This window comes from Hyperoodon ampullatus (assembly GCF_949752795.1).
Source record: "Hyperoodon ampullatus genome assembly, chromosome: 20".
Taxonomy (NCBI): domain Eukaryota; kingdom Metazoa; phylum Chordata; class Mammalia; order Artiodactyla; family Ziphiidae; genus Hyperoodon; species Hyperoodon ampullatus.
The window spans coordinates 23,138,084-23,210,172 of NC_136933.1; the positions used below are offsets into that span (position 1 = coordinate 23,138,084).

Here is a 72,089-nt window from a genome sequence, read left to right on the forward strand (position 1 = left end):
TTTTCAAGGCTGAATAATATTCTACTGTATGTATATACCACATTTTCTTTATCCACTCACCTGTCAATGAACATTTAGGTTGTTTCCATATCTCGGCTATTGTGAATAATGCTGCAGTAATCATGGAAGTTCAAATATCTCTGTAAGACCCTGATTTCAATTATTTGGGGTATATACCCAGAAGTCGGATTGCTGGATCACATGGTAATTCTATTTTAAAATTTTTGAGGAACCACCATACTATTTTCCATAGTGGCTGCAGCATTTTCCATTCCCACCAACAGTGTTCAAGGGTTCCAATTTCTCCACATTCTCTCCAATGCTTGTTATCTTTTGGTTTTTTGATAACAGTCAACTATTTGATAGTAAGTCAACTTTTGATAGTAAGTTATAAAGATTTAGAGGCTTTCTTATGTTCTGTTATTTAAAAAAGGTGAAGTAGGAACACTAACTGTGCTATTGGAGCTGTGTATTCAACAAACATTTATTGAGCGCTTATGTTGTGTCAGACATTATATCAGGTACAGGAAATGGAAAGTAAGACTGACCTCACCCTTAAGAAGCTTAATGTCTTTAGACCCCTGCATTGAAATAGTATGAAGTATGATGTGTATGTGGAATGCAGTGGCTTTATCTATCCCAGGGAGGATACTAATAGTGATTGCAGTATGGTTTGTTATGTGCTAAGCTAGGGGAATGCACATGGGCCTATGCACAGAAACCATACTGGAGACTGGGGGTGGAGGGTAGCCAGGGAATACTGCTCAGAGAAAGTAACACTGGAGCTGCGATCTGAAGGCTCTGTGGAGCAGGCTAAACGAGCCATGAAGATGGAAACCAAAATATCACCTGCGTTATGATGAAGCTGATTAGAGTCAGAGATTTGGTTTGTAGTCAAGTGAGCCTGCTGATACTCTCTGCCCCCCACCCCATCCCACCCCATTCTGGGCACTGCCAGTGCTCCAGGGGGAATTTGGGGTCTGCAGAACAGGACTACTATCTCACACTGAAGAGCAGAGGGAAGAAAAGGCACAGAATCCCCCATCCTTAGAGTAACTCCACCCAATTAAGAAATGTGGACCAACAGCTTTCAAATACCAGTTAGGAAACAGGAAGAGGAAGGGGTGGGGTGAGAAGCCAAGTAGAGAATCTCTCCAAGTGAAAATAAGAAGGGTAGAAACTAAATGCTCCTCTCCACCACCGCCATCATCTCTCACTTAGATTACTGTATTAGTTTCTTAACTAGCCTCGCTCCTTTCACTATAATCTATGCTCCACACAGTAGCTCAAATAATATTTTTTATTGTGGTAAAATATACATAATGCTATGTGTCACATAATGAATTGTGTCCCCCCAGAATTTATACGTTGAAACTCTAACCCCTAATGTGACTGTATGTGGAGTGAGGGGGTAATTAAGTTTAAATGAGGTCATAAGGGTGGGAACCTGATCTGATAGGATTAGCATCCTTCTAAGAGGAAACACCAGAGAGCAGCCTGCTCACCCTCTCTCCAAGCGCAGGGCATAAAGGCCATGCGAGCTCACAGTAGCAAGGCAGCCATCTGCAACTCAAGGGGAGAGCCCCAGACATCAACCCTGTTGGAACCTTGATTTTAAATTTCCCAGCCTCCAGAATCATGAGAAAATTAATTTCTGTTGTTTAAAGCTCCCAGTCTGTGGTATTCTGATATGGCGGCCCAAGCTAACACACACAGCATAAAACTTAACACTTTAACCATTTTAAAGTATGCCATTCAGTGGCATTAAGTGCATTCTCAATGTCGTACAACCATCACCACTGTCTACTTCCAGAATCTTTTCATCACCCCCAAAAGGAAATCCTGCACCCATTAAATAGTCGCTCCCCATTTCCCACACTCTCCAGCCCCAGCAATAACTAATCTGCTTTCTGTCTCTATGGACTTGCCTGTTCTGAATATTCATATCCGTGGAATCAAACAACATGTGGGGAGCGCTCATTATTCAGGGTGGCTGAGGGGAGGAGGGGAAGATAACACTCAGGTATGAGCCTTGAATAACAATCCCGGGGGAGCTCTTCACCAGAACAGAGGGGAGAGGAAGGGAAAGAAGCAAAAGATTCGAATTTTGGTAAAGTTGAGCCTGAGTTTCTCTGAGGGAAAAAGTTAACAGACATTTCAGTATTTCAATATATGGATCTTGCATCCAGTAAAAAAAAAAAAAAAAGGACTGGGGGAGACAGGCTTTAATTTTTAAGTAAAAAAGCCATGGGTTTTCATGCAACCACCCAGTGAAATTCCAGAACACGGGATAAGCCTGGGAATCATTGACATTTAAGAGGCAATTATCGAAGAGGCCTTTGAAGGAACTAAGGGGCTTCCAGTGATGTATGTCAGAGAAAATCCAGAAGATTCTGGTATGACAGGGTCTGGACGCCTCGGCCCAGAGCCTTTGCTGAGTTTGGTTTTAATTTGTACCTCGAGCATCCAATTCTATGTCTGAAACTTAGTGAGTTCCTTATTCTGGGGGAGCAGCAAATGTATGTTCTTTGCAGATGCCTTTCCAGTAGAGAGAAGGCGTTCCTCCAACCGCCACCACTTGCCAGGACTTGGAACCGAAAATGCTCATTTCCTTCCCAGTGTCACCAGAAAACTGGGAAAAACAGGGCAGAAGTACTAATTTTCCTCCACTCCTGAATGTCTCCCACACAAGAGGAGGCTGAGCCCAGTATTCTAGAATAGGAATAACATTTTCCAGATAATATAAACACAGACTATATAAAGTAATTACTCATTAGTTATTATCCCCATTTTTCATCTTAAGTTTTAAAAGACTTAAAAAAAGAAAACGAGGGCCCACTAAGATGACTGGGACCCAGTGCTCTCCTGACTAAACTGATATACTAAGTACAGAACACACACATTTTATTTATTAGGATACCAGCCATAGAGCCCAGCAGTGAAGCAGGTGGAAACGCTCAGGGACATGGCTAAGGCGTCTGTGATAGATTAAATTTTAGCATTAGTGCTTCGCTTTAAACCTTCTGAGTGACTAAACCCAGGCCAGGCATCCAGCCATCCAGATCTAGAGCTCCCTGTACATTTCCCCAGGGTTTCCACACACTCCATTCTCATCTGAAATGTTTTTATAGTGATGATAAACCGACTCCAAATAGAAAAGCCCTGAAACACATGGTCTCTGTTACCAAAGAATGGGTTCCAATGTGTTTCTATTATAACTATGCATCCTGGCTCTTCTGATCGCTTGCAAATGTTGTGAAAAATGTGAAGGTACATCTAGATAGAATCTGAGGGAAATTAACCCTACCAAGTAAAATACCATTCGACTGAAGATTAGGTCTTTGATTTTCCAAGACACGTTTAGGCAGGAATTTCTAGGATCCTGATAACAGCAATAACAGGCTGCAGTGAGTGAGGGCAACTCCAACTTTCTGAGGAGTCCTTTTCCACTGGGATTTGTGACGCCACCTTGGTCCCCAGGGAAAATGACCTGCTGGCTCTTCGAAGACCTCAAACTATGGCACCAAACAGTCTGTAGAGGTTGTTAGAAGTGCTCTGGGGTCGAATGGCCATCATCAAGAAATCTAGAAACAATAAATGCTGGAGAGGGTGTGGAGAAAAGGGAACCCTCTTGCACTGCTGGTGGGAATGTGAATTGGTACAGCCACTATGGAGAACAGTATGGAGGTTCCTTAAAAAACTAAAAATAGAACTACCATATGACCCAGCAATCCCACTACTAGGCATATACCCTGAGAAAACCATAATTCAAAAAGAGACATGTACCAAAATGTTCATTGCAGCTCTATTCACAATAGCCCGGAGCTGGAAACAACCTAAGTGTCCATCATCGGATGAATGGATAAAGAAGATGTGGCACATATATACAATGGAATATTACTCAGCCATAAAAAGAAACGAAACTGAGCTATTTGTAATGAGGTGGATAGACCTAGAGTCTGTCATACAGAGTGAAGTAAGTCAGAAAGAGAAAGACAAATACCGTATGCTAACACATATATATGGAATTTAAAAAAAAAAAAAATGTCATGAAGAACCTAGGGGTAAAACGGGAATAAAGACACAGACCTACTTGAGAATGGACTTGAGGATATGGGGAAGGGGAAGGGTAAGCTGTGACAAAGGGAAAGAGAGGCATGGACATATATACACTACCAAACGTAAGGTAGATAGATAGTGGGAAGCAGCCGCAGAGCACAGGGAGATCAGCTCGGTGCTTTGTGACCGCCTGGAGGGGTGGGATGGGGAGGGTGGGAGGGAGGGAGATGCATGAGGGAGGGGATGTGGGAACAGATGTATACGTATGACTGATTCACTTTGTTATAAAGCAGAAACTAATAAAAAAAAAATAATAATAATAAAAAAAAAATAAAAAAAATAAAAAAAAAAGAAGTGCTCTGGGGTCAATAAACCTTAGCAAATGTGCACTGAGGCAACATGAAATAGCAGAAGAATCAGGAAGTGGCAGAAAGGGGCAGCTCTAGGTTTGAATCCAGCTCTGCCACTTACCAGGTATAAGATCTCGGGCAGATTCCTTATCTTCTCACAGGCCCTGTATCCTAGGATCGTAATATCTATTCCGCAGGATTGTCTTAAGAATTAGAAATAACTAGCATGTTAAATGCTTAGCACAATGCCTGACACCCCATAGTAGTTCTCCTGATCAAGATCACTTTAGCAGAATCAGAAACAGGTAAATAGTCCACAAAGAAAGAAGCATCTTTCTCAACCTGCCAGTGGCAGGAAGCAACCTGCCTTCACTCAGCTTGAAATCCACCCAGAAGACAATTTAGTAAGGATACAAATGCCCCAGATAAGCTGCTTCAATGGGAAAACATGTTTAAATCTCCCCTACTCTGACCGACTCTCTCCCTCTCTCTCTGACCCTGCAATTTGCAAAGGCACTTAGCACTATGGCAGCCATCAGCAGTAACAGAGGAGACACCCCTATTTGCTGCTCATTCTACAAGGCCTCAGTTTATGTTTCCAGCATACTGATGAGTCCCTTGATTGTTATTAGTTAATTCAGTAAAAACGGTGGGAAAAAGTGACATTTCAGAGGGGAATACCAAATGAACTTGAGCTGAACCATCGCATTGTCCCAAGGAGTGTGACGACGCGGGAATGAAACAATATAGGCTCCTGACAGCACCGAGGGCAGACACAAAGCATGGAATTCAGTGTGGCTAATTCCCCAGAAGGCATTTCACAAGGGCCCAAATCCTCCAAAGCATGAAAATCACACAGGCTCTTACCAAAGAGGAAGTCGGGGACAATGCATGGAAAGGCTTGGGAGCTCTGGCTGGCTGCCCGACCCCTGGAAAAGTTGGTTTGTGCAGCCAAACCAGCAAGGACATACAAATACAGCAACAGCAAGGTAGAGTTGGGGAAGCTGCAACCGTAAACAACGGGCATAACAGCGACTGTCAATGAAGGTGCTTCTTGGCAGGACAATTGTAGAAGGAAGAATTGAGAAGGAGGAATGAGCTTCCCCCACCCGACCAACTCCAATCAAGACCAAAACCTGTTTCAACCTATCAGTAATTACTGACCACCTCCTCAGGGCCCAGCACTGGATGGTAGTTATGGTAAATTCCAAAGAAATAAGACCCCTTACCTGGAGGAGCCTATTGTCTGGTTGGAAACGCAAAAACAGCTCTCATGAAAAAGTCATCCTTGTAAGATTATGTGCCTCTCAAAATCCAGATCCATGCCTTGTCACTGTTTAGCCCCAGCACCCATCCCATTGCCAGGTGCTTGATTATACTGGAGAACAGCTAAATTCAAACTTGAGATATACTGACAAGAAATAAGAGTTAAGTAGAGAAAAAATGTGATGTAGATACTGGTGGCCAATCGAGTCTTCCCAGAAAATGTGGAAAGAGAGTGGGATGCAATAGACAAAAGAGAACATTCCAGAAAGGATGAACCACACATATAAAAACACAGTATAAGAAATTATAATCCTATGTGTTGATTTGAATTACTTTTTCTTAATGTGTGGTCCACAGACCACCCACAACGGATTTTGGCCCCAGCAACTGAATTCAGATCTCTGGAGAGTGGAGCCCAGCAATCTGCATCTCTAATAAGCGCCTAGGCTCTCCTAATGCACATCAAAACTCAGAACCACTGGCTAAGGGATCTCAGACTTAGACAAACACATACTCCTCCTGTAAAGACAGAAAGGAAGGGAAGTAGGGAAGGAAGAAGAGATGAAGGTCGGAAGGGAGGGAGGGAGAAAAACATTTTTAACTATAGAAAACAGCTTGGGAAGGGGAGTCAGAGCCCGCCATGCAGGCGCCACAGTGACTGTGTGTGATCAGGAGACCAAGTCTGAACAGCATCCATGGCATGCGTCAGATGATAAAAGCCCTTCGTTAACAGAGTTTGGCTCCGTCCTAGGGGCAGGGAAGTGCTATTGTAGGTTCCTATCCAAGAGAAAGACAGGATTTCAATCTGGCAGTAGACCATGAGGTAGAAAGAGAAGGGGAGATTCTTTTGGCAAGGAGGCAGTCTCAGAACACTTGCCACTGTCAAAAGGTGAAGCCACTGAGTGCCTGAAACAGGCAGGGAGAATTTCAGATGAAGAGAACTAGGTAGTCTATTTTATTGCTAACACACCTCAATTTAGGGGAAGTCCATCCACCCTCAGAAGAAAAGGGTCTGTCCTCTTCATGACCTCTATCTACTTCCACCTCTCGTGTCAAAGCCGCTTCCTCCACATTCCACATGGTTCTTCAGCATCTACTTTTCTCTGACTTCAGCAAATATTGCTAAGCTTCCCATCTTTAAAAAAAAAGTTCTTTCTCTTGACCTGCACCACCCCCCAGCTGACCATCCTCGGTCTCCCCTTTCCTTTCATTACCAAATTCCTTAAAAAGATAGTCCATCTTCACCTGTCCTCCCATTGTCCTTCAAACCACAGCAGTCTGCTTCTGTCCTCACCATTTAAAAAAAATTTTTTTTAGTTTTTATTTTATATTAGAGTATAATTGATTAACAGCGTTGTGTTATAGCTTCAGGTGTAGAGCAAAGTGATTCACTGTTCTCAGACCTAGAACGCCTCAACTACCAAATCTAATAGGCGCTCTGACAACTTTCATTTCACCTCCCAATAATATTTGCCTTCTCTCCTTGAATTTTTCTCCTCATTTGTCCTCCATGCCACCACTTTCACAGTTTCCTTTAAACACTTTGTAAGAGGAAGAGCCTCTTCTTCTCTTATGATCCTCCTATTCTCCTGCCCATTAAATGCCCGTTTCTGCTGTTCCTCAGAGCGTAATCATTAATCATCTTCTTTTGTTGCCTTGATCATCTAATCTCCTCGGGTGATTTCATCCTGTTACTATTGCTATGTCACAAATTATTTTAAAATTTAGAAGCTTAAAGCAACCATTTTATTGTTCACAGATTGTGCAGGCCAACAGCTTGGAAAGGGTACAGTGGGGAGGACTCTCCTCAGCTGACGATGTCTGAAGCCTGAGCTGAGGGGACTTGGAAGCTTGAGTGACTTAAGGGCTGGGGACTGGAAGGAGGAATCTTTACTCACATGTCTGGGGTCTGGTTTGGGGCTACGAATAGTAGTACTGACATGTGACCTCTCCACGCACTTGGGCTTCCTTACAGCATGGAACCTCAGACCTCTTACATGGGAGCTGAGGGCTTCAGGCACAAGTATTACAATCAACAAGGCAGCAGTTAGATCACCCTTTCTGACCTAGCCTCAGAAGTCACACAATGTCACTTCAAGCACATTTTACTGGTAACATGAGTCACATACAATTACCCAAGTTCAAGAGGAGGGAACATCAACTCCATCTCTCAAAATGAGGAATGTCAAAGAAACTGCAACCAATTTTTTTTAAAAAAACCTCTAGCACTCATATATACAGATTCTACTATAGTTCCAAACTATTCAAGTTGAGATCTCTAGATTAATATATCTAATTGCTCTAAATTTATATATCCAGTTGCTTACTACACTACTACCACTAATAATGGCAAAGGATTATATACACATAGCATGTGTGTATAATATACACACATAGCATGTGTTCTGAGAATTTTGTACTTATTAACTCATATAAACCTCACAATAACTCTAGGAGGCAAGTACTATTATTATCATCATTTTAACAAAAATGTTAATCTTGCCTAAGCTCACATAACAAGTACAATGGAACTAAGATACCACTCAGGCAGTCTGGCTCCAAATTGTAGTCTTATAACCAGTACACTAAACAGCAGACATATTCTACAGGTATTTCAAACCCAGCATGACAAAAACTGTGCTTCAATCCACCACTCCCTCATTAAAACAAAAATGTCTTTCTGTCCTTCTTATATATTTTCTCCTTGTTAATAATTCCACCATGCATGTAACGTGCAATGAAGTCTGGGAGCCATTGCCTAGCCTCTCCCTAATCTCCCATGTGAGAACTGTCCCCAGACTGTGTCAATGAACCTACTTAAGGTCCTCACAGCTGCCACAATTCTTTATCCCCACTACCCAAATGGACGTCTTCCCCTGGATTATTGCCGTTAAGTTTTAACTGGATTCCTTGCTTCCTATCTCCTGCAAGTGTGATTCATCCTCCCGCCTCCCAGAATGATGATAATAAAATGCAAATTTGATGATTATACATGTTGCTTAAAACTCTTCCAAAGCTCCCAATAGAATAAAGTCAAAATGCTAGTGTAACACACAAAATTCCCTCTATCTGGCTTCTGACTGCTATGGCCCTGGCCTCCAGTTCCTACCTAATGGGCTAAACTCTGTCCATACCAATCACTTGCTATTTCCTAATTTGCCACCTGTTTCTTGCCTCCCTGCCACCGCACGTCCTCTACAGGTCCTTCTGCCTTGAACATCTTCCTTCCTGTTCCCTTTCCAATCCCCAATCACCTGGAAAACTCTTACCCATCAAGATCCAGCATCCCTTCATGGATACCTTCCTCAAGGAGAGCTGATTACTTACTCTTGTTCCATCACTGTACAAAATCCTGTCCCAGCACTCAACACATAATGTGATCACGTTTTACATCTCCATCTCCCTTATTTTATTACTGGCTCCTAGAGGACAGAAAGTTCATCTTATCTTTGCATTCCCAGTGCCTGGTATGTCACAGATGTTCAATAAATGTTTGTTGAATGAATGAATAAAAGAAGTCACAATACATAGTGATATTTGACATACACAAAATAAAGAAGAGGCAAAATTTACAACATCTATCCTAGAAACCTGGAACAGTAGTAGAAAAATGAACAGAAACGAGAAAATTAAAAGGCATGGAGGCCAGGAATTCAGTTTGAGGTGACTAAAGGATGGATTTGGTTTTTCACAGGTTGAACTGTATTTGTACCAGGAGGTGGTGAGAAAAACAGGATCAGAAAATAAATGAAAGTTCAAGGTTAAGATTATAGGTTTAAGGATTAAAATAGATGAGATGATTATTATAACTAACAGAAAAGTTTTCCAATTATACTAGAGTAGAATGAACAATTTTATTAAACTTATTCTAAAAGGAAAACCTTAAAGGGCTTTCTAAACATAGTTTCAAATAATAATCACAAAAGTAATATTTAATGGAACCATAGTTTATCATAATCCTTTCAAAAGGCAAATATAAAAAAGAAAATAAATGAAAGCCTCATCCAGAAAGAACTCCTTCTTAGGACAGTACCCAAACCAAAAGCAGGAACCTCTAGGACTAGTTAGGACTGGGTCACTGTTTTTTCTTCCTTAGAACACTGCCTCATGGCTGTTCTCACCTCCACCTTGACAGTCACCTCTGAACACCTTTCTGGTGATGTCAGTGAACCGTAGGATATAGGAAAACTGTTTATCTCAGGTCCCTGATTTCCATGCTCTCTGCAAAGCTTTACAAACTCATCAGGTATTATATTAATATTGTAAGATGTTGCTTATATCTACATGATGCCAAAATGACCGGTAAAAAGACAGAAAAATAAAACAAAAATGACAAAAAATAAAAACATACGATCAATGTGTTACATAAGCCACTCATGAGATAAGGTATAGACAACTGATTGTTACAATTACACAATACTAAATAACTTAGCTGATTTTCTTTCCTGAATTGACCTGTGTGTGTGTGTGTGTGTGTGTGTGTGTGTCTATCATGCAGACACAGCCAGTGACTGACAAAGGAAATGTGCTTTGTGACAATATAGCCAGCCCAAATAGGCAAAAATCAACAAGAATATATGATTACTTCCTTGATAACCCAACATAGGTGGGGCACTGGAAAATGTTTGGGACTAGAAAACACCTATCCCCCTGGGACTTTTATATAATCTACCACAGTGGACAAAGTAGTTCCAATCCAGGTTTTGTGATTTACACTATCACCAGGCTAGTCCACTTTGCTTACAGCTTCCTGAATCTCCCTTCTCTATCGGTCTTAAAACCACATCCAAACAGACTACGCTGTTAATCAAGTGTGTTGCAGCTCTGCTCTCCTGGACTGATACAGCCCTATCATATTGGGCATGAAGTCCAAGACTCTCATTCTTGGGCTTTTAAAGCACTTCACAGGGCTTCCCTGGTGGCGCAGTGGTTGAGAGTCCGCCTGCCGATGCAGGGGACATGGGTTCGTGCCCCAGTCCGGGAAGATCCCACATGCCGTGGAGCGGCTGGGCCCGTGAGCCATGGCTGCTGAGCCTGCGCGTCCGGAGCCTGTGCTTCGCAACGGGAGAGACCACAACAATGAGAGGCCCATGTACCGCAAAAAAAAAAAAAAAAAAGCACTTCACACTTCTCATCCCTCATCCATCTCCCTCTCCTTGGGAATCAGAAGGCCATGGTTTAACTGCTTTTTTTTTTTTTTGGTGGAGATAGACTTTTTTAAAAAAATTTTTATTGGAGTATGGTTGCCTTACAATGTTGTGTTAGCCTCCAATGCACAACAAAATGAATCAGTCATGCACATACAGATATCCCCTCCCTTTTGGACTTCCCTCCCATTTAGGTTACCACAGTGCATTAGGTAGAGTTCCCTGTGCTAACTTCGAATGAAGCTCACTGTTGAGCTCCAAGCAGAAGATAAACAGGAGGACAGGCATTACTTTAAGAGAGTGATGGGTCAAAAAGGATTTTTTTGACCCACCTCCTAGAGAAATGGAAATAAAAACAAAAATAAACAAATGGGACCTAATGAAACTTCAAAGCTTTTGCACAGCAAAGGAAACCATAAACAAGACCAAAAGACAACCCTCAGAATGGGAGAAAATATTTGCAAATGAAGCAATTGACAAAGGATTCATCTCCAAAATGTACAAGCAGCTCATGCAGCTCAATATCAAAAAAACAAACAACCCAATCCAAAAATGGGCAGAAGACCTAAATAGACATTTCTCCAAAGAAGATATACAGATTGCCAACAAACACATGAAAGGATGCTCAACATCACTAATCATTAGAGAAATGCAAGTCCAAACTACAATGAGGTATCACCTCACACCAGTCAGAATGGCCATCAGCAAAAAATCTACAAACAATAAATGCTGGAGAGGGTGTGGAGAAAAGGCAACCCTCTTGCACTGTTGGTGGGAATGTAAATTGATACAGCCACTATGGAGAACAGTATGGAGCTTCCTTAAAAAAACTAAAAATAGAACTACCATACGACCCAGCAATCCCACTACTGGGCATATACTCTAAGAAAACCATAATTCAAAAAGAGTCATGTACCACAATGTCCATTGCAGCTCTATTTACAGTCGCCAGGACATGGAAGCAACCTAAGTATCCATCGACAGATGAATGGATAAAGAAGATGTGGCACATATATACAATGGAATATTACTCAGCAATAAAACGAAACGAAACTGAGTTATTTGTAGTGAGGTGGATGGACCTAGAGACTGTCATACGGAGTGAAGTAAGTCAGAAAGAGAAAAACAAATACCGTATGCTAACACATATGTATGGAATCTATTTTTTAAAAAATGGTTCTGGGGCCTCCCTGGTGGCGCAGTGGTTGAGAGTCCGCCTGCCGATGCAGGGGATACGGGTTCGTGCCCCGGTCCGGGAGGATCCCATGTGCCGCGGAGCGGCTGGGCCTGTGATCCATGGCCCCTGGGCCTGCGCGTCCGGAGCCTGTGCTCCGCAACGGGAGAGGCCACAGCAGTGGGAGGCCCGCGTACCGCAAAAAAAAAAAAAAAAAAAAAAAAAAAAAAAAAAAAAAAATGGTTCTGAACAACCTAGGGGCAGCACAGGAATAGAGATGCAGACGTAGGGTATGGACTTGAGGATACGGGGAGGGGGAAGGGTCAGCTGGGACGAAGTGAGAGAGTGGCATGGACATATATACACTACCAAATGTAAAATAGCTAGCTAGTGGGAAGCAGCTGCATAGCACAGGGAGATCAGCTCGGTGCTTTGTGACCACCTAGAGGGGTGGGATAGGGAGGGTGGAAGGGAGGGAGACGCAAGAGGGAGGAGATATGGGAACATATGTATATGTATAGCTGATTCACTTTGTTATAAAGCAGAAATTAACACACCATTGTAAAGAAATTATACTCCAATAAAGATGTTAAAAAGAGGGAGAGTGATGGGACTTGTAACCCGAAGCCTCCTTCAGCGTCCGCCCAAGAGGTCTGGGAGGCTGCGCCGGCCCGGTGCGCGTCTGTAAACTCCCGCGGGTCTGGCGCGTCTCTTTCTTCCAAAGTTGGAGCTCTCCTTGGTGGGAGGAGGCGGGGAGGAGGGGAGGTCAGTGACGTCACTGGGGAGCGGGGATAAAGCTCCCCGGCCGCGGTCCGGCGAGGACACTGCCCCAGGAGCAGAGTGGGCTGTTCCGCTCGGGGACACTCGTTGGGCCCCCGCTCCAGGAAGGCCGTGCCAGGAGGCACCATGCCCCAAAACGTGGTCCTGCCGGGCCCTGCGCCCTGGGGCTTCAGACTCTCGGGGGGCATAGACTTCAACCAGCCTTTGATCATCACCAGGGTAGGTGTTTTCCGTTCTTCTACTGAAAGTCGGGGACTCTGGCGTGCCGCGGGCCCCCTGGAGAGGCACTGGGGTGCGCTGGGTGGGGCCTCGGCTTCGGGTTCACGATTCGAGGGAGGACAGCACCTTGGCAAACTAGGTCTGGAGGATGCAGAGCAGCTTAGAGAATTAATCCAGTCAGTTCCAATGGTCTCTGTCTGCAACCTGTTGGCCTCCAGCAACTTTCCGAGGAGAGACGGACGGACGGCGCGGTTTCCCTGCGCTCAGAGAAGGCGAGGCTCCGCGGTGGGCTGCCTTCTCACCCTCCACTCCGGGTCTCCTTTCAGTAACAAATGAGATGGGGTCCAGAGAAGGAGAGACAGTGGTGGCTGTTTGTTGGAGAGAGACAGGCAACTGAGCGCTTTCCCTGTCTGGAGGAAAACTTCAGCAGGGCGCTGTTCGCAGGGCAAGACCTCGGCTGGCCAAGTTGGAGGCGCTCATATCAGCCTAGACAGGGACAATTTCACTTATCTGTATTCCTAGGTTTCCAGGCATTTTGAATAAATATTTTCCAAAGCTGGAACTTGGCTTAGAAATCATCATCTACAACTCAAACTACAAAGAAAATGTATCAGATAGTTTCGTTTACCTGATGGAGAACCATCCTCAGCCTAATAGCCCTGAATACTTGACCATCAAAGTCAAGCTTTCCTTACTTAATATTCTCTAAAGTATTGTCTAATTAAGAAAAAAGAAAATGGATACATCAGGATCTGTCGTCAGTAAATTTCTAGATGGTCTAGTTGATCTTTTTTCCAACATGTGTTTGTCTTAACAGAAAATTATTATTATTTCAATTATCACATATAAAGCCTATTAAACCTAATTTTAAAACATAAACTTTCAGAATATTTATACCTTTACTATGCTTTATGTTGTTCCTTACTGCTTATACTATATTTTATAAATGTATACTTTATAATCTGATACCCTCACATAGGCTTTGAACAAGGTAATACTTTTTAAATTCTGTTCTACTTACGAGTTCTAAGAATGAATGGCTTTTTATAATATCTCAAAACATGTATCCATGGAACAGATGCATACCATGGAACATTTCAAGCTTTGTTTTACATTTTTTGAAAACATATAAACATATCTGACATGTGTTTTCATATGAGACATGAAAACTTAACATACCCCAAAAATGTTCCTAAGTAAATTAGGCAGAAAATGGTTCAGTGACCTGGGCCAAGCAATGCCTTTTATGGATTTACCAAAGGAAACAGTTTCCATTATCTCTACGAATAAATATTTTTAAAGTTTCTGAAGTATAGTGTTCATTTGTTTACATTAAATGAAATAAGCTTTTGAATCCTTACAAAGGATAAACCATATTTATATTAAACCTTAAAGGAATAATTTTGTTACGGAAATCCTGTCAGTGATTTATAAAAGAAATATCTCACTATTACTGTGGAACATGTCAATATGATTAATCTTATGTTTGAAATGTTGAGTTGTTGACATTATAAACAGTGTTTATTTCAAAGCAGAACTTAACATTTTGCAGTTGACTGCAGGAGCCATCGGTAAATATATTTGATCTGATGACAGTTATTGTTTGGGAAGCCAATTCCGTTTGAATTTTTAACTCAACTAATTTGTATCACTCATATTGACACTTGGTTCAATAACAGTGCACGAACACATCTGATTATTTCATTTGACTATGGCTTTTCTCTTTAATTTAACTCAAGGAGAGCGGGTGAACTAAACTGTTTTGTATTCCAAGTGTACCCAAAGCCATTCACATAAATAGATTCTTGTTGAATAAATGAAAACATATTCATGTGAACGTTTTTGCCTTAGTGAACACCTAAGTGAGAGTATTTCCTCTGAAATTATAAGAATACTAAAAATCATTTGGAAAAAAGACTAAAAAATATTACACAAACATAATTATCAGTGTTGTAATTAGGTAGTAGAATAATTCTATTAATATTTTTATGCTGTGTTAAAAGGTAATGAATGAGGCTGTGTGTGTGTTAGTATACTCTTTTGCCTGCTATGTACTCTTCTAAGCCCTATGGATACACTCACTTAGATCTCACAATAATCCTATCAGAGCAGTAGTAGTAATATCCCTTTCTGCAGATGAGGAGAGTGAGGCTTCAAGAGATTCATTAACCTGTCCATGACCACAGGTGGCAGGGCAGAATTTGATGCAGGTCGACCTGCCTCCAAAGCCTGCATCCTGGAGCCCACACACGTGAAAGATTCTGCTTATTGTACAGATATCTCCAAACAGGCGTTTTGTGCCATGCAACTCATCACCTGGTCCTACTGACGCTACATCTTTAAGATCTACCACTTTCCTTTTTTTCTACCACTGTCCCCAGGCAAGGTTTCCTAATTTCACACCTAGCTGTTGTCTCCCCTCTCCAATTCACCCTGCATATTCTCACCAGCCATCTTTGAGATAGTTGCTGGTTGCTCCTATCTTCCCCATTCTTAAAAATCCTTCAGTGGCATCCACAGTTTATAGAGAATAAAATGTGTGGTCTGTAGCATGAAATTCATGGCTTTCACCCTCTCTGCCAGCTCAAGTTTTCAAGTCCATTTCCTCCCTCTCTTCCTCCTCTCTCCTTTCCTCCTCTCACTCCATAAATAGGTAGTGGTGCCCATACTCTGGACCACTTATGATTTCTGTAACATGGCTTTGCTCCTGCTATCATTTTTCTCCAGAATTCTCTTCCCCACCCACTCCACTGTCCTCTGTGCCTGTGGAAACCCATTCAAATACCACTTCTCCAGCCTTCTTCCAGGAGTCATCCATTTAATTACTGTAGCTCTTGACCTACAACCTCTCCTTATAACATGCCTTGTACCACAGAAGGTTGAGTACATCTGTATCCCACAGATGGAATGCTCCCCCCTCAGGGCAACAACTGGCAAATGTGGGGGCTGTTCAGTGCCAAGCACAGTACCTCATACAGGTCACAGAATACAAATAGACACAATATGAGTGAATAAATTGTTCACTTTTGACATAAATTTATTTTCAGAATAGGTGCAAACTGTGTCCTCAGAAGTATTCCACAATAAAGAAAAAGGAGAACTGTTTTATTGTTCATTGATTTGTCTGTTTTACATAAGTTCTTAAGCATACAAAGAATGAAAATGCCAATGCCTTCACTTAACACCACAAAAAAGTCCCATGAATGAGATACAGTCCTCAAGTCAATTAAATCAATTTTTGTCCTATAAGCAATGCCCTCCCCTCCCTTCCTCCCACTCTACAGAAGCAGATTATAGAAATGCTCCTTAGACCGTGGACCTCTGCCCCACCCTCTGCCGGGGGCAGGATTGACAAAGTAATTCTCTCCATCAGCTGAAATTACAATTCACAAAATTAGGACAAATGGTCCCCACCCTACAATTGTTTACCATCCAATTAACCAGCTGGGTGAAACTTTGTATCATAAAAAACATTAGAAGTAAGGTAAATCAAACACCAGACAATCTCAAAAAATTTTTTGAGCCATTGGTTGTGATACGATTTGTAGGAAAGCAGTTTCTAGGCAAGGGTGTGCTGTACTTCGTGCAATATGAATTTAAGTTTCGGATGTTCAGCATGCAGCAGGGTGTTGCTACTGCAAACACCATATACAACTGGCCTAGGCATTTCACAGGATAAAGTTTAAGGTTCACATCTCTAAGCGAGCAGCTGTTTTTTTTTCTGGCAAGAACATTCTAAGGAGTCTCTTTCTTTCTTAAATGTTTGGACCACCCAGAAGGTGGATCTACTATCACAGCCAAGTTACAGATGGTTTGTTTTCATAAATGGTCCAATTTGGAATAAAGCACAAGCCTCTTTTGTGTACACGATGTAAAACTACTGTACACATCTCATGCCACTATGTCCCTTCCCACTCAGTTCCTCTTCCCTCCTTTCTATACAGACCACACCCAGGATCAAGATCACTGTAACCGAGAATGCTATATATGGACTTGGGTACCAACATAGAAAATGTTAGTGTATTCTTAAGTTTTGTAGGCTTTAACACTGAATAGTACTTTAATATAAACTATATTTGAAATTTGAACTTTTAGAAAGAAATGTTTACAGTTGAATACAGTCTTTTTCCAGGTAGCCCTCTGTATCCTTGAGGGATTGGTTCCAGGACGCCCACTCCTCTATGCCCCCAACCCCCCCCAATGATACCAAAACCCCAGGATGCTCAAGTCTCTTATATAAAATGGTATTTGCATATAAACTAGGTACATCCTCCCCTATACTTTAAATCATCTCTAGATTATTTCTAATACCTAACGCAATGTAAATGCTATGTAAATAGTTGCCAGCATGTGGCAAGTTCAAGTTTTGCTTTTTGGAACTCCCTGGAATTTTTTTTCAAATATTTTCAACCCTTGGTTGGTTGAATCCTGGATGTGGAACCCACGGATTCAGAGGGGTGACTGTACTTAATTGTGTTTTGACAAAGATGTGTCTGCATGGAAGCGATGGTTCATCTGTTCCCAACATTCATACATCCCACAAGTACCTACTAAGAGCAGAAGGTATTGTATGTGGAAGGCACTGTGCGGGATACAGTCATCACTTAATGGGTTTCTACTCCCCTGAGAAGTTCATGTATCAGCAGAAGAGACATGAACACAAATGACCATGATACAACTTGTCCAGGATTCCATGAAAAAAGTATGGCTAAAGAGATGGGCGGAGTCAGGGGAGAGAGAGTGCCTGCAGGGGTGGCATTTTGGGATAGCAGAGGAGCTTGAGCTATAGAGTTAGACAGACCCACGAGGAATTTCAAATTTTCACTGGATGTGTGACCCTAAGCAAGTTTCTTATACTTTCTGAGCAACAGTTTTCTCATCTTAAAAGATACCAATACCAACAGTATAACAACACCATAATAGTTCTCACCTGTGGCTGCACATTAGCCTAACCCAGATAAGTTGAAAATACCCATGCCCAGGTGCTACTTGCAGCGATTCTGATTGAACTAGAAATGTAGACTGCAGCTACGTGCTGGAGGGCTTTTGATGCCAGGTGAGTTACTGAAGTTTATTTGCAGGCAATGGAGAACAACTGAACAATGGGATTTCTCATTATTTAGATCCACGCCCCACAGGACAGCCCTTCCGTATATACTTGTCTTGCTCCATAACTATTTCAACCATTTTTATTCTTAATATAGAAATCCCACCAGGGCGATATTCTGGACTTCCCTCGTGTTTCCCACAGTTAATAGGACATTGGTAGATGCTTTACCTGTGATTTAAGTTAGTATTTTCCAAATAAACCCAAGTAATAGGTTGATGTGAAAAACAGAAATCATCTTAAGGGACTTGTTAAAAACACAAATTCCCTAGTTCCTCTGGTGCAGCTTCTGTTTCGTGATTCCAGGCATCTGGATTGGACTGGAATCTTTATGTTAAGCAAAGATGCTCGGTGACCCTTCTAATGAGACAAGTTAGAAAACACGTGCTAAGTGATTGACAGCAGTACTATTTCCAATGATCTCTCGAATGCTTTTGACATTTGAGACCCTAATGAAACTGAAAAATGAAGAATCCACTGAAAAACTCTTGGCCTCATTTTAGCTCTCTCTTCTCATCATTTGGGAAAACGTTAAAAATAAACTGTGAGCAATAATATAAAGTAATATAAATAAACTGCAAAGAAATAATATAAAGTCATGCTGGAAAATAATACATTCTTATGATTAAACAGATAGTCTACCTTACTAAAACCAGGCCAGTTTAGTGGTCATTTGCTGATCACTATCCTCCCTGAACTTGAGAACTAAGAAGTGAAGGATCATGTTTTCTCCTTGTCTCTCATCCATTTCTCTACAGATTCTTTTCTTTCTTATCAACTCCTAATGTGGAGGTCCCAGGACATCAATCGCCAGGTTGAACGCAAAGTCAGAAGTTGGTTCTGGCATCACTATCGACCACTTTTCCTATATAACTAATGAAACCGCTGGTGACATAGCTGTACAACTGCAACCACCTTAGTGAGAAGCCACAGGTTCTCTGAAAAAGAGAAGCAGCCTTCTTTGTCCAGACTATCTTAGAGTTGTAATGATGAGAGTTATTAGAAAGAGCTTTGCAAATGTAATATTTTGCATAAATATAAAATAGTTATTAACTTCCATATTAACATTGTTAATAACATTTAGTAATATTCAGTATCTAAGTTCAGCATCCCAGATATCTCCGTTTAAAATTTATATAGACAGATACATACAACCCTACCTTCCACTCATCTGAACCAGAGCTAAGAAATAATGTTAGGCTCTTCTAAACCTAGATCGAGTATTATATATAAACCAAATTAAAGTATATTAGAAAAGCTAGGTGAGGCTTTAAAAGCAAACACATTGAGCCATGCTTTCTCATGTTTTAACTCAAAGAAAAGCATTTTGGTCTTAGAAGTTTAAAAATAGATGGTACTGATTTTGATGAACTATAGCTAGAGAAAATTAAAAGTTTGAGGTTATTTTTAGCACTGCAAGTCACACTGGGGATGGAAACTTTTATTCTTCTAACAGTTCTGAGTGTGGGAGAATTTCTAAATGGAAAAACATCTATGAAATGCCTCCTAAAAGCTGAGATGTAATAATCTTCAGTTGTCTTCACCCAGCCCCCATCATCTGTCCCTTCTGGAAATTATCACGATTGCTACAGTGAGGTGATCACAGACATGAAATGAGTACAATAAACATTTTAGTGATGAGACTGAAGATCTAGGACCCATGAGAATTTGTCATTTTAGCAATTTTATTCATTTATATGAATCTTGGATCTCTCTTAGAGCCACAGAGTTAAATCGAATCGATGACTAGATTAAGCAGAGACGAAAAATGAATTAATGACTGATCCTCAAGTTAAACGTTAGGAATGATCTAGTTTATTCCTGGAGCAGTTTGAGGTTTAAGTCAAGTTCTACATATTATTCTGATCTAAACAGTGGGAACTTGCAAAAGGAACAATGACAGGTTGACATTAATAGCCGTAATCTTTGGGTATATAAGGACTAGTTATTTTTGTTTCACAAGTTCTGATTTAAATGTCCATTTCATTCATTTTTCAAGTAATTATCCATCAATTCCAAACACTGAGTATACACTGTGAAGCATTAGGAATATACATAATATTATAGATATCCTCAAGAACTTCCAGTTGGGAAAACAGACACTACACAAGTAAATAAACAAACATGAAAGTACAAACTGTCTTCATAAAGGAAAACAACAGGGTGTAACAGTGGAGAATGATGGGGAGGGGGCTGGAGAAACTACGTCAGATGTCTGGGGAGGTCTCTCTGAGAACATGACATTTAAGCCTAAACCAAAAGGAGGAGAAGAAGCAACCGGGTGAAGAGTCGGGGGAAGCATTTCAGGAGCAAGTTAACAGTGTGCACAAAGCCCAGAAGAGGGTGCAAGCTTGGCCTATTTGAGGAATTAAAAGGAAATCGGACTAGCTGTAGAGCAGCGGATTGGGAGGGGCGGAGGAGCGAGAATGGTGTGAGATGATGTTAGAGAAGTAGGCAGGGTGAGACCGGGTGAGGACTATTACGCAGTTGTAAATAGTTGGGATTTACCCAGAAAAACTGGGAGTAGGTATACCCATCAAAACAATCATCGCCTTTAACTGTATACTCAACATGTTTTTGTTGAAATAATTTGAAATATCTGAAATAATTTCAGATATGCCACTTTCTAAACATTTAACAACCATATTTTTCTCATATCATTTCTCATATCATTTCCCCCCTTATCATTTCTCATATCATTCCCCACCTCCCCTCCAAAAAAGAAACCCACGTGGATTTCTCGTACACTGCATAAGGTTAAATCTTGCTTTTTTTTTTTTTACCTAGTTTGACAAACTCTGCTAAAAAACAGAACGTGATGTGTTTTTAGGCCATTTACATATAATGTAATTACTGGTATGGTTTAATTAAAAGCTACCATCTTGTTAGTTGTTTTCTATTTGTTCCATCTGTTCTTCATTCATGGAGAAGAGACTGTGAGTAGATACAAACTTCTCTTGTATCTGTGGTTCCCACGGGTTCTAGACTCTCAATGCTTAACTCATACTTGGCCTTTAGCAATTTGTTCATAATTTTAGCTAAACTCTTCTTAACAAATAGTGCATTTGGCCCCATCTTCCTCCATGCTCTGGTACAGGTGAGCCCATGCTTGTCTTTCCTTGGAGACTCCCGTCTTCCCTTAGATTCCAAGCTAGTTGGTTGCCCTGCAACTTCAGCTCTCTGAAGAGTCCACGAAAAGTCATAATTTTGCATATTATTTGGCTTCTTCTTGTTAATACAAGAGTGATTCTCTTTCCAGCTTTCTGTATCCCAGGTGCATTATAGGGATGCTAAAGTAGTTTCAGTTCAAATATTAAGGCTCCCCAGATGTAGTAAAGTTCTATTCCCAAATAGAGAGTTCTGGGTGACAAAAAATCCTAAGAAACAAATTATTTTCTTTAAAGCAAAGAAAATATGATCCGAACAGGGAGTTATGGAAGATATTTTAAAAGAGAATCAGAGATGTCATGATGGAGGAAATGTGGTTAGTAAGAAACAAAATTATTTCACATAATGGGAAAATAGAAATAGCACAACTGATCAATTAAGAGTTATTTTAAGTGAGATTTAATATGTCCTGCCCAGTGAAGCATCTAAAATGTTACCAAGGTGAAATATAAACGTTGGGCACAAAACTCAAGATGCTGCAGGGTGTTGATTTTAAATGTGCGATGATTTCTTCCAGATTACTCCAGGAAGCAAGGCGGCAGCTGCCAACCTGTGTCCCGGAGATGTCATCCTGGCTATTGATGGCTTCGGTACTGAGTCCATGACTCATGCTGATGCACAGGACAGGATTAAAGCAGCAGCACACCATCTGTGTCTCAAAATTGACAGGTGCTCTTTAATTAATGGTGTTAAAATTTGATCTGTTTTGCAGAAGAACCTGAACCAGAAGTATAAATGATTTCATCTTCCCAGTGAGAAGGAGTATCGAGGACCCAGAATTTTGACTGGCTTTTTTTTAACGTATCAGCCACTTTGGTCTGTTCTTCACTGAAGTCAGTCAATCTAGTGGCTGTTAACAAAGGATTTCTAAAAGAATCCTCTGGAATGTCAGAATAATGAAAGAGGCTAAAATAACTTTTTTCCTGTACTAACGCAGTTAGTTGACCATGAAAATTGAACCATTTAAGGTATTGGCCGCATAAACACCGAACAGCATGTCCAGTTATACTGCTATTCTAAACACGGTAGAGAACATGGAGTGGAATTTAGAGATGCTCCTAAAAGAATCTCGTGCTTGCCAAGATATGATCATGTTAAAATCTGGTTGCTAATATCCTGTATGCTATTGGCTGTTTTGTACTGAATTCAGCCCAGAAGAATCCCACAAGGTACATGAAGGTTTTAGACAATGAGACATTTCTGACCAAAAACAACATTAGGAAATTGATCTATTGCCATCAGACTCGTGATCTGAAACTGAATTGAGAAAATAATGATTTGTTATAGTGGTCGTTAGCATGTGTGTTTATCCTCTTGCTGTTGTATTCACACTTTTCCCTGCTGTGGTCCAAAGGCACAATCAGTCAGCCAATCTGTCATTTCACGAGGTGAAATTGACTCTTTCCCTATCTATGCATAACCTGTGTTCCTGCCAAGCACATAGTCCCGTAGGAGCCACATGATCCCAAGTAGATACATGAGAAGCGTTGGACAAAGCACATTTCCTTGATGCCAACAGCAAATCCACCTGGCAAATCATTCACTGCCTCCTGTGGTGCCCCAGGTAGGACAGGAAGGAAGTTGAGGAGATCTAGGGATCTAGTTTGTCCTGTGGTCATCTGCAGGGTGTGCCTCCAGAATCTCCCTGTCCTGTACTGCTTCCCACATACACTGGAGACCCACTTTCTCCAGACACTGTACAATGTCCTCGCCTTAGTAAAGGTTGCTACAATCAAATCCCATAGGCTGGGTGGCTTAAGCAACAAACATTTACTTCTCATAGTTATGGAGGCTGGAAGTCCAAGGTCAGGGAGCCAGCATGGTCGGGTTCTCGGTGAGAGCCCGCTTCCTGGTCATGTCCTCACGTGGCCTTCTTTGGTGCATTCACACAGAGAGGGAAGAGACCTCATGCCTCTTCTTTTCATAAGGTCACTAATCCCACCATGAGAGCCCTACTCTAATGATTTAATCTAACCCTAGTTACCTCCCAAAGACCCCACCTCCAAAGGCCATCACACTGGGGATTAGGATTTCAACATTTGAACCTGGGGTGTGGGGTGAGGACACAAACATTCAGTCCACGGCAGTCCTCCAAGCAATTGTGATCCATTCAAGTCTTCCCAGAAGTACACTAAAAACATAAGACTAATTCACTAAGACAATACAGGATAATGAGCAAGGAATATTGCTTTTGCTCAAAGTATCAAGGGTTGTTGGTATTTTCAGAAACATAGGAAATTAAAGTATACTAAAACTAGAAGTACCATTAGAATTTGCGGTTTACAAACGTTGTTTTTATTTACAGGGCGGAAACTCGCTTATGGTCTCCACAGGTAACTGAAGATGGAAAGGCTCATCCTTTCAAAATCAACTTAGAATCAGAACCACAGGTATGAATTTTGGAGTAAATAATGTTCACATTATGTTTCCTTTTAAATGATGTGGATACCTTCCAAGAGGGAAAAGTGGCAAATATTTAAAAAACTGGAATAAGCCACCTGATGAAGTGGTTGTCTTTACTCTCCGAGATTAATTTATATTATCCGTGTCTTCTTACATTAAGAAAGAAAGAGAAGTATGCCTAGGCAAACACCTTGTTAAAAGACAAATATGTTCTCATGAGGAAAAAGTCAGCTATATCTGTGTATAGTCCACTTACTTTTTCATTTTTTATGATGAGCATCTGCCAAATGACCATGAGGTAATCCAAGAAATTTAAGATGTTAACACAAAGCAAAACAAAAATAGGGTCAACCATTTGAAACAGGTGTCTCTAATCTTATAGTTATTGTGAACTTCAATTCCTCAAGGTCTTCACCCAGCTCTTATGTTACATCCTTCTTTAATTATCAGTTCTGGCATTCTATAATTAAGTTTACTCTAGGAGAAGAGTTTTGCGTTATGTAATCATGATGATATGCTGCCTGGGCTGCTGAATTACAAAAGATAAAGGATTTTCCCTTCAGGCAACTCTATATAATGAGCTAAATTAATCTAATAATCTGATGCTTATCCATGTCTACTTTCAAAACCTCCAAAAAACTGCAATTAAACCAACCCTCAATTGTGCTATATGGGAAATGTAATCAAGAAAAGGATTTTAGAACCTCTGCTTGGTCAGCAGCTCCCCAAGTTTAATGAGACAGAGATATATAAATCAAATATCCCTTTTTAAACAAGTATCCCTACTAAACTGATTAGATATTCCCAAAGTGTAGTTTTTCTATATATCTAATGAAAACGAACTGAAAGTATATTTATAATCTATGCTTCAGCAAGATTTCCCCTTTCAGGACCATCAACTCCTGAATTTGTCCTTCAAGTTTTCCATTTACCACCATAAGCCCCCATTCATTTTACTCTTGGTAAAAACGTGGAGAGTCCATATGTACATGTGTCTCATAGAGCTTCTAAAGATTTAAATAAAATAATATAGAAAAAGAACTTGGCACAGTGAACTGCTCTCAGAGATGTTCAGTTAAGTGGGTGCTCTCATTATCGCTGGGCATGACACCCCTCCCACCAGCCTGTGACCAGAAGGCCTCCTGGCCTTTCTTGACAGTGAGATAGAAGGCGGCGCAGAGCTCCCTGGAGACCCGGAATGTCTTCCTCATCAGTATCCAAGGGTCATTACAAACTACTTTGGATTAAAACCTTATTTTCAGTTAAAATAAAACCCCCACCCCAACCCCAGGAGAAAAAAACATACTAAGTAGTCTAACTTTTAGAGGGAATGAGTTTGTTAGATCCTTGTCCTAGACTTTGATTGGAGGGAAGGTAGAGCCTGAGCCTAAAAATCACTAAAAGCAAAAGGAGGATAAAACAGGCCCCAAAGGGAGTGAGCAGGATATGGAATATTCAAGAAGGCGGAACCGGTCTGTCTATTCTCCTTACTCTGAGTCCCCCAGGCATGGCACACAGCAGGTGCTCACTAAATAGCTGACAAGTGAATGAAAGGAACTGGAGGCCCTAAAGATAAACTTCATTCGAACACCACAGTCCTGGGAACCAACTCTCAGACTGGTGTTCTACTGCCACCCCCAGGGGCTGCACGCGAGGCAAAGAAATCACGAAAGCTGAGGGGGATATTTAGGTCAGGTAAGAGTGCCGCTCTTCAGGGTAGGTGAGTAAAAGGTAAAATGGACGAGACAGGTAATCAATGTGGTGAGAAGCGCTCTGCATGCTGATGGTGGCTTACCCCAACATCCAAGGTGGGTGGGTGAATAATGTCTCTAATCGACATCTTCCTGATAGAAGAAAGACTGCAAGAAGGAATAAGAACAAAGTTCTCCAGGCAGAGCTGTCACCTGTAGACAGCCCTTGGCAGGAATGCCCAAGCCTACCTGCCTCCTGAAACCCTCAGTAACTCATCATTTAAGAGGCAACACACGAGAAAGAGATCACGTGGTGCTTTAAAAGACAGAAAAGGGAAATTTAAGGCTCACGTACACGCATATATTGACCTCCCCAACCTCTCATCATCACTAGGACAAACCACACAGAATTCTGAGTTTCCTTTTTCCATATAGAGCAGCGGTCCCCAACCTTTTTGGCACCAGGGACCAGTTTCGTGGAAGACAATTTTTCCATGGACGGCGGGGGCGGGGGGGATGCTTCAGACGGTAATGCGAGCGATGGGGAGCGTCAGATGAAGCTTCGCGCACGTCCGCCGCTCACCTCCTGCTGTGCGGCCCGGTTCCTAACAGGTACTGGTCGGTGGCCTGGGGACTGGGGACCCCTGATATAGAGTACACATCCAAAATTGTACTGCACCCTTTTGCACATTTCCATTCACAATTTCTCCTAATTTTTGAAACCCGGTTTCATCAATACAAGATGCTAAGATATGGGACCAACTACACATATTTGACCAAAGTACCAAATCTCCAGTGATCCCTGATCATGTTGCAGCGCCCACTCTGGCATGTGGGTGACTCAGCAAGTATGTATTTTATTAAGCACAGGGTGAGCTTAGAGCACGCATGATTGGAGCCTGTGTTTTGCTAACATCTCTCCAGAATTGGAGTTTTCAAGGCAATTGTCTGAGCTTTACTCTAGAAGAGGCCCCTTTTGCAGATCTAGGAGTATTAATTTATGACTATGGTTATTCTAAGAATTAATTTTAAAAGATAATCCAGATCTTAAATACTCTGGCCTCTTGTCAATCATTTATTAGCCCATGTGTCCTGAATTTTGGGGTCAGACAGTATGGATATTTATGATACTGCAAAGGGGGAAAAGATAAAGAATGAGATAGGTTTAAAAAAAAAAGGTGAGGATTGGGTGAAGAGCTACAGAAGTCAGTCAGATGGAGCTTTTGAACATTCCATTAGTTTGAGTCATGACTAATTTCTTACTTGCACCCTCTCCAAGAGGTGGGTGTTTGAAGGGCTCAGAGATAGGGACCATTTCAGTTCTTCCCCTAAAGGACCAAAATATTCCTGCCCCTTACGAACCTCAGGCCAGATTTATGCATGACCAGTTCACATAACTTGGCACTTCAGGACATTCCCCGCAAAATATAGCTAAATTTCAGCATAACCTCTCCTATCTGAAAATCCTATAGTACAAACTAGAACAAACTGCACTGATAAATATCAAACAGTGAATTTAACTTGTAGACTGAGATTGGAGAAAGGCTAAACTGTGGTTATGTTTGTATTCTTTTTTTTTTTTTAATTAATACAAAGCTATGCAAAGAGATGTCTTTTCTTTCTACAAATAAAGCAACCCCTTCTGGACAACAAAGGTGTGTCAGTCTGAAAAAAAAATACCGTTAAATGTTTAAAATGCCATCGTATATGAGGGGATTCCCTGGCACTCCAGTGGTTAGGACTCCGCGCTCTCACAGCCAAGGGCCCGGGTTCAATCCCTGGTCAGGAAACTAGGACCCCACAAGCCACGCGGTGCGGCCAAAAAATAAATAAATAAAATAAAGTAAAATAAAATAAAATGCCATCTTATATGAATAGTAAAATGCCATTGAGCGATACAATATTTGAGCTCTTGTTTCTCAACCCAAGTCAAACTTCTATTGTAAATTATCCGACCTCTGCTATTGGACTTAAATACTATTTTTCATTTTAAAAGCAATATATAGTCTTTGGGGAAAAACACCCATTACATCCTACCATCCGAGTACAGCCATAAATAATAAAATGTTAGTGTATTTTTTCCAGTTTTTTTTCCCCTAGGAATAGGTTTAGGCTTTAGGGACTTTTTCTGACACAGTTATAGTAATAATGATACAAAATTTTAATATCTAGATTTTTCCATGTTTCCGTGCTATTATTAAATAGCTAAATTTTGGTTTTATGAATTTAGACTTGAATCTTAGGCTTAAAAGAAACTTTAGAGGTTGTTTAGATCAACCCCCGGCCATTGGATAAACTCCTTCCAGACAGTCCTGAACATGGCCTATGAGCAGGTGCATTTTTCTATACAACGCATTGCTCTAGAGAAAAGGTATGTGCTAGAGTTCTCTGTCCTTCTTCAAAGCTTATATTCTCCAATAAAACATTACCCTCATCTTTGTTTAATATTCGCTGAACAATTCAAAGTTATAATGAAGTTACCACAAGGCAGGAAAGATACTTTTCAGAAATAAAAATGCTGTTTTCTAAATGAGAAAGGATTGTATCCTTTCCATAAAAGATTTGATAATAAAGACATACTATATGCACAATCAAGTGGGGTATGGGTTGAAATTGTCATATTTTCATGAAATAACTTTATTCTACAATGTTTTCATAACTGGACGGCAGCCTATACAAAACAAATTTTCATAAAATCCCCATTTCCCCAAACTCTTCCCCAATGAGATATGGGGAACACTTGAAACAGATCACTGAAGAAAAAATAATTATAAGGGTGGCTTTATTTTTCATTTAAGCAGTGAGCATGAGGAGGGGGGTAGAGATTGTTCATAAATTCCAAACATGATAAAATATCATCATTTACTCAGTGTGGCTTGATCAAATATATGATCACTTGACATAGTTTCCCTCATTTCACAGGCATTTTTTTCTTATAAATAAATAGATCTGTATATTATCACACATGTATCAAACATGTTGTATCTGTTGGAGCTGGTTATTGTCTCAGTTCTCAGACCAAATGTTTATCCAAGTAAGAAACTGAAAGGTGAACTGTCTTTGAATGACATCATTGCTGAGGTCATTTCAAGGATGTGGGAGATTGCTGTCAAGAGGTGCATATTCTCCCAATGGCAGCGGATCTCTGTCAAGTTACTTAGCTTTGATTCTGGCAGCTCTAGCATTCCATTAATTCAGAATATTACTCCTTAATATGAGCTCCTAACATTTAAAAATAATATTTAAAAATCTAATTAACTGCAATGATTATTTGTTGAATTCTTAAGACATAAGAATCATTTAGATGCTTTTGTCTGAGTAGAATAAACACAAGAGCTGGACTCTATTAACTGCTACATAATTTTTTTTACTAGTATTTTCCATTACTAATGATTTTCCAGGAAAATATAAAAAGGAATTAAAGTGGAATAGCAAACTTCCCGTTGGTTTTGTCTTTTGATTCTGTTTGACCATCAACAATGATGTAAGACTTGGATAGAATGTTGCCTCTCTGCGCCATATTTAAATGTTTTGTTTACCTTTAGTGTATACACTTCATTGTGCTTTTTTTGGAATGACTACAGCAGCCCATAAACTAATGCTTTGCAAAAGCTAAATACAAATGTTTGAAGCCTGTATTAGAAACACTTCCTATTATGATCTGAGTGGAAAATAGAGTTTTACTGTTTTATTTTAACAAATTACACTTTTGTGACTTTTGCAATATGTAACTAAAACTGAAAATGGCAAAGAAAAAGCTTGGAGCTAATTAACCTAAGTGCTGCTTTTTGGAAGTACTACTAGAGACTATTATTGCACAAATATTTTCAGAGAAGATGCCTCATTTATAGGACAGTTGCCAACCATGTTTATTTATAATTTTAAGACAGAAGAAATAAGGGCAGAGATTTTTTCCCCCATAAAGCCATCCCATTATTTTTCCTAATTTTTGTAAATTCAATTCTATATACCAAGATCTTTAAGGCATATCACTCTCAGTTTAAAAAAAAACAAAAGCTAAATTCCACAAAGCTTGATTCCTTCAGTACTTCCTGATTCACTCTTTTAATTAACCTGAGAGATTTATAGTCCACCAAAACTAAATTAGGCAATTAGCCTTCCGTCTTCTTTCATATCCAAAAGAGGAGCAAAAGCTTGAATCATGGCCATTGTCATTACTTATGATTATTTGCCATTCACTTTTTTCATGCCATAATAACAGCTAATCATAATGGTTAATCATAAAACACAGCCACTCCAAATTCATTATTAAATCAGCCAAAGCAATCAGATTGTACCAGTATATAAATGTTTGCACACATTTTCACATGTTCTGGGATTCAGCATTTTTCTAAAGCCGTATTCGGTTGTTTCAGTCATTCTGCTAATATCAGCAACTACATTGTCACCCAACCAACTTCTAGGCAGAGAGTCATTATTCTGGAGATAAAACAACTGAATCAATAAGATATTAGTCAATTCAGTCATACTATAGAATCACAGGCTTTGTATTCAACTCAGACCTTTTCAAGTTCAGGAGGCTGTTAAATTTTGCTGCCCAATGTTGATGAGAGAAAAGCTCCTCTTTACCACATCACAGATTTTTAGGTACCATGAGATTTGGGGCACCTGGAGTCAAAGACTCTGCAGGGCTAGTATTTGAAGCTGCACCCCATTTGCCTTGTCATAACGATTTTTTAAGTGGGCTTTGCCAACAGGCCTAGATGGGGGAATAGGGAGTGGGTGTGTGACAACTGCCTGCTCAGGAGAACCAAAAGGAAGCAGTTGCTGCTTGGGTCTCTAAAGGAAGTCATTGGTGTTCTCTGGAATCACCACACAAAACTGTGGTTCCACCCCTAAGAAAGGAATACAATCTCTTTTCTTAAAAGCACCATCCCACACCTTACTCACCTACAATGACAAGAAAAAAAAAAGATACGAATATTACAAGACCTTTTTATTCTTTTAATCAAAACAGTCTCCATTAACCATTTCAAATAATCATAAATGTTTGTGCTGTTTGAGATCTGTGTGAAACACTGGCGGCACAGTCAAAAGTAAAGGAAGTTGATGTGAATGTGTGAGCAAAAATATTGTAAAGACTGATCTTACTAATTCTGCCAAATGAAAAGATTTGGAAAGAGAACCAGCTTGTGTGTATTTCAGCATTCCCTTTTGGTTTTCTTCTGTTGCTTAGAAGAAAAAAAAAATTTAATGAACTTTACAAAATTATAAATCTGTATAAAAACTGGAAAAAGTGATTCCTACATTAGAAGACAGTAATACAGTTTCAGATCATTCAGGCATGTTTCACACCCAGAGTTTAGGAGTGAAGTTTGGTCCTTCTCCCAAAGCAATGAAGTGAAAATCCTTTTGTGAATCATATAAATTAGCTCTCTCTAAATTGCTGACTTAAGTCTTTCTGGGATTAGAGTAAACATGAACGTACAACATGAAATCATCACAATAAAAAGGGAGGGTTTTCTATAAATGTTATTCCTGCTTTCATAAGGAAAGTCTTTTAATTCCTATTATTTTTTTCTAAATTTAAGGTTATATCTTAATGCAAATTAAGAATTTTGTTTGTTGTAGGAATTAAGCAAAAAACTTGGATTAGTTATAATGATTCAGTACAGTTATTCATAAATGCTCACTCCCTTTCTGATTGTTTTATTCTCCCATTTTCTAAAATGGGGGAAATTTTAAGATATTACTAGAAGAGAAAGCATATGTAAGTTCTACTTAAGAAAATGTTAAGTAGAATAATTTTTCTAAGCCAAAAATCTCACTTCCAACACATAGTTTCTGGATTCAAATGAGTCTTATGAGAATTTCTTAAAAGCTCTAGATGTACAAGTCAGTAGGGAGCAGACAAGAGGTTTAATATTCGAATTATTTTATAATATTTCAAATAAGGTCAGTTCTTTTGCACCTGAACATTTGGTGGGTGATTACAGCACATGTAAAGTTCACGGCGAATGCAGTCCTCCTTTAACCTGGCCATTAATCCCGTAGTGGTAAAGAAACCTTGATTAACAAGAGCGATGCTGTTGATTTGCGCGTTAACGGCTTTGCTGTGCATTCTGTGGCTCTGTGTATTTTGTCTGCCATTGTACAGGAATTCAAACCCATTGGTGCCGGGTACAACAGAAGGGCCCAGCCTTTTGTTGCAGCAGCAAACATTGATGACAAAAGACAGGTAGTGAGCGCTTCCTATAACTCACCCATTGGGCTCTATTCAACCAGCAATATACAAGATGCGCTTCACGGGCAGCTGCGGGGGCTCATTCCTAGCTCACCTCAAAGGTAAGTACTCCACTTGGTTTCTGGCCACCATGTTCTTAATGGTGATAGTATGGCTTCTCTTCCTTTCAAAAGTCCAGCTCTTGCTGTTTTATTTTTACTTTCCTGAAGGCACGATCAGATTTTTATCTTAAAGACAAGCATCTAGAACATGGTTCTAATGTTCTGGAGTCCAATCTGCCAGTTCCAGAACATTTAGTGAATAGATGGTTAAAAGGAAGAAATCACTCTGGTTCTATCATCACCCTTCTTAGTCATGTCAATATTTGGTGGTAAATAATCCTTTCTGTATGATTATTGTTCATTTAATTTTATCTAAATATATATATATATATATATATATATATATATATATATATATATATATATATATTAGTCTTCCACTGAGGGACTTTTTTAACCCTTTGTTTTTACAGGATGTGAACTACTTTGAACACAAGCACAATATTCGGCCCAAACCTTTCACAATCCCAGGCCGAAGCAGGTCATAAAGCTTTAAGATTGTGAAGTTTGGAGTGCATGCATCTTTAATAAATCCTACTAATCACCAAGACACATAACTCTTAGGTGTTTGGAGTGACTTTTCTCATTTTGAAGCTTATTTCAAAAGCAAAAGAAACAAATTCACTTAGCAGAGAAGAGAATAAATATTGACCAGATTATAGAGCTGTGAAATATTATGCAATCCCTGTGTGTATTTATAACTGCTGTTCTGAGGATCCCATCCAGAACACAGTGACCTTTTGAGGCAGGCAGACATACCCTATCCCAGGGCAGGAAGCCCCAGTCAGCAGGAACAAAAATGAAAACCAGCCCCTGGTCAGGAGTAAGGAAGCCCGTAAGGCAAACGTGGAAAGGCTGGTGTAGCTTTCCATGTTTGACAGTCTCTGATCATCTCATCTCAGCACCTAATTCACATTGCACCATCAGAGCCCAGTGGGTAACCCCACTCATTCTAGCTCTTACATAAAAATAAATTTGCATTCTTATGGATACTTGCAAAGGAAGAGAAGCCACTTGAAAAGGAACTTTTCCACTTGGGGAAAATAAGTATAAAGAAAGAAAGAGTTGGAGCCAGAGGATTTACTGGGTTACCCTCATGGATAACTGTGCACACATTGGAATAAAAATGAGCAAGATCTCTTCTTGTCTGTCAGTTAGAGCAACAGATCATCTTCAGATGATCCTTTTCAAATCTTCTCTAGAAACTGAATTCCAACCTACGAGGAAAGAAATCAATGCCCTGTCTTGCCACATCAGGAAATAGTGACTTCGGGAAACCTCAAACCCAAACACATTCCTCTGACCTCAGCTACATCCATCAGCCCAGAGGAAGGAAGTTGGGGGTTAGGCTGGATCAATCCTAACAGGTTAGGATCATTGAATAATGATCTACATCAGGTGTCACTAATAGGGGTCCATAGGTGGAGTCAATTGACAATGTTTTATTTAACCCTCCCGTTTTTAAAAATACTGAATTTAAGTTTAAGATGGAACATCTACTCTCTATCTTGCCAAAATGCCCATCATGCCTAAGCGTATGATACCTGGCCCATTTTCATGTATGTGTGACCCTCCTGGCCCCTGGAGACATCTGAGTTTATGATGCCTGCTGTGGATGGTCAGTCATCATTTGATATATGATTTCCGTGTGCAGACCTTTCCATAAGCTACAGTCAGGGCCAGAGGATTACCTCAAAATAAGTCAGACAATTTTGTGATATCAGACTCAGAAAGAAGGAGTGGAGTAAAAGAGCAGGAGAAAGATGCTAAAAAGGCAATGACTACCAAATACATCTGCCCCCACTACATATTATATCCCCAGCACCTAGAAAAGGGGCTGGGACGGAGTACATGCTCAACAAATGTTCATTAGGTAAAGGAACAAAAGCCCAAGAGGACCTAATCAGACTGCCTGAGTAGCAAGAAGAATCAGGAGCTGTTACCCTTCCCTCATACTGGCAACTCTGAACAATCCTTTTTTTGCTTCTCTTAGTTTTTGCCTCCTTCATATTCCATTTTCCTCTGTATCTTTTCTCTATTTCTCCACATTCAACAGCTTCCCAACCCCACTCTAAATAACATTAAAAAAACTGGATTAAAAGTTAAAATGCTCTTTTACTATTGAATAAATATATACATAATATATACATCTTCCCAGAGAAGCAGAGTAAAATGGATATACTTGCATTCTTTTGAGCTTAGCATAATGGTAAGCTCACTAACTTGAGCTATAGGACTCCACGAGGCTCAAATAAAATGATACATTAGAGTAACACAGATCTTGCTTTTGCTGAAGACCAATAACATTTAATTTTATAAAAATTCAGGGAAAGTCAAGGAGATTCGGGTATGTAATGCCCTTCTTTTACATTTTCATTTTAATTCAAACATGGTGATAATAACAAGCCACTCATAATTCTGTCATTGTAAGCTGGTGCCTTTCAATCTAGCTAAATTTGGAAGAGGGGAGTGGAAAAACAGAGATGAGAGGATCTGCTTAAAAAACAGGTACCAGTACACAAATTTTAAAAAAATTATAAAAATGCTTCTATTATCCTTCCTTTCTTCCTGTGCCCCCTCACTGTTTGCTCTAGTTTCTGAATTTCTTGTTCTTACCAAATGATTCTTCATCAAGGTGGAATTTTGAGTGGCTACTTACCAAGCAATAACTACACCATTAATAAACAACTTTTGAATCAGAAGTAAGTTGGAGATGCTAATATATTCATTTCCCTGGGTCTTACTATCAGTTAGGGTTCTTTCAATGGTTTCATCCTAATTGAAGCATATTAAAAGACCAGTATTTTCATATGAAAATATGTAAATGTTTAAAGCCACAGCTATCATTAAAAATACATATAAGGCTAGATCCAAATGATAAAATACAATCTGGTGAATGGTTTTTGGACAAGTCGCTTCTGGAAGCATGTCCCCAAAAGTCTATATACACACCAGGGAAGTCAGTTCTCTGTCTAATGATCCATCCAGGTGTATGATAGTAATTGAGTATATCATCAACCTTACACGTTGCCAAGCCAGTAAGTCAATGTCAAGAAATCTCAATGGTATCTACCTTTCCAGGTCACAGGAATAGGTCATGGTGACCCATGATGATCTCCACAGTGACTAGAGTCCATGAAAACTATTTTATTTAAAGCGTCAGTTCAAGAGCTCTTTTAAAATTGTCCCAGAAATTTATAAAAAGATAATTGTTTTTTGCTTAGGGTTTATTTCCTATCTATTCAATAGACACGGGCCCCTAAATAGAACGATAAAGAAACTAGGAAATAGAAGACACAGTCTCTGCTTAAATAAAGTTATATACACAAGCATGCATGTGTATAAGAACACTAATAACAGAAAAAAATGTAATACTAATTACAACTGTAAAATAAGGTATATCTGTAAGTTCTGAGTTGACCATAGTTTACTTCTCCACTATCTAGCACCATGCCTGGCACACAGTAAGGTCGTGTAGTTATAAATCCTTGTTCAAAAGGTCCACTATTTTAAGCCCAAGTCTCCCAATATTGAAACTCAGTGTTTCAAATCCCTAAATTACAATTTAACAAGCTTCATTATACTGAGGTCAAATCAATACGATCCTGACTAAACTGCACTATAACTGAAATGTTATTTCTATTCTTTTACCAACTGAAGTCAATTTCAGCAGAGTGTTGAGCCTATGAAAATGGTGAATAAACCATTTGACATTTTTGTATGTGATCAACCAATTTACTGATTAAGTTTCAAACAAGTTCTCAGTAGTCGGGAAGTGAAGGAGCAAGTTCATATATACCTGCCCCATTCAGTCTCTGCAGGTGGTTGAACTGGGTAACACAACACAACAAAAAATTTTAATTCATCTAGTGACATGGGTTGCCCAGACTATCCAGGCTGCAGCATTGATGAAGCCAGTAAAATCAATGCCCAATATATGCTTTTGGGTTTTGCTCTCTGAACGGGGCTGAGGCTGGCATTAGTAGCCCTAGAGAGTAAATGCAGGTATGCGGCCATACTTGAGCCCTCAGAGGACACTGACTTTCAGGTAAACACACTATATAAATTGTTCTCTGCCTTCAGTTTACAGCGGCACTAACCTGCAGGCATGACTGAAGTTCACATTAATATTACTATTTCTTTTAGCTTTGTCTTAAATGACTGTGCTTAAAAAAACAACAATATATTCCTTTTCTTTAAAAATGCATTTCTCATGCTGCACTTAAAATACATGTAGAGAAATGATTTTTTAGTCATTGGCTTCAGTTATGACTAACCTCCTATCCACAGCAAATTCTATTCATAGAGAATAAGAAATTTCTGTAGTTGTCCTTAAAATTGCATGACTGGCCTTTCTGATGTTTTAATAATGAGTTGCCTTAAATTGTCTTTAAAAGGAAATGAGAACTATGCATGGAAATATATGTGTGCTTCCAAAATTTTACAAGAAATAGCTATGTATAAAAGAAATATATATATCTTAGCTCTAAGTAGCATTCACAGAGTTTGAGATCACCTTATTTCCCCTCTAATCATTCATTTCAAGGTGACAGGCATTTATTGGCTGTTTCTAGAGCCTATATCAAATCACCGAACAATTTTTTAAAGTGTAGTCTTCACAAAATGAAAGAATGAAAGTAGAAAAAGTTAAAATAGTAACAATAAAATATTTACAAAATAGTCTTAAAAAATAATCTCTATCACATAACCTACAAGTTGCCAATTACTATTCAATTAAGGCCCAACTGCATTTCTGAAAATACTTCTTATTTTGAAATGTTTAGCCTAAATATTTGATTGGATCTTCATGCTGCATATTCATATTACTATTTGTGAAGGATCCTTCATTAATATTTTAGTTTTAAAAACTGCAGCTCAGAAATGTAAAAGGATGTCCCGCTAATGTAATTTCCCTGAGCCACTTCCTTTATGCACAGCTCTTTTTACATGAAGCCTTCGCCTTGTAGAACATATTGTCTAGTAGAACAGAGCCAAACAATGCAATATCACCTGTACCTTTTAATTTTGTTAAAACGTTTTTCAATCATGAATTTTTAAATGTCTTCCCTTTTGAAAATAACTTCTAGCCAGAAATAAATATTTTTTTTCATTTGATTTAATTCACCTCTTACTTTTAACTTCTCTGTACTTGTTCTCTGTGTTCTCCTGTCTGGATTTTCTGGTTCCTGTGTCATCTCTGTGTAACGTGGTCATTAACACAGTGGATGCAGTACTCCGTCCGGTATTGACGGTGGCAGTGGACGTAGCACCCCTTCTTCTGTCAGTACTCTTAGTACTATTTACCCAGGTGACTTGAAAGTTGCTGCTAAGATGGCCCCTAACATTCCTTTGGAAATGGAACTTCCTGGTGTGAAGATTATACATGCTCAGTTTAATACACCTATGCAGTTGTACTCAGATGACAATATTATGGAAACACTTCAGGGTCAGGTTTCAACAGCTCTAGGGGAAACACCCTCAATGAGGTAATATGAGTCTTTTTGAACCATTGGCATATTAACTAAACACATGGGCAACGTCAACTTTACTGGTGTCTTGTAACACTGTCTTTTCATTGAAAGAAAGCTTTGTGAAAAGCTTTCAAAAAAAATACTAAGGATTTATTGCAGATATCTAGGCCTAATGATAAGGGCGATTTGAAAAATTAACCAAGTAGAGTTTTATGTGACAGATAGCAATAAACTGAAATCATGGAAGGACCAAATGTATATGTCTTTTGAAAAACTACAGTGTAGTTTACGAATGTCTGGTACAATACTTCTTAAAAGTGATTTAAAATCTGGGATAATCTATGTTTCTCCTTTGGGGGTCAAAAACTGGGAAAGGGATGGGAGGTTCAGAGAGGTTTTAAAAGAGATGATACCTCTTTTTTCTTCTAATGGCATCTTGTGGAGAGTTAATTATTTTTCATTTAAAATTTTTGCCATGAATAAGGGTTTATAAGTGAATATCTCAAGCTACTGCTATAGATATTTAATTTCCATCGATCGCTATTTTGGCTCATTTCTCCTTTAGTATGCGTATTTGTTCAAAGTACTTTTGCCATCAAGCACTTTCAATTAAAAATATTTATTATATGATAAAATCTTATTACTTCTTTCAATATTATAGGGCCATTATGAAGTATGATAATGCTTATGAATGCTATGTAACAATATCCCAAAGATAACTCTTGGGATGAATACAATGTGATAATAATACCATAATGTATTTCAAAGCCATTTGCAAGGAGTTTCAGATATATAAGATGATTATTTCCAAATATGACAATGGTAATAAAAATATGTGCAAATAGCAACTACCTTATCTAGATAATGCAATTAAATGACATAAAATAATAACGCAACTCAGTGCCTGACATCTATTTTTATTGTGGCATTTTTTTATTGTTCATCATGAATGTATCTGTAGAAAGTTTATTAAAATAAAGCTTCTATCATTTTGTAAATGAATTATAATGTGGCTATTTAGTAGCCAACAAAGCTGACTTCTTTGTGAAAGTTGCTACATTATGCACTTTCAAAGACTGACAAGTTGAATTTCTTCAATTTACAAGCAAAATGATACCTTTGTTGTCTACAGGAGTTAACAAAACTAAACCATACACTGTTGGTTTAATATCAGAAATGAATCTGAATTTTACTGACATCTTTATGACTGAGAATAATCAAACTGGGCTCACTCGTGCACTTTCTATCACGTGTATGTTGTCCTTTTTTTTTCTGAGAAAGGTTAATTTTGTTCACATTATAATTATATATCCATCAGATATAAGCATTATTTTTTAAATTACTATTTCCTAACAATCACATTTTAGTTGCCCTCCAAAGGATTCTGCCACATGGAGAAATGCTGATGTGACCCCCAGGTTAATTACTGATATTTTTAAGGCAACCCGTGTGAATTCACATTATATTTTTAGCTATTGATATAACAGAGATTAACTTGAAAATACTGAACCTCTGTCCAGGAGTTGCTGTAAATATAGTGATCACTGCTTGTTGATATCTTGTGGCTTCTTGCACATACACACACTCCTGATGCTGCTTCGCCCACCATTGTGTTGTGTTCCAGTGAACCCACGGCCTCCCCAGTGCCCCCCCAGTCGGAGGTGTACCGGATGCTCCACGACAATCGGAATGAACCGACTCAGCCTCGCCAGTCAGGCTCCTTCAGGGTGCTCCAGGAACTAGTGAACGATGGTGAGCAGTCGTGAACATCTGCTGAAACGTTATTGATAGAGGCTATTGGAAAGAGCAGGGTGGGGGAGGGCAGCAAGCATAATGGGAATGAGAGTCTAAATCCCGATTTTCATCAGTCATCCAATGATTTCTTTGCTGAAAAGGACTCGGGTGGTGCTTGGTTAAGGAAAGGAGCTTCCAGACATATCCAGGTAGCCACCAACTTGGTGATTAAAGGGTGCTGAAGATAAATCCCATCCACAGTAGTCAAGGGCTAGCTCAGCTTATAGATCATAAAATGTTGCAAAATTTCTCAGCCTCCCCCATATTCCAGGGTATCATGATCATCAAAATTTTTAAATAACACTGGAATGAACCCTTACTGTGTTCCAAATCCTGTGCTGAGTGCTTTGCACACATGGTCATTTAATCCTCACAATAACTCAGTGAGGTAGGAGCTATTATTTTCCGTATTTAACAAAAGAGAAAACGAGGCATAGAGAGGGTGGATTTGTACAAAGTCACACAGCAAGTAAGAAACAGAGTTGGGTCTCCAGCCCACTCCTGCTGTCTTCAGAGTTCATACTCTTACCAATGTTTTTCCACTTCCAAAAGATATACTGTCCTTCAGAAGTTGCACAAAAATGCAAAATGCCCCATTAATATAGCCACTATCAAAAAAAAAAAAAAAAGGAAAATGAGTGTTGGTGAGGGTATGAAGAAATGGGGACCCTTGTGCATTGCTGATGGGGAATGTAACATGGTGCAGCCACTGTGAGAAACAGTAAGGTGGTTCCTCAAAAAGTTAAATGTCAAATTGCCATAGGATCCACAATCCCACTGCTACATGTATACTCAGGAGAACTGCAAGCAGGGACTCAAACCAATACTCGTACACCAGCATTCATAGAAGCATTATGCACAACAGCCAGAAGGTGGAAAGAACCTAAACGTCTATCCACACGTGAATGGATATACACAATGTGCTATATCCATAAAGTAGAGTATTATTCAGCCTTAAAAAGGAATGAAAATTCTGATACATGCTGCAACGTGGATGAACCTTGAAAACATTCTGCTAAGTGAAATAAGCCAGAGACATAAGGATAAATATTGTACGATTCCATTTATATGAGGGCCCTAGAATAGGCAAGTCATAGACACAGAAAGCAGAATAGAGGTCACCAGGGTCTGGAAGGAGGGGGGAATGTGGAATTAATGTTTCCTGGATACAGAGTCTCTGTTTTGGATGATGAAAAAGTTCTCAAAATAGATATTGGTGATGGTTGCACAACATTGGGAATATACTTAATGCTACTGAATTACACACTTAAAAATAGATAAGATGGTCGATTTTATGTATATTTTAACCACAGGTAAAAAAAGAAGAATGCAAAATGCTCTCTGCCTCGCTGGGCATTTTGTAACAGCTCCCTGTGACAACAACTACGACAATTTTTAACTAATTTTGTTTTGTAAGGTCCCGTTTCGGAACAAATTATGCTTGAACCAGTCCTGCTTCTTCCTAAATGATATTGTGGGCGCAACTAAGAATTCCTCAGGTTAAAGTGCACACCTTAAAATAGAAGCAAAGTATAAACTGTTGCCAGCTGTTCCCTTGCCATAAATGGAAACACTCTGTTTTTCAGATGACCGTCCTGCTGGAACTCGGAGTGTGAGAGCTCCAGTTACAAAAGTCCCATGCGGTGCTGGCAGCACACAGAAGATGCCACTCTGTGACAAATGTGGGAGTGGCATTGTGTAAGTTTCATTTTCAACCCCAAAATTCATCATAAATCTTGCTGTCAGTTCTCTATTTCTTGTACTTTAAGACTCCGTATATAGAAAAGGTTTTAAGTTTTATGAAAAACAAATTTCTATTCATCGACTTGAAATATAATATCCACACATTTTGACCAGAATTCCTTCGATGTACCCCCAAATTAGCATAGAATGTGAGTCGGATATCTTGACTTATAATTTCAGACATATTCTGGTGAAAAGAAACTGCCCCAGAAGTATATCTAAAAAGCCATTTCCAAGAATAACTTCACTTCAAAAAGCCCTCCCTTTGTTAATGTATATAGTCTTTGAACACTTCCTTTTCTGTATAAACACAGGAAAACAAATATGGGGGTCACCCAGTTATTAATGAAAACACATTATCTTTACGTGCTTTCTTAAGTTGCACAAATATTGAAATATGATTTTTAGACATAGTCAGCTTCCATTTCAAGGCACTTCATGTGTGAATAGCCACACTTGCCAGTTCAAACCTTCAAGTGAACCAGAGCATTTCAGTCTCTCCACTTCATGCCCCATGTGGTCGCCTCTTCCATCCCTTTTTTCTGTTCCTTTGTCATTAGCTCACACACTGAGGCACCATCTGTCCACTTACCCAGGACTCATCCCAGGAGGGCAGTGGGAGATAAGCCTGGTTACAGCACAGAAGGGGCTGTGAGACAGAGAAACAAGCAGGACAGGGAGATGGGAGCAGACAGGACCTCAAAACATACGACAGGTTGTGATGTTACCCGAAGCAATTATTGCCCCCAAGTTGGAATAAACTGCTTTGACGGTAGAGGCCAAGTCCACCCACCAGGGGAAATTCCATCTCTGCCCTTTGATCTGTTCTCTCTGTGTTCCATAGAATAGAGGCTGGACCACCAGGCTAGACAGTAAGCAGAGGGACTTTTAGTCGTGTAGACAACAACCTTGGCCAAAGTCAGAATCCTTTGCAGAGGTGTCTGTTTTATCTGTATCATCTCTCCCTCTTTCAAAGAAACAACGGGGAATGATCATGAAGTAAGGATCCTATCATTTTTCTAAAAAAAAAAAAAAAACCCATTTGAAAAAGATCTGAAAAATATTCACATGTCAACGACAGAGAGACACATGTGAAGGTTTACTATGCTTGTCTTGGCTCTCCCTGACAACTACATCAGTTCCACAGCTGTGCCCAGCTTTGCAGCTATTGTTTCCTGAACATGAAACAGATAACACCTGCCTTATCTGTAGTGCTGTCTGCCTTTGTATCATGTTTCTGGCTTTGTGGGGTTTTTTTTCATGAGGCCTCCTTTTCCCCCAACAGTGGTGCGGTTGTGAAGGCGAGGGACAAGCATCGGCATCCAGAGTGCTTCGTGTGTGCTGACTGTAACCTCAACCTCAAACAAAAGGGCTACTTCTTCGTGGAGGGGGAGCTGTACTGCGAAACCCACGCGCGGGCCCGCATGAGGCCCCCAGAGGGCTACGACACAGTCACTCTTTATCCCAAAGCTTAAGTCTCCGGCAGACGGAACACGCACTCACCCAGGTGCACCCTCACAGGCAGACGTTAACGGCTTGGGGCAGAAGTAGCGCAAAGGGCTGACTCCAAATCTAGAACCAAGCTTTTAGACACTTATCTCATTGTATCCTCAGGAGAAGGAATGGGAGGCAGATGCCTGCGCTAACAGAAACATACATTCAACTGTGTTTCTCTTTGGGGCTAGCAATAACTTAATGAAATTTAGAGCAATAATTTTTATGTCACACTCTATATTTTACATTTATAATATGACCATCAAACATGTAAACATCAAGATTTTAGGGGGAGTCTAATTGCCCTTCCTTAACCAGTTGATTTTGCAATTACAGTACTTACGACAAATGACAATCTTGTATTCTAAGACAGCCTGCAGGTGTCTGTTATCTGTTTTAACTATAATAGTGCATGTCAGGGAGAAATTCCCTAGATCTCTCTAGTTTCATATTCAAACAGTTATACTACTGGATGCAGCATACATAATAAATACATAAAACATTTTAAAAATACCTAACGAAGTGGCACTCAGTGAATTCAGATAAAATCAACATTCCAATGAGAGGGCCCAGTCATATCTCGTCGTGTACACTAACAACTCAGGTATTTTAAGAAAAATGTGGCTTCTTTAGTTTTCATAACTCATTCACTCTTCTGAACCCACAATTTCTGCTGATAGGAGGGGAAATTTTAAATTTGCTAGTTAAAGGTGATGCAGTCTCTTTCAGATTAAAACAGTTTCTGCTGCTTTGAAATAGTCTCTTTCATTTTAAATGTCTCTTTCAGATAAATATACAAAGTCAAGGTTCAGACTCTATCAAGGCTAGTTCTTTATTCTCAAGGCTGACCACCACCACCTTCTCCTTCCCAAGATGGCACCTCCAAGAGGAGACATTTAGGGGACCCCCTGAGGAAGGGAGGGGTCTGCTGGTCTCCTGGGGTCCTGCTTGTATTCTCTGCTGAAATCCATGATTCCACCTGTGCTCTGTTTTCTCAACATAGTTGGGACCAGGCAACAAGCCCACCTCTACCACCACGTCCAAAAGTCTCAGCTCAGCCTTCCCTGGATTCTTGGATCCTTTGCATCTCAGACATGAACCCTATCTGGCCCCTGGCTCTGCTTTGTCACCTTGCCTCTCACTATGGTGGCTCCACGGCAATGCCCCCTTACTTGCATGTCTTACCTACTTCCCATGATCCTCACTGGGGACCCAGGGGAGCTTATGAAACTGTCCTCTCCAAGTACAAACATGGGAACCAGCAGGCTGGGGAGGTGGGGACTGTCTCAAGCCCTCAGTCTCACCACTGTGTCACAAAGTCACCTCTACCCTACTGCAGCTGCTGCCTCTGGGCCTGGAGCAAGAATTCTCCTATTGTCCCAAATGGAAAATAGGGCCCGGGTTGTATTGCTCTGGGGTTCTCCCAAACTTAACTGATTATTTCTGACCCTGACCTGTCTGAGGTTTTGAACCAGTGAGAGGAGCCAGAACACCTGCCTGGCCCCTATGGGCATCTGAGATCAAAACTGGAACCCCTGGGCTTCCCTGGTGGCGCAGTGGTTGAGAGTCCGCCTGCCGATGCAGGGGACATGGGTTCGTGCCCCGGTCCGGGAAGATCCCACATGCCACAGAGCGGCTGGGCCCATGAGCCAAAAAAAAAAAAAAAACAAAACTGGAACCTCTGAACCAAAACACAAATTCACTCACAAAGCTATTCCAATAAAATAGAAAATTCTGCAATCAAAGAAATCAATGTATTCAAATACATTACATTTTTTGTTCAGATGTTATTTTAAAATATTTTTTCTGGTAAGGATATAATCTTAAAAGTTTGGAAGCTAGAGGGCAAATGCATGGTAACTGACTTAGGAAACCTGAGAAAGTTAAAATCCAAAGCAGCAACGGGAGAAAACTGAAAACCAACCCAATTTACTCTCCAGCATTTGAAACAGCATGGGAATTGACAGCACCAGGCATTTCTGGACTAGGGGATAAAGGTAGAGTTATGATAAGGAGGATCACATACAAGCTGTTTGAAAAGCGCTTAATCCCCACTGTGTCTCCTCTCTGCCCCTCCCCCTCACACACCCAAGGCACTTGTCAGTGTAAGTCTGCCTGGTGTTATCTGGAGAAGGTCAAACAGCATCTCTGGAGTCAGGAAGTGCCGTTGAAGGTATGTGTACCACACTAAAAAGAAGTTAGATAAGAATGAAAGACGCATGAGAAGGAAAGTGTAGATTAGACATTATATTGTACATTAATGTACATTTGATGCTGGATATCAGACAATATTTTCCTTAAAATTATATTTTACACATTTTATATGTAGTAGAGTACATAATGAACTTCTTAAGTTCAGATGTTCAATAATGAGGAAAAAAAAGTAGTACAGTTTGAAAAAAAGTAGTAGTATAGTTCTAATCTGAAATTCAGGAAAGATAGGGCTTAAAGCTGATAATTCAGTCTCTGTGACTAAGGCTTGTGAAGCATACTCTAAAATTGCGTGTTCATTATTTTTATTCTTTGACGATTAAATCTAGAAATTTAAACATATAGAGGAATTTATGACAATTAATCAATAGAAATGAATGCAATATAAAAATCGTTTTAAAATATGTAACGTACAGGGTGAAAATAGCAATGTTAAAATGGAAAGGAATTAAAACTTTGTTTAAAAAGCAAACAAATAACAGTATTTCCCCCATACTAGCACTTTGTCCTTCAATAATGAATTCACACCAGGTCTTATATAGGAATTCATGCCATGAACAAAGGATGCCAACTAGTTTTTATTTAGCTCTCAGAATACCATGTCTTCTTAGAAAGCAGAGTAGTCACTGTTTTTATATTTATAAGCTTATTAAAGCTAGCAATGAACAATGAAATGATCCGTGACAGAACTGGGCATCTGTAAACTTTGGACTCATGATTAACTAAATTGCTGTTTTTTCAGAGTAAATGCAGAATACAGTTGCTACACTCTCTACCAATAGGACGACTGTTTGAGTGAAAAACAGTTCTAGTTATCACATACACTTGCACCTGTGTAAGCAAAGGTAAAGCTAATGGCTAATGTGACATGCAAACAGTTTAGATTATCTCTACATAAGCTAATCTAAAGTTTATCCATCACAGGAATATCCCAAGATAGGCAGAATGGAGCTTTGGGGTTCTTGTGCTAACAACTTGAGTTGCAAAAGTTTGTCAAGTTGTCCTTTGAACAGATTTATTTCAGTCCTGGGAAACTACTACTTACAACCATTATTCTGTATTATCCTGTTGTCATGGCCAATGTTTTTTTTTTAAATGCTGTGCCATCTGAATCTTAAGCATAAAAAAAGGAAAATTGGAGACAGATTGAGGGTATTCAGATAATTGAAGTAAATAAACCATTTACCTGATCTACATGACTATTTCAAGATAATCGTCTTAAGCGTCTATTCATGTTGTAGAGTACTCAATAAATATTTAGTTGAGCACCTACCAAGTAAGAGATGTTCAATACTAGGCACAACAAGAAAATGGATTTTTGAATGCGTTGGCTATGTTTACAAATTGACATTTTCAAGCTAATTAGAATGCTTCATGCAACTAAGTTTAAAACAAAGCACCTTGGGCTTCCCTGGTGGCGCAGTGGTTGAGAGTCCGCCTGCCGATGCAGGGGACACGGGTTCGTGCCCCGGTCTGGGAAAATCCCACATGCCGCGGAGCGGCTGGGCCCGTGAGCCATGGCCGTTGGGCCTGCACGTCCGGAGCCTGTGCTCCGCAACGGGAGAGGCCACAACAGCGAGAGGCCCACATACCGCAAAAAAAAAATAAATAAAACAAAGCACCTAGAAGAAGTGGTTGCTTTATCATAATTTCTTTCTTTCAAATTCTGTAGTACTATGATTCATCACTGCTCACATCAGAAGAACATAAAATGAGATATTAACATTATCTTCTGAATTACCTCAAAAGTTTGTCCAAGTATGCAGAGAATGTCTAACAACATGTTTTCCTTCCTCTAAGAATAAGGCATGTCAGCACACCTCAACTTATGAAACACCCAAAGCACAATTCCATTATCCAAAGAATAATACAAGAGCTGCTCTTAAAACCTAATTGCTATCCCTATCAGAAATATTAAGCATATAGATTTAAAATTAAGATACAAAATGCCAAATATTTGTTTGGGTTAAAAATTACTCCATTCATTTATTTATTCAACTATTCATCTGGCGAAGGAGTACACACAAGTCACTATTTCTGTACCAAGAGCAAAATTATGTTGTGAGTTTTGGAACTACCTCTCATGAGACCAAATTCCCATTCCATCTGCTTTTCTGAAGTGGGGGGGGGTTGAAAAACACAGGTGTGTGAATTACTCATCACGTGTATAAATGCCAAAGTGCACGTATATCTGTGGTTCACTAAAACACCAGGGTTATGCTACCAACGTCACATGCAAGAGCCTGCATTGTGGACCATTATGCCACACACAGCTGCACACGCTGCCCTGCCTGCCCCTTCACACATCTGGGCTCCAGATGCTGCTGTCCAAGTTCCCAAAGCTCCCAACCATGACCCTTCCAGAACACTGCTTCACGCTGCAGACGTTCTCAGTCCTCCTCATGAATACCATCCTTGATCCCAATCCTCAGATTAATGCTTGCTCTGCCAGCCAATGGAAAAGGCTAATTCCTGCTAACAAGTACTAATAATTTTCTATTGCCCCTTTTATGACTAATACTTGTGTTTTGCTCTGGAGACAGCCCTTTAATCTAAAGGAATGCCTTCAAGGGTAGGAATTCTAGATATAGAAAAAAAAGTGAGAAAGAGAACTTGAGGAATAGAGTGATGGGCATGATCTGGACCAAGAAGAAGACAGAGGGACTAACAGTCTCTTGGACCTTGGGAAGGTTTGGCCGATCTGTACAGGTGATCTAGAGCTTTCCTCCCTCTGACCAAGGCCAAAGCAATGGGGAATGCAGTTTCTCTGAAACAAGGCACTTAGGTTAGGTAAGTGCTGCGTTTGTGAATCTCACTGAGGGTGCATAGGTGTTTACTGGTTTGAGTAAATTTAGCACTGGGGGGTCTTGTAGCCTCTTCTAGACTGAAGAGTCTTCAACTCAGTTTGCACGATTCTGTGAATATGCTACATATCATAGAATCACACTTCAAATGAGTGAATTATGTGGTATGTGAATTATATCTCAACAATGCTGTTATTTTTAAAAAGAACACTATTAATATAAATATGTATTTGTCACTAATCCATTAGATAGAGTCCTAAGACTAGAAATGCACAAGAGCAAAAGAAACAACATGGGTAGGAATGTTCGTTCTTATTTAGATGCTTCATTTTGATCTTCTGGAAAATGCTTGATCACTGCTGATACAACAGCAATAGCCAGCACTTACATCGCTCTTACTATGTACCAAGCAGGGTCCTAAGTGCTTTAACGATATTAATTCATCCAATCTTAACAGCAGCCCTGTGAGGTGGGTCCTTTTTTTCTTCCCATTTTACAGTTAAGGAAACTGAAACACAAAGAGGTTATCCAAGGTTTCTCCTGTAGTAAATGACGGAGCCAGAATTTGACCGCAGGTGGCCTGGCTTCCAAATCCATGCTCTAGACCACCTCACATTATCTCTGCACAAGAGATTTAGTAGCTTTTAGTTTAAGATGACTATAAGGCTTTCATGGGACAACAAAGCCCTCACTAAGCTTTGTAAAAATTATCACCTAGATTCCATTTCAGTATAACATACTCCAGGTATTAGAGCTTGGTGGTTACAAAAATGAGCTTTGGACACGGTCAGAGCTGAGTTGAAACCAAGCTCTACAATCTCCTAGCTGTAAGGTATAGGGAAATCATGAAATCTCTCCAGACCTCAGTTTCATCAACCATAAAATGAGGACAATAATCCCTACTTTACAGGTTTGTTATAAGGATTAAATCAAGATAATTCGTATCAAAAGATCTAACAAATTTCCTAGCAAGTAATACGTAAGTAAGCATCTAACTATTATGTATACTTTTCACTGTTTAATCCTAGATTCAAAATGGTGGCTTTATTCCTTCTAATTGTTCTTTGGTGTTGGAAATCCGGGTCCAATTACAATGAGCACAACTGTGTCAAATTGGAAGAGTCCCAGAACTAGATTCCTATCCTTGGTGACCCAGGAGAACTGACATTTCACACGAAGACAGATCAGGTTCAGGAAGTCCACTGGAACTTTTCTTCATTTGAGGAGGACAATTTTAAAAGCCTGAGCTCACAAGCAACCTGTCCCCACCAAAGACTCACTGGCAATATTCTACATTATAATCTTATAGCTAGAAAGAAAACTAAGGTCCCTCAATTGCCTACATCTATTTTATTTAGTATATATATTTTTAATTGGATGCTTACAAAATTCTTGACATAACATTGGTCACATTCAAATGTAATTTTTTCCTTACAACTTTGCCAACTAAATATTTTATAGATGAGGAGAAGTTTCAGAGAGTTTAACTTTGGTACAGGACCAAACAAGTAGGGGAAAAAATAGCATTTAACCTCACTAATATTCCCCAGTAATAAGTCATACGGCTTGGAAATCTATGAATCCTAGACATTGTTATAATTCTCTATTGTATTATTTTATTTACATCGATATTTACTTATAGTCTATGTTTGTTCTCTTTATAATAAAAATCATTTCTTCCATGAGTGCTAGAAAAAGGTAGTGTGGAATAATAAAAATATTAAGTAATGATATGATTAAGTAAGGTGTAAGTAAGAAGACTGTCATGAAAATAGCTCTGGATAAAGACTGGACTCACTGGGCTACAACTTCTTTTCTGCAGAATGAGGGAAACAGACTGGATGACCCCTGAGACTTCTACCAGCTCAAAAAGTCACTGATCTGTTCTTGACATTGTCTTTATTGGTGTTAACTGGCTAGACATTCAATTTAGTGAAGGCATGCTGTCAATGTGACCAGGCTCTTGGTTCAATTTAGAAGTTTCATTCTGTTCCATGGTCACGGATACCACCTCTGACTCATGTCATAGCTCACAGTTGAAATCAAGCAAGGAATATGAATTTATCATTGCAAATTCATTAGCTCCATTGGAAGCACATATTCTAGGTATCTTTATATAGCAAGGGAAACGAACTCCTATTATTAATGTGTGATCAAGTGACCTGAGTTAGTGCAGCTCCTTCGGTATCTAAAAAGCATAAAGCAGCTTAGCATTAGGAAGAAGAAGGTCACATACTGCGAGCTGAATTAAAGTCTACAAGAAGCTACAGAGACTCCGACCGCTATATTTATTCAAACCAATAAACACCCACGTAGCCTCGATAAGCTTCACAAACAGCACTTATCTGACCTACATGCCTCAGTCCAGAGAAAGTACATTCCCCACCGCTTCTGCCTTGGTCAGAGGGAGGAAAGCTCTATATTATCATCTCTATAGAATGGCCAAACCTTCCCATGTTCAAAGAGACTGTTCGTCCCTCTTTCTTCTTGGTCCAACTCATCTCCATCACTCTATTCCTCAAGTGCTCTTTCCAACTTATTTTTCCCACTCAGTCTTTCTGTGTCACTGACTCTTCTCAGCCTGCAAGCGTGCTCAAGTACTCTACACCAGCCCAGAAATCTCTCTTTCCCGAACATCTATTCCTTCTCAAGCTCCCTTGATGTTCCTCTGCCTACCCCTGAGCACACCAAACTTCATACAGGTAGATGGACTCCACTTTCTTAGTATCCCCACTACAGTATATCATATTAATAAGTCCCCTAAGGCTGCAGCCAACTTCCTAAGAGCCAAAGCTTGTGGTTATTCTTAGTGAGTTGTGGGGTTCATTCTCTTATATAGATGAAATCAGGTTAAAATTAACTCTAAAAGAAGCTTAAAGCTGGCTGTGGCACCAAGCCTTTAAGCTGTTGAAGGCCCACTACCCATCCAAGAGTCTCTGACCAAAGCACCAACCTTATGACAATTGCCCAAATTTGTTATGTTTTAGGAGTGGTTTGGTCACTTTTTCACACTACTATAGATCTCAGCTATGATTAATGATAGCCTTGTGATCTCAGGTTTTAAAAAAGATCCCCTGAAGCTGAAAAACCCAGAAGTATTTTAGTCTGATCATCAATTGCTAAGAATAGATTTGACTACCTTGTTTTTGTCCAAGCTCTTGAATTTGTTCCAGATTCTTGAATCTGCAGCTGTTAGTCAACAGGTGAAAATGGATTCTCTAAGAAGAGCTACTCTTTGAAGACTCTGAAATATTGTGACTCACAGTTTTTTAAAAAAAGATTGGCAGTACAGATTTTAATTCCAACCTTTCGCAATGAACTTCACAATAAAAAAATAAGTCAGATTTTTTCAGGGCAGTTGCTGGACTGACTGACATGTGTGGCCAGAGAAAGCATACCCCATGACAGAAAATGCTCCACTGTCTATCTGATATGAGGTCGAATGAAATAGAAACAATCTCACTACACTGAGAAAGTAGTACAGGTGATGTGTGACACCGTACCAGGAAATAGGAACTCTTAGTTTCTAGCATTAATATTTATACTCCTTTATACTTTAGATGAAATATTGTCCTATCTCATAAAATTATAACTTGTTATGGGGGACAAAACATCAAAATAAACTGATTTGGGCAAAACCAGGGTTTCAGAATCAGGAAGTCTAGCACTGACTAGTTAAGAGAGTTTTTGAAAAGTTCCTAAACCTCCCCATGTTTCAGTTTTCCCCACAGAAATCTTGAAAATAACTTTTTTCCATAAAATTCCACAATTCTCAACACCATTAAGTAAAAGCAAGAATATTTCACCAAAAACTTAATTTGGGGGTTGGTGGGGGGGGATAATTACATTAGGGAGGGAGAAAATTGAACATCCACCAGAGTAAGTGTTTTAATTCTCAACTTTGTTTACCAATTTCAAATGGGATAATGAACCCATTCCGTGTCACAGGAGCAGGAACAATGATAGGTAGGGCCGGGCAAGTGTAATGCAAATTTTTGCCAGATTCTTCTGAATATCACTGAGCCTTCATTTCTATGTACTGAAAACCTGAGTGCTATAGAAAACACTGGGTGCTCAACAGAAAATCTCAGATACCCAGGGTTCTCCTGGTCTCACTCAGGAGAATGGGGTTTTCCCCATTTCTGCAGTCTAAAGGAAATTTCACTATACTATTCCTTTTATCTAACTCTAATCTATATGCTGGGTAAGCAAATAATCACTTTACCTGACTTTAGCAACTTGGCAATGAGGAACTTTAGGTTCAAGATTAGTAGAATATAAGCACACAAAAGAAAAACACATTGTAAAATATATTAAAATATATAGCTGGTATGGAAAATCACATTCTTTATAATAAATGATGGGTCAATTGGATAGGCATATAAAAAATGGATACTGACACCTACCTCACACTCTATATAAAAATCAATTCCAGATGAATAGTGAGTCTAAAAATGAAAGGTAAAACAATAAAGCTTTTAGAAAAAAAAAAAAGCATGGAAGAATCATCTCATGACCTTGCAAAAGCAGGCTTTGGGTGTCCCATCCCAAGGTGGGAAAAGAAAGCATCCCCATGGGTGGGAACACTGGCATCAGTGGTCAGAGCTCAAGCAGGTGGAGAGGGTGGCCCTGCATGGGACTGGGCAGTGCATGGTGTCAGAGGCAGGGAGGACGTGAAGGTCTTCTCCACAGAGAGGAGGTCCAGCCTACAGTGACAGAGCCCAAAGGGATGAGGAGTGTGTCTAGGTGGAGGGGAGGCCCGGCATAGGGTTCAGGGTCTCAGCAGAGTTGGGAAGGGGCGATACAGAGTACTGGAACCTAAGTAGGATAACGAGGGCATCCACGTGGGGGTGATGGTGAAAGACTGGCATGAGAGAGCATATAAGTAAATATATAAGGGATAATGGAAGTCAACTTTCTCATCTGGAAAGGGAGAAAACTAGAAAGAGCACTGTGATGTTGCATTGGAACTGGAGGCATTGTGAACTCATGGTTCTCAATATAGATAAATAAACGTGGATGCGAATGTGCATGTGTGCTTGTGTATATGTATATACATACCCAGGCAGACATTCCCTTGCTCTATCTACTAAGATGGCCTGGGAGCAGCTACACCTAGATAGCAACTTAGCACTCACATCCTGGCTTCTAAATACCATTCTCCTCTAAAAGAAACCAAGACTCCTCGGAGAATTGGCTGATTTCAGGGCTAGGGCAGGGAAAATACAGGATAAGCCTGAAACATCTGACTGTGTCAAGCAAATTAAAAAGTGCTCTAGTAATGAAGGAGATGTGTCAAAAGTACGCAGAGGCCAGCTGGAGACACTCCCACTGACCCAATTAGGGAAATTTAAGCAACAATATAAATCATGTCAGCAACAGGAGATAATCCATTCTAACCCACTGAATAAAACAGGCAACTCTGGGTCCATGAGACTCTGAGTAAAGAGACCTGTCATGACAACTACATGTAAAGCAAGATGTTGGACTGGATCCCTTTGCTGTAAAGGACATTATTGGAAGAACCGGTCAAACTTTAGTGGGGTCTGAGGATTAGATGGCAGTAATGTATCAATGCTAATTTCCAGACTTTAATGGCTGTATTGTACTCATGTTGGAGTGTCCTTACAAGATACACATCAAAGTATTCGGAAGTGACGGGACAACATGTCAACAACTCACTCTTAATGGCTCAAGAGAAAATGAAATATGTATCAGACTATACTTCCAACTTTATTATAAGTTGGTGATCTCATTTCAAAATTTAAAACATAATGGAGACCAAAAGGGCAAAAACACTGGAAGAACTGAAAGGTATCTCAAGTCCATTTTTACAATTGAATTAAAGATCTATTCTTTAAAAATGCATAGACCTAAAAAACATATTTGTTGAAGAAAAAGAGCAAGCTGCAGAATAAAACGTAAACTATGATACCATTTATGAAAAACTTTAAAACAAACAAGGGCAATCATCTCTATTACTCATTATAATTAGTATAAAAATATAAGAATGGACTGTAAAATTATACCCTAAATTCATGACAATGGTTTCTTATGGGAGGAGTGTAGGGAAGAAGGAACAGAAAAGGAAGTGGTGGGGAGTTCCATCCTATGTGATTCTTTATTTTTTCTAAATAAAAATCAAATATGCCGATATAATTATAACTGTTAATTCTGGGAGATGGAAGCAAAGGGTTAATTATAGCCTTCTCTGCATATTCCATCACTTTTAAATTTCTCAAAAAATAATTTAATAAATAAAACGTAATGAGGACTTTACATTTTATAGGCCATATAAATGTGCATTGACTGAGAAACTTATAAATTTTTTTATTTTTTGAATTTTGGCAAGTTCATCACAAAGTGGGTGCACAATACAAATTAGACAACACAAACTATCTCTTTAAAATATATACGTGTTCCAGTATTTGAGCTAAAGTAGTTGAATCTTTTCCAATTAAAGTGTCAATTTTTTAAAAATAAGAATGAATCACAGGAAAAAATGTCAGCACTCTTAATGGAATCTCACCTGAGACTCTGGGGTCTAGAGCTGCCATCATTGGCAGCCTCCTATGTAACTACTGAACCTACTGTAGTAGGACCCTTTACAACAATCCTGGCCTGTTGTGGAGATAGGTAAACTCATGCTCAGAGACGGCAAGTCACCGAGTCACCATTACCTGCAAAGTTCAGAATGGAGGGAGTTTCAAGCAGGGTGTGATTGGTGACAACAGTTTTAAGTGGCCATGAGTAATCAGAAAAGACTTCCCTCGACATACATTCACAAATGCAATGAACACCCCCAAAATGATGTGTCCACCATCCACCCCTATTCTGGGGGTTCATGTTCTCTTCTTACCCTTCCAGGTTCTCTCTCACCAAAGAACAGGGTCTCCATGTGCAACTGTTGATGTGAGGCCCTAACATGGGGCCTTTTCTGAGGGGATGCCATTCATATCATAGACACTGTAATTACTAGACATTTTTTAAATTTATTATCTTTGTTGGCTCCAAAGATGGGCTTTTTATATATTAATTACAATAATTTTCTGACAAATAAATTATTCCTATCCTGAGAATACACATATGTGATTTAGTTTACTAAAGAGAAATGAGTTTGATAATCAAATGATCTTGTTGACCTAACATCTAAAATCAACTGACCTTCTAAGTAAAGAACTGCTTCTCTAACTGATGAACTGATTGGGAAGTATCTTAAAATTAGAGTAGGTTCTCTACTGAAATTAGCACACTGGCTAAGTTTGAGTTTTTGATATTATAGCTCTTATCATCTGCTTTTTATATTCTGTGCTAAATGGTGTGGCTGAATCCTCTAATTTATTTATTTATTTTTTTTTTTGCGGTACGCGGGCCTCTCACTGTTGTGGCCTCTCCCGTTGTGGAGCACAGGCTCCGGACGCTCAGGCCCAGCGGCCATGGCTCACGGGCCCAGCCGCTCTGCGGCATGTGGGATCTTCCCGGACCAGGGCACAAACCCGTGTCCCCTGCATCGGCAGGCGGACTCTCAACCACTGCGCCACCAGGGAAGCCCTGAATCCTCTAATTTAAATCCACAAGTAACTTCTCTGTATACATTTGCCATAATAATCCACAAATATTACATGGCCAAATTAGTTATTATAGAATATTACATTGTTAATTATCAGGTTATTACATATTAAAATATAATGTTACATAAAATAGAATATTTTATAGTAATTTCTTATTTGTTATGGAAATTTCATTAGTATGGAAGTTAACTTACTAAAATGTAATGCTTTTTTATCTACATTCTCCCTTCAAAATACTGTAATTTATTCAGAATAGTAATTTAACAGACACATTGATGAAAACTTTCGTAGTTCTTCAGAAAAAATTAACTTTGTCAATATCAATCATCAATGGAGAACCTAAGTTCTCAAAATTACAATTTGTTGAAATTGTCTACAACACCACAAGACTGTCGAATCTTCTAGAGACCATTTCTATAGGCTAAGAAACAAGAAAGTACAGCAAGTAAACATTGAACCTCTGATAAAGAATTTCATTTCCATGAAAGCAAGCCACGTAATTATTATATAATAAGTTATGTCATCATGACTTTAAATTCCTTATTGACTTAAAATTTGAATTTTCAATTATTTTATATTCTATCTGTAACGGTTGTTATCACAAAATAATAATATACACTCATTTAAAACTTTTACTTAAAGAGCTCCATTTCCTGATGGGCACAGGGATTGACTGCGGCCACGCCAACCAGTCCTCAGTTGAACAAGCCCCAGCTTCCAACGCAACATTCATCTTTTGCAAGCGGTTTGCCCAGGTGCACAGGAAATGAGCATGCTCTACAGATGAAGACCGGTGCCTCTGCGACAGCTCTAATGTGTACGTTTCCATACACGGTTATTGAAAGTTCATTATCTGAAACGGGTCTTCTTTTAACCACAGCAAACAGACGTCCTTTCACAATAATGGTCTAGGACCGTTCAAATCCCCAAACGCTGAAACTAATTCGACCGATGGGTTGAAACAAGAGGAATAGAACAGAATAAAACAATGAAATGGCGATCAGAAAGGGGGAGGGGGAAGTTCCTAGGTGTCTGCGTGTCTCCAAACATTCCCCTTTCTCCACACAGCTTGGGTCCAACAGGTGCTGTGTTAAATCAGAGTCTGATCGAGATCAAGTTCTGGGTCAGCAGGGGAGCGGCGGGGGTGGGCCGTGGGGGGTTGACACACCCTAGTGAGACTGTCGCTGGGCCTGGGAGGCACAGCAAAGGTAGCACGCAGCTGTCGCGGGCACCGCTCCGGCGGGGCGGGCGTACTGCACCCCGGCCCCCGGCGCGCACCTTCCTCCTCCCCACCCCCACCCTCGCGCGCGCCCCACTGCCGCTCGCTGTGTCCCGGCCACCCCGTTACCAAGCAACGAGCTGCCCAGGCTGGAAGCAACCGAGCCGACTGCCTAGGAGAGGGGAAGGCGGTTGGAAAGGGAGCTTGAGCAGCAGAAATGAGCCCGGGTAAGAGCCGGGCCGAGGGCTGCCCTGGGAGGGGGCGCCCTGGGAAGTGGACGCGTGGTGGGGAGCGCCGCCTCCCCCCGCCCCGGCTCCTTCCCCCGCGGAGCGGGTCCCGTCTGGAGTGCGGATCTCCTAGACGAGCCGCACACCTCCGCCCGCCCCGGGAGGAAAGCACCGCCTGCGTCCCTGCGCCTGCCCTGCTTCCAGCCTTGGAGCAGCCCGGCCCGCCGCCGCGGCGTGGCCCCAGCGCGCCCTCCCGTGGCCGCTCTGCGCGCCCGCGTCCCGAATCCCCACGCCTCGCCTCCTTTCTCCCAGCAAAACCAAAAGCCGCGTACTGTTCAGTTACAGAAAAGCATCCTGACGAAGAGGAGGAGGCTGACTGCGTTCTCCTTTCAGCACCCAAGATCCTAAATTCCTCTGAGGGGGTAAAGGAAAATGGTGGCAGTGAAACAGGTAAAACCTCCCAGGCCAAAGCTCCGATGGTAGTGATGTTTCTGCCTTTTACTAGAGGCAACCAGTACATTACCTAAATCCACTGGCCCAGCTGGTGTGCTTCCGGTAACTACTCGTAAGATACTAATAATAACTAACACGGGACATTTACTTTGTGCCAGATGTTGTTCTGAGCACTTAAATGTGTCAACTTATTTAATCCTCACAACAACCCTATGAAGTAGGTACTACCATTCTCCTCATATTACAAGTGAGGAAACTGAGGCACAGAGAGGTTAACTAACTCCCCAAGGTCACACAGGCAGCAACTGACAGAGCCAGTATTCAGCAGGGTAGCTCCAGGGTCCAGGCCTTAACCTCCATGCTACACTGTACTGCTTCTCTGAATACCAAATAAGAATTGCTGATTTTTTGGACAGTCACTAAAAAGATACCTATTTTTTTCCAAAAGAAATACTTTTATAGTAAATATTTGTGGACTACAGGATACTGTATAGGGAGGATGTTTGAAATCATTAAAAAGCTGCAGTTTTCAGGTTCCGTATAAACCATGAATAAGATGTGTGGAGGATCTGAGAACACTGAAGCTGGAGTCTCGCTTCCTTGAGAGAAGCTGAAGGAGGCTACACAGCTGTCAGAGGGGCCTGGTTTTCAAGTGAGACACCAGGGAAGAAGCAGAAGGCTGTGGGTGGAAGGCAGTATCTAAACTGAGGGGCCGCGTTGGGATCCTACAGTTGCCCATAAGCCACGCGGGACACGTGGGCAATCCAGACGCAGAGGTGCTGCAACAAGTGGTGAGCCCGAGACCTGAGGTCAGGTTGGGGTTTGTCCACCTCCATAAACCGGGGACCTTCACAACGGCCTTGTCAAGGGCTCTAAAAAAAAGGGCTGGAGCAGCCACACCCGGCAGACAAAAACACAAGACAATTGGATGCCCAGTGACCACCAGGCTAAGCCACACCTCACTGACCTGCCCCCTCTCTGCTCTTCTGCACCCCGCCCGCCTGCATGAGGCCAGGCAGGCATCCCTGTGCAACAGGAGGGGCGACGAGAAGCCCTGAGTGGGGCAGAAAGCCCTCACAGAGAGTCTAGACACGGAGACAGCTCCACACCAAGAGAGAGTGTTTAAGGTCAGAAGAGACTGAGAGAGCTTAATGTGGCAAGACCGTGTGTTCTCTAATGTGAGCGAGATGGAAGGCTCTGGAGGAAAATGCCAGCGTTCACAGAAAATGAAGTTACATACCAAATAGCACATCATATGCTTGTGGGAGAGTTACAGTCTTTCTTGCTAGAGCATGGCGGGTACAAGGGCAGGGACTCAATCTGTGAGAGATATTCTAAGTTAGGCGCCACCAAGGATGGCAGGGACTTCCTGCTTACAGCTCAAGGCAAAACTAGGAGGTGTGACCTTGTGCCCTCCCCACTTTCTGTTCTCTTAGCTACACGTCATGGTCACCAAGTGATCCATTCGCTGGGTACTGACCAACAGAACACTGACATGATTTGCATAAATAGTGCCGAATTGCAAGGTCGTATATATTTCTCAGGTCTCTGATTTTAAAAGAACAAGGAGTTAGTATATGGCGTGAAGTATATATATGGAGTGTCAGAGGTGGGTGGGGAGTGTGCAATTTTATTTCAAATAGGATGGTAGGAGACCTCACTTAGCAGATGACATCTGAGCAAAGACCTGAAGGAGGTAAAGGAGTAGTCTCAGTGCAGATTTCCGGGGAAAGTACATTCCAGGCGGAGAGAACAGCAGCTGCAAAGGTCCCTAGGTGGGAGGATGCCTGGCATGTTGGAGGATCAGCTGGTGACGGGAGCAGAACGAGCAAGGAGGAGGACAGGAGAAGGGTTCAGAGAGGACACTGGGCTTTGTAATTCCATGTAAGGATGTGCAGTTTTATTCTGAGCAAAATGGGAAGCACTGGAGAATCTGAGCAGTCATCCCTCCCTTCCATCTCTATTAGAAATTTTACATTTACCAAATCATCATCATATTGATAATACCCTTGCTGCTACAGTAAGAGAGTAAATTTTTCTTGAGCATTTACTGTGTGCCATGCACTGTGGAAGGCTTTACCTACAAACGAGACACTGATCCCTCACAGTGAGCGCATGTGGCAGAGCCAGGATTCAAGCTCAGGCAGCCTGGCTCCATAGCTCCCATAACAAAGCCTCGTGCAGATATGCACACTCCCCTGCTCTGTGCCTTACTCTTCTCCATAGGATTCACTCCCATCTTACACACAATATCCTTTGTTCCCCTCACATGGGCAGGGATTTTGCAAATTTTGTTCACTGTAGGATCCCCAGCACCTTGGACAGTACTTGATACATAGCAGGTGCTTAAAAATAGTTGTTAGATGAATGAATGAAGGCTTGGGTAGAACAGCTCACAAGGCTTCAATAAAACAGTTACTTCTAGGAGTGAGTGTGAATTGTCACAGCAAAACTCAGTATTTGAACCTGAGAATTAAAAGGCGTTCACTACAGAGCGTCTAACATCCTATATAGAATCGTTATGACGCTGCATTTTTAAAACTCATTTGTTCTCCCTGCTCTGTTAGCTACAGGTATGCCCTTAAAACTTTCTCTATACATTGAATATGACATAATCTTCTGCAGACTTCAGAATAAATTCCCTATATCTTTACCTTAATTACCTCAAAAGTCATCCTGCTGATAACTATCTTGTTTTTAAATTTTGACACTTAAATATGAAACAGCTAGAGAACTTAAGTTGAATATAATCTGAATAATATTTCTTGCAATCTGAATAGAGTATAAGCTTCTTCAGGGCTGGCACCATATCCACTACTTAGTCTAAATACTTCCCAATATTGTACATTTAGCAAGGACTTAATAAATGGTGACCTGTGACTGTGTTCCCTCTCCTGTGCTTCACTGATAATTTCCCTTCCAATTCTAGAATCACATAATCCTATGTGTTTCTTTAAGTACTGATGAATTTTAAAATTATCTTCCCTTTGGGAATAAGCAGTAGCCAATGTCTCTGAAACTCATAAGAAAAACAAAAAGTTATTTTCGTAGCTTTTAAAAATAGATGAATCCAACTCTCTGCCTACTCTGTATCTTCACTGAATCATATGAACTTTGCTGGAGAAAAACACTCACTTCTGAGTCATACCACGGATCTCAATGCTATTTGGAAAAGTTACTTTATTTCCCCAGTAAATGCTTCTGCAAGCCCTGTCCAAGGTAACTAGTCCACTCTTCTGGTTTCCTCAAATCTCCAACACCTCTCACCGCTGCCTCCCAATGTGTAACATGACCTCAAACTATATGAAAAAACTAGAAGCAATCAGACCCAAACTCCCTGACCTTCAACCTTAAACTTTGCTAACCTACCGCCTGTGTTCCATATTCTCTGCTGTCCCCCGCTTCAGTGGAAGGCCTGTCCCTGCTCAATCACAGGTCATTTCCTCCAGATCGGACCTCTCCTGGAATTCTCAAGTACTCAGCTTTGGCCATCAGCCTTCCTCATTCTCCAGAATTATTCTTCTCCTCCGTTTCCACTATATGGTTCCCGCAGTAAGCAGGCACATTAGACTCTCTCATGGTTAAAAAAAGTTCTTCTTAACCTTCACGTCTCTTCCAAAAACCCCTATCCCCACCAGGCACCTTATCCCCTGCCACAGTAAAACCACAAAGCGTTGCCCACGAACCTTCACGTTCCATCTCCCCTCGAGCCACTTCATCTGGGGTTCTGAGCTGCTCACTGCACAGAAAGTGCCCCTGTCTAGGCCAGCAGCAGGGTCCATATTTCCCAATACAGTGCTCATAAGCACTCCCCTGACCCAGAGCCTGGACTATCCAACAGCCTGTTGACATCTCCACTTTGATGTCCAACAGAAAATTTAACTTTAACAGACCTAAACGAGTTTTCCCTAAAATATGTTCCTCCCCCACTCTTTTCCATTTCAGTAAATGGCATCCTCATTCGTCCACCTGCTCTCACTAAAAACCTAGGAGTCACCTTTCCTCCCTCGACACTGGCCACATCTAATCCTCCAGCGATGCTTCATCTCAAAAACGTATTTTGAATCCACCTGTTTTTCTCCCTTTCCCCCACTGCCATTCTAGTCCAAGGTACCTTTGTCTCTCCCTTGGATTATTCCAATAGTCCTGCAACTGCTACCTTCTCATCCATTATCATGCTGGAGAGTGTCCTATAAAGTTTTTAGTCAAATCAAATCATTCTCGTGATTGAAACCCCCCAAAGCTTCTCATGTCTCCTAAAATAAAAGCCAAACCCCTCAGGATGGCTTGCCAGATTCTCTCTAACCTCACCCCCATCTCCCCCTGAACTCTTAGCACACCGTGCTCCCATCTGCTCAGGAAGCTGCATCCACATGGGCTTTCTTTCTGTTCCAAACACAGGTAACACGTGCTCTGCTTCAGGACCTTGCGGTTTCCTCTGCTCTGAATCTCTTCCTACAGATGTCCACACGGCTGGCCCCTGCTTATCACGTAGGAGTCTCGGCTGAAGCCACAAAATACCAGATAGGCCTTTTCTAACCGCCCTCCCCAGTGCTGTCCTCATCTCCCTCACTGTCACAGTAGCCTATTTTCTTTGTGTTATTTATCACTATTTGGAAGTATCTTGTTTATATCTTTGTTTGCTTTTTTTCTGTTTACTTGTTTTAGAAGGTAGGCATAGTGAGAACAGGAGCTCCGGCTGATTTATTCATTGCTGTGTCTATAGTAACTACAGTGGGGCACACCACATAGTAGACACTCAAAATCTGAATGTGTGGTATTATTGAAGGAATGAACCACTTGAACATGAAACAATATTTAAGGCCAAATCATGAACTTATCAAAATTATTCTAGACTTTCAGGTAGAGATTTTAGAGCCAAAGAAGATCCCAGACCTTCCTCCCCCACTACAAAAGGACAGGAACAAAAAAACCCTGCCAGAACACCAGCAAAAACGTCACCAGCAGTACCTGGAGAAGGAAGGGGGCACCCCCTCAGGACATAAAATTGGAGAGTGGAGGCCAAAGATAAAAACAGATGATGCTGGCAAGGCTATCTATAGCATGGCTCATAGCTCCCTCTGACTTTCAGAGGCGATAAAGAAAGCCAGAATCCTGAAGATACTCATTAATGCACCCCCTGCCCAGCCCCCACACACAGTCCATCCCTGCCCTGTGATGAAGGCGGGATTCTTCAACTGGCCAAATGGCTCCAGGCTCTGAACCACAGCAGCTCTCTCAGTGATGAGGGCCACATTGGGACTGGGTGGAAGGAAGTATACTTTGCAACCAGATTCTATAACATCTGGCAGACTGCCATTCCAAAAGAGATGCACTGACTTCTTTAAAAACCTTCTCTTACAGCAGAAATTGTCAGCCTGGGGCAAATTCTAACATAACTCTCATTTCACTCAGGACATGTTTTTTAATTTTTTTAAATAAAAATTTACAAAGCAAGTAGCCTAACATTTGGGAAAAAAGAGGAATGTATGTCAGGAAATTTGCAAACGTTATATAGTCTCTCCCCTATTGCAGATCTAAAATCTATTTTCTAGGAAGGAACACACAGATCCTTATAGCACTTTGCTTAAGAGCATAACAAAAATTATGTTCTATTAATCCAAATTGTTTTCCATGTTAAGGAAGAAAAACATCACATGGCCATTGCGTAGGTACTGGGGCCTATATAAGACTTTGCCAAGGGTCTCCCTTAACATAAGAATTGTTAATATTTTTACCAAAAAATATAGTTTATATCCCAGAAACAAACAAAGATATCTGAGCTCCTGAGAGTTCTCAGTTTGGTGTTACAAGTTAAGGGTTTATTATAAAAGTAAAACCACTATTACAACCTTAAGTAGGTGCAGTATTGTAAGTCAGATGAGAATTATCTCTTAAACTCACTATGCAGCTAGCATCGGGTTTTTCTTAATGTGAACATCAACCATCTCATTATCTCTTTGCCTCACCATCCAGGAAAGCTCTAGGAGACTGCTTTCCATCAACATTCTTTAAAAATAACACTTCAGAATTAAATCACATCGTTTTCAATTTTACTTTTTAGAATACGACTGCATAACAGAATCAGAAAATCAAATCCAAGCACAATCAGCACTGAAAGTGAGTATATTTCATTTTATTTTCTCAGAAAACCTGTGTAAAGTCTGATCTTTCTCAGAATACTTCCTAAATATATACGGGTTTTCCACAAAAGTCTTCATCAAAATGCACTGGAGAGTGAGCAAGAATGATGAAGAATGTGAGTCACCTGACCCTCACATGATCCTTGTAATAGGCAACTTCGGGGGATTTTTTTTTTTAATTGTAACAAAATGTATGTTCACCTAAAAATGTTCAATTTCATATCTTGTGTAATTTTGTTGTAGGCCCTTCAGCATCAGCTGGAATCATTTCAGGCTCTCCGAATACAGACTTTGCAGAATGTTAGCATGGTATGTTTCTTCTAATTTACATAGAAAATATTCAAACTTAGAATACCATCACACACTTCTAAGCTGATGATCACTAGCCAACTGATTAGTTGGTATTGAATGTAATAAAGCCACAACCTATTCTAGACACAAAATTGGCAGGAAACTATATTCTGTTATACTTGCATTTGGATATGAGCCAAAAGAAATAACACTCACTGATTTTTTTTAAAACATATGTTTAAAGTGCTACCTATATATAGTCTACAAATAGGGACTCTCATTATAAGTGATATAAAATCTAAGTCAAACTGACCAAGGGAAAAGTGTACTTTATTAGCTCTAGTAATGCAAACCCTAGGTACAGTTCACTTGGGGATGGCTTCATCCACATGATCAGGACTCACGTCATCAGGGAACCAGCCTCACTCCTCATCTTGGTTCTGCTTTTGACAGTAACGTATTCTCAGACTCCATGTGGTAGCAAAAGGGTTGCTAGAAGTTCCTCCCCCACTACAAAAGGACATGAACAAAAAAAACCTGCCGGAACACCAGCAAAAACTTCACCAGCAGTACCTGGAGGTGTACTGCTGGTACACCTTATCCTTCCAGGTTCCAGTTAGACAGAGATGAGACCATGCTTTTCTCTCTTAACAGTGTGTACTGAGTTCTTGGCCTGATTCTGACAGCCCCACATGCAGTGCTTGAAGCAATCACTGTTGAGAGGGAGGCAGCGCTCTGACTGGTTAGCTCTGGGTCACATGCCCACCCCTTGGAGCTGGAGGAGGGATCTGTATCACCAAAGGCACATGGACTTTATCCAGAAGTAAGGGGTAGTGTTAACAGAAGGATAGGGCATGGATTCTGGGGGTACATAACACAACGCATAGTCACTAAAGACCCAATATAAACTTCATCCTGATATGCTTGAAGCAACTGCAGGGAAATGGGAAGAGAAGATAAAATCCTCCTGAGGCTGACAGAATAGATTGCATTCTGATGACAGAGATCAAAGACCTCTGATTTATTCAACAATGTAAAAATCAAACATCTAAAATTATTTTAATTCATAAGATTTTATTGTTTTCCTAAATTAAGTCTTTCTGATTTTATAATCATATAGTAAAGACATACTTTTCTTAAAGATTCCTTCAGTGATAGAGATTACAATAAATTAAATTTAATTTTTATTTTATATGATGGAAAAGAATATGCATAGGAAATTTAAAGGTATCTTTCAAGTATAATATCTATTATCCTTGTGCATTCATAACTTTATAAATGTGAAATCAAAGTCTGACATTCTTAATTTCTCTTTTAAAGATGCAGTCTAAAATCAGTGAAATATTGAACAAAAGTATTGTTGAAGCAGAAAACCCACAATTTAGCTCAGAAAAAAATCTAGTATTTGGCACACGCAATGAAAAAGCTTTGGTATGTGTTTCCGTACAAAATCATTCCTACATTTAGGTACTTCAGAAATGTTACTGCAACCTTTACATTCTCCCCTTCTTCACAGGGCGACTGGATTGTCAAAGATGAAAATAAGGAAACTCCTGTCCTGAAAACTCTAAAAGATGTGCGTTTACCTCTGTACTTCTGCAATTTTCTTGTTTCTCTTAGGAGAGCGTGTGAGGGGCATTTGACTTAGTCCATACACCTAAAGATTCCCAAGTAAACTGAAATACACGGCAGTTTTTCTGTCCACTTTGAGTTTTTCTACTTTTAGGACTGACTTACACCTAGAGTGAGTTCTCTAAAACAGGTCCAAACTAGAGTCACTGTGTCTATACTTATTAGAACTTCACACTTTCTCTGAAGAGTCACAACCCTAGATCCATTTGAAATGAGGAAGACAAGCTAAGGTTGACAAATAGCCCAGAAGTAGAAATTTTCATTTTCCTTAAACTTCCCTTTGAACTACTGCTTCTCTCTTCCCCACCTATCTATGATGGTCTCTTGAGAAATGCTGAATTTGTATTTCTGGAATTGAGGGGTTGGCCCTTCTATCTCACCCCCTAAGGAAATAAGTGCAATTTCTAAGCAAATTGTGAAGACCAGAGTTACAGATCTCAAAATAAAGGTAGATTTTCTGGAGAAAATGAATCATACTTGTCAGCCTCTTTGCTGCAGAAATGGATAGAATGTTCATGCTGGTTGTAGTAAAAACAATTCCTCCACAAAATATTATCTTAATTTGTTGGTCATGTAGCAAATGATAGTACATTTATAGTGTGATTTTTATTGTTACTAGCCTACAGAGAATCAAGAAGAAACCCTTTCTATGGAGAAAATTCAGCATTTTGAGGATCCTAGGACTCTTCATTCAGTAGAAGAAATATTCAGTAGTGACAGTGTTAACAGTCTCTCTCAAGGTATAAATATCCCATGCCAGATACATTTCAAGGACATATTAACTTCGACAGATAATCCAGCTTCAGAAAATTCTGACTTGAGGAATTATAATAACCTTTATAATTTCCTACCTAATGTACCTCAAAACGGGATGTCTCAAGCTGATATGGTAATTCTGGATAAGTTCAGAATTACTGTGCCTGTTCTCAAGCATGGATTTTGTGAAAATTTAGATGATATTTGCCATTCTATCAAACAAATGAAGGAAGAGCTTCAAAAGTCACATGACAGGGAACTGGCACTTACAAATGAACTGCAAACTTTAAAAGCTGTTCCAAGGAATGGTAACTATGACCTGCCCCCCACTCACAAGGAAAAAATTAACTTTATTAAGGAAGAAAATATTGAAAGTAACTTAAATGAAGATATAAAATCAAAGAGAATTTTGGAATTAGAGGCACTAGTAAACAAATTACTCCCACTTAGGGAAACAGTGTCAAAATTCCATGTGAATTTTTGTAGGAAATGTAAAAAACTATCTAAGAGTGAAATACACAGCGGGGAAAAGAATGAGAAAAATAATAAAGAAATTCCTATCACTGACAAGAATATTGCAGATTTAAAACTCCATTCCAGAGTTCCAAGACATACACTGGCATTCTTTGACCCAACAAAATATGCAATGAAAGACAAAGAAAGACAACCATTAGCAGTGAAAGAAGGATCAATAATATTTGAAAACGAGAAGACATCCAAAGTCAATTCTGTTACTGAACAGTGTGTAGCAAACATTCAGTACTTACAGAATTACCTGAAAGAATCTATGCAGATACAGAAAAAAGTACTGAAACTACAGAATGAAAACCTAACCCTTAAAATGAAAATTAAACCTCTTGTCTTTACCACACAATCTCTGATACAGAAAATTGAAATGTACGAAAAACAATTTAAGACATTGGTTGAAGAACAGAACACTATTCAGTCCAAGTTAATTAAAACAGAAGAAGATGGCAAAGAATGTCTTAAAGAATTGAAAGAAATAATTAGTAAGTATAATGTTCTCCAAGGACAAAATAAAACCCTAGAGGAAAAAAATAGTCAACTTTCTTTGGAGAAGCAACAAATGATAGAAACATTAGAACAACTAAAAAGTAAGGAACACAAAGCTCAAAATGACATGGCCATTGTCAGTAATGAAAATAAACTATTGATCACAGAAATGGAATCAATGAAAACAAATATTCTATTGATACAAGAGGAAAAAGAAATGTTAGAGGAAAAAACATACCAGCTTCTAAAGGAAAAAGTCTCACTTGAAAATGAACGAAAAGAAAACCAGCTAGAGATAATGCAGCTAAAAGAGAAAGAAAGATTGGCCAAATCTGAACAACAGACACTTCTTCAAATAATAGAAACAGTTAAAAACGAAAAGCTTAATCTTGAAACAACCTTACAAGAATCTACTGCTGCTAGAGAAATGATGCAAAGAGAAACTGAGGATATTCAAACATACCAATCTACAGCCGAAGAGTATTTTCTGCAAGAAATAAAAAACGCAAAATCAGAAGCAAGTATTTATAAGAATAGTTTGTCAGAAATGGGCAAAAAATGTGAAATGTTATCAAAAATGTTAATGGAAATTAAAACTGATAATCAGATTCTAAAAGAAGAACTAAAAGAACATAGTCAAGAAAGTATAAAATTTGAAAACAGCATCAGTAGACTTGAGGAAGACAAAATACGTTTAGAAAACTATGTAAGTATAGAGAATGAAAGGGATACCTTGGAATTTGAGATGCGGAATCGTCAAAGAGAATATTTAAATCTAAGTGAAAAAATCTATAATCATCATATTGACCTATCAAAAATGTGTCACCTTTCAAGAAGAGGGGAACTCCGTATTGACATCCATGGTATTCAATGAGACACCTCTAGTCCTAGGAGCAGGCCTTTAGCCCCTGATTTGAAAGGTATGTATATTGTGGTGGGTTAGCAGAAATATGTTTAAGATTCTTTTAGCCTATTGGGCATTAGCCAGAGGACAGTAATAAGAAGGTGAGTACAATTCAGTTTTGTGAGATTTGTACCCAATTTATTATATAGTGATTATTTAGATTTTGCTCTTTTGATAAAATTCATATTATTTTATTATACTACTTCTATACATTGTATATGACCAAAGCGACTTTGGCAGCAAACAGGGATTTTTTTTAATTATTATTTTTCTGTAATACACTTAGAAGTAAAACCTTTTAAAAAATTCTTCTTTTTTTCCAGGAATTCCAAGTAAACCATATCAATTGCTTCCATCCAAACCATGTAAATAAATTTCTAAAATCAATGTTTCAAAATCCTTTGTCCAAGTATTTTTTTCAACAAAAAATTTTAAATTCACTTTTACATGTGATTACAATTACCTTATAATTGATTAGACTAGTTTTTTAAATTCGATATTGGAATTAGGTATATATTTTTATGTTGTCAAGAACTGTAAACATTCTGAGACTTTATCCAACTTGTAAGCTAATATGTTAGCCTGACAGTTTCATGGGTTCTAGTGGAAGACATGAGACTCCTGGGTCAGAGATAAAGGACAGTTTGTTGCTCACAGCAATAGCAGGAGCCAGAGTAACAGCACTTTTGCATGGGTTCTCCAAGCCCCAGTTCCTATAGGCAACATGAAAAGAGTCATACAGTGGTTGCATTACAAGAGAAAACTCTGAGCTTAGGGAACCATTACTTTTCTGAGTGCAGTAAGCATGCCTGCCCTTTGCTCTAGATGGAAACATTACTTTTATTATACAGGACAGTTAGAATATCTGCCCTTGCTCCAGCAGAGACACTATCTCTAGCTTCCAAGACTGCTTGTTATACAAATAAACTTATTGAATTTTGTCAAATGCTTTTTCTGCATTTTATTGAGGTGATCCTGTGTTTTCCCCCTTTAATCTGTAAATATGGTGACTACATTGATTAATTTTGAAACATTACACCAACCTTGAGTTGCTGAGATAAACTTCATCAGATATCATCCTTTTAACATACTTCTGGATTCAATTTGACAATATTTTGTTAAAGATTTCTGCTTCTATGTTCAGGATATTGGTATCTATATTATTTTCTTTTTATGTCTTTATCTGATTTTGGTGTCAGGAAAATCCTGGCCTCATAAAATATAAGGTCAGGTTTTCCAATAGGAAAGTGTTCCCTCCTCCTCTATTTTCTGAAAGGATTAGTGTAGAATTGGTATTATTGATATTATTCCTTTCTAAATACATAATATAATTCACCAGAGAGCCTGGAGTTTTCTAAATGGAAAGGTTTTACACTGCAAAATCAACCTCATTAATAGATATAGAACTATTCAGATTTTCTATTTCTTCTTGAATCAGATTTGATCATTTGTTGTACTGAAGAATTTGTACATTTTACATAAGTTCTCAAGTGTATTGGCATAAAGTTGTTTATAGTATTCCTTATTATCTTTTTAATGTCTAGAGGACCTGTGATGTCCCATCTTTCACTTCTGACATTGATAATTTGGGGTTCTTGTGATTCTTTGGGCATCCTGGATGTGGATTTATAATTTTCATCACACTTGGAAAATTTCAGCCATTATTTCTTTAAATCTTTTTCTCTCTGCTCCTTTCTGAGATGCAATAACACACATGTTAGACTGTTTGATATTGTCCTAGAGCTCACTGGTATTATTTTCATTTGCTTTTCAGTCTTTTCTCCGTGTTTCACTTTGGATACTTTCTATATCTTCAAGTTCACTAGTGTTTTCTTTTGCCATGCCTAATTTTTTACTATTCCCACTTACTGAAGTTCTTCATTTATTTTTCATCTCTTTTCCATTGGTTCTTGTTTATAACTTTCATTTTTCTTTCCAATATGTTCATATTTTCCTTTAAATACATTAACATGGTTCAAGTAGCTATTTTAATGTCTTTATTTGCTGATTCCATCTTCTCTACTGTTTGGGGGTTTATTTCTATGGACTGATTTTTCTCCCTGTTATGGGTCATATTTTCTGGCTTCCTGACATATCTAGTATGCCAAAAATCCATCTGGAAGATGGGTTTTTGTGAATTTTACATTGTTGATTGTCCGAATGTTGTTGATTCCTTTACAGATTGTTGGAATTGGTTGTGTTAGGCATTACATTACTTCTGCTTCAATTTGATGCTTTCAAGGCTTGTTTTTTAAACTTTTATTAGGGTGGGTGTAGAGTAGCCTCTACTCTAGATCCTCTGGAACCACCACTGAATGCAGAGAGGTGAGAATGTCCCAGCCTTGAATGGTCCCTGGCCTTCTGTGAGCTGTGGGAACCATGACAGGTCCATGTTGTTCTTTGTCCTGCCTTATGTTGTTCTTTGTTCTGCCTCATGGAATTTAACCTTATGCATGCCTGTCTTAGATGTCAGCATGGTTAAGGGGATTCCTATGTGGATTTCTGAACTCTTCCTGTGTAGATCTTTCCTCTCTAGAACTCAACCCCACAAATTTGAGCCACTTTAGATTCCTTGGGTTCCAATTTCTGTCTCAACTCAGCAAGGCTACTATACTTTGAGATTCCAAGTCCTCCATCCTCTCTGGTCCAAAAGTGCCTCCAGACAAAAAGCAATTGCAGGGCTCACCTCAATTGTTTCCTTTTCCTCAGATCACAATCCTGCACTGTCTGTGTCCAGTATCTAAAAAGAGTTGTTATGTATGTTTTGTACAGTTTTTAATTGCCTAAAGAAGAAGCATAAATCTGGTTCCTGATACTCTATCTTGGCTAGAAGCCATTTCTGGGTAGTCAAGTTTGGGAAGTTTGGAAAATCAAGTCCTATGAACAGACAGAACACAGTGTTAACTTTTCTAGGTAGCTGGTATATGTAGGTATGTTTTTCCACCAGATCTCACCCAACTATAAAGAAGATGCCTGTAACTATGGAGTATGTGTGTACAGGGCTATTGACCAGAAGAGAACCAGAATTATTCTTATTGGAGTAATAATGCCAGAACAAGAACCTTACTCTTGTAGTCCCAATTCTCCTTAGGTAGCTCTTCAGAATGTTCAGAGGCAAGATGCTTAGTTTTTCATCTGGGGGTAAAATTCTGGGTTGCCTGAACTGGGAAAGCACTGAGGATGGGAAGGAGGTGGGAGGAAAAAAAGAAACTGACTGAAAAAGTCTTTCCTAAACACAGTTTTAATTAAACGTTTTTGGCTCTATTCTTACTTTTTTTGTCTACGGAAGTTTTTTGAAACTCCTTATTCTCTGATGATCCCCTTATGAGTCATTTTTCTGGACTCATTATTTTACTATTGTGTTATTAGGGTCAGAGGAGAGCCAGCAAATAAGTGTGTTCTGCCTGCCAGTTTTAATTGGAAGCCCCTAATACATTAGTGTTTTTGATTATAGTATAAATAGCTTTTTAATACATTTTGGCTTAGAACAAACATCCTCTTTCAAATTTTCATGACATATTTTCATGTTTTGTCTTCAAAATAAAATTTAAAATTAGCTAGTCAAGTTTTATTGTTTTTATTCTGTAGGGATTTTTAGTAAATTGCATTAAATTTATTGATATATTAAAGATAAACAGCAAGTTTACAATATTTAGTCTCCCTGGAACATGGTCTATTGCTCCAGCCTCCTTTTTTTTTTTTTTTTTGCGGTAGGCGGGCCTCTCACTGTTGTGGCCTCTCCCCTTGCAGAGCACAGGCTCCGGACGCGCAGGCTCAGCGGCCATGGCTCACGGGCCTAGCCGCTCTGCGGCATGTGGGATCTTCCCAGACCAGGGCACGAACCCGTGTCCCCTGCATCGGCAGGCGGACTCTCAACCACTGCGCCACCAGGGAAGCCCTCCAGCCTCCTTTTATATCTTCATTTTAATCCTAAGTTTCCATAGTTTTTTTCCTATTGTAAATAGAATAGTTTTCACATTTCCTAATGGACATATGGAAAAGACTATCTTTTTTTGCAGATCATTATATACATCTGTTTATTGTACAATTTTATTAGTTCAAATATCTTTCAATAGATTCCTTTTACATTGTAGGTAAATAACTATATATCACCTGCAAGCAATAATATTGTCTTTTTCTAATATTTATTTCCTCTTGGGATTTTTTTCTTGTCTTCCTGCATTAATATATTTATATTAATATATTTTCCAGGGCAGTGTTTGTCTTGTTTATGGCTCAAGCTTAATGTCTGTTATGATTGTGATAGATATCCTTTAGGAAGTAAGGAAGGTTCTTCCTAATTGTCACATCCTAAGAGGTTTTAAGTGGAAAGAGTATTTAATTTTTCAAATGGCTTTTTAGCATCTATTAGGGGAACATGTATTTTTTTCATTTTAATATATTAAAGAACTTTATAATAATAGATTCACTCATGTCAAGCTATTTTAGGAGTCATAGAATAATAAATCATTTTATGTTCATTTAAAATGTGGATTCCATTGGCTTGTTTTTGATTTAGGATTTTTTTTAATGAGTTAGAATATTATTTTCCTATTTATGTTATCCTTGTCCACTGATGCTATCCTCATAAAATAAATCAAAACTCTTTCATATTTTTCTATGATCAAAACAATTTAAATAACAAAAGATTTCTCTGTTTTGCAGATTTGATAGGATTTAGCTCCTTAATAA

General features: G+C 39.7%; 2 protein-coding genes across 5 annotated transcripts; both read left to right on the forward strand.

The window, feature by feature from the left end:
- Positions 1-12,902: 12,902 nt before the first annotated feature.
- On the forward strand, positions 12,903-42,153 carry PDLIM3 (PDZ and LIM domain 3; the record flags this gene model as incomplete). 4 transcript variants are annotated; one of them, XM_079726722.1, is made up of 8 exons in its annotated part: positions 12,903-12,995; positions 21,788-21,939; positions 23,576-23,660; positions 32,084-32,151; positions 36,893-37,156; positions 38,766-38,893; positions 40,522-40,633; positions 41,964-42,153. In XM_079726722.1, the coding sequence occupies 8 exons, from the start codon at positions 12,903-12,905 to the stop codon at positions 42,151-42,153; spliced, it is 1,092 nt and encodes a 363-aa protein (XP_079582848.1). The 4 variants fall into 4 exon arrangements, with proteins under 4 accessions (XP_079582848.1, XP_079582849.1, XP_079582850.1 ...); XM_079726723.1 differs by lacking the exons at positions 32,084-32,151; positions 36,893-37,156 and adding an exon at positions 31,483-31,670; XM_079726724.1 differs by lacking the exon at positions 36,893-37,156.
- Positions 42,154-56,194: 14,041 nt separating this feature from the next.
- On the forward strand, positions 56,195-67,367 carry CCDC110 (coiled-coil domain containing 110; the record flags this gene model as incomplete). The annotated part of the gene is made up of 6 exons (XM_079726544.1): positions 56,195-56,654; positions 62,722-62,777; positions 63,044-63,109; positions 64,412-64,522; positions 64,608-64,667; positions 65,343-67,367. The coding sequence occupies 6 exons, from the start codon at positions 56,195-56,197 to the stop codon at positions 67,365-67,367; spliced, it is 2,778 nt and encodes a 925-aa protein (XP_079582670.1).
- Between the last annotated feature and the right edge of the window lie 4,722 nt (positions 67,368-72,089).